Below are 60,948 nucleotides of genomic sequence, written 5' to 3' on the forward strand. Positions count from 1 at the left end.
ACTCACCTTAGTTGATGACTTTTCAAGGTTCACTTGGGTCTACTTTCTGCATAACAAGAATGAAGTGTTGGACAAGTTTCTAGACTTCAAGGCTCATGTAGAATGGAAATCCAAAAAGGCCATCAAAGTACTCCGAATGGAAAATGGAAACATGGATGTGAACAAAAGACTTAGGGACTTTTGCATACATGAGGGAATTGATCTTTAGACTCCTTCAACATTCGGTTCGCATAAGACAGATGTTGCAGCTTTGAGGATTCGTACTCTTAAGTCTATGGCAAGTTGCATGATTCATGCCAAGTCTCTAGATCCATCATTAGAAGTCGAAGCAATCTCAAGTGCCACTCACATTCTTAATTGTTCTCCTCATCCATCCTTAGATGGAAAAACTCCTTTTGAGGTATGGTGCGACAGAAAACCTATTGTGACACACTTCAGAGTCTTCAGTTGTCCTGCATGGGCAAACAGATCTTCCAGGGGATGCAAGGCACAATCACCTCGACCTTGTACTTTCATTGGTTATGAAGATAGTGTGAAGGCATACAGACTTCTAGATCTTGAGACTCATCAATTTTTTGTGGAGAAGGATGTACTTTTTGAGGAAAGTTCACCCAGCTTGTCCTCTACTCCTCTTCACAGATCATACAGTGTAGAAACTGATAGTGATTCCAGCGATAGTGCTTCAACAAATTCAGACACGTGGGGTTCTATCGATAGATACAGTGAGAGGTCACTTTATCAGTTTAGTCCACATGCATACATAGCCATAGTGATAGGTCCAAAACAACAGGGTACATCTAGTCTTCCAGATACAGGTTCAGTGACAGATTTGGGGGACATTATTGATGATCTGCCTCTTCTTCTTGATGCAAAATTACCTTCTTCAGTTGTCATGAGAGCTCCATCAGACTCTCTTGTTCATTCTCTACTTGATCGATCCTCACAGGTTGAAGTGATTATGGATACTTATGATCAGTAGTTGCAGCAAGGTTCTTCATTAGTTGTAGAGACAGACAATTCTTTGGGATAGGTTCTTCAGCCAATTGAGCAGGTTTCACAGACATCACTTATCCATGGGATTCTTTCCACACACAGTGGATGCATCTCATTTGTACCTTTGGCAATGTTTCTTCCTAAGGGGAGGAACACAATTCTGCAGTCTTGGATTAGCTTCTTCATTGGAGCATTCACTGTTTGGCATTCTTCTTTGTGGGGGGAGCCCATCCTATCTCTTTTCCTCCTGTCATCATTCTCTTATGTATATACTAGATGTATGCCATAATTGGGGGGTCTTGATTACTCCATCCATCTATGCATCCTTATTTATCTCTCTTTTTGGGGGAAGGTTTTTCCCATGAGGTTTTCCCTCTTTCCCCGCTTTATGGGAGATTGCATATCATTATGTACATGGGTACCTAACATGGCCTAGTAGCCAGGACCCATACTATATTTCATCCTAGATTTCGTAAGCTTAAGGGCATTCCCCTAAGTTGCACTTAAGGGGGGGTGTTGGTGTAAATAAGTATTTACTTATTACACTTACTTAAGTTTTACTTAGGTTAATGCATTATTTAATTATGTTGCTTTATTTTATTATTATTTTAGGTGAGACACTTAGGAGTTTTTGAACTCTCATTGAGTTATGCAACTCTAATTATGCACATGGTGTCTACAACACAGGAGTATGCATCATTCACTGAGTTGCCATGATGACAACATAGTTATCCACACTCCTCATTTAGCACATTTTGTAGACTACTCCACTGATTTGCATGCTACACCATTGTAGGCTTATCCTCACATCATCGCACTTAATCCCATGCTTAATGGAGGATAATCCATATCTAGTCGACATGTGCCTGGTTGTATGACATATCATGATGCTAACTTCTATGCATTCTAGAAGCTCTCCTAAGGTCTTTATATTCAGGCACTCCTAGTGTACTCTTGCATCCAATTATTGAATGAATATCATCATTCTAATCATACTCTATCTATTTTGGTCTACTATGTACTTGTGTTGAGTTCTTTATTTCTTGGGTGAATTCTAGCCTAAGCCAAATTCTTACACTGTTCTTAGACAAGATCCCAAAATAGGGCACCTAACCATGGAGATAGCAAAACCCACCAAAGAGGGAAGAATTGAGGATATGTGTACTAATGATTTTACCCTACATTTAGTGGATCTCGAGGAAGCCAGACATGATACCAAATTTGGCTTATGGAAGTCAACAAATGAAGTGATTGGAGGATAGCTGGAGAGCCTTAAGTTGTCAAAAGTCTAGATGAAAGCAGAAATACAAGAAATGAATGGCTTCATCAAGCAATTGGTCACCCCATTTGAAAACATCTCTGAAATGCCTATTACTAAAGATCCCACTATTGCAGATGTTCAAGCACTCATTTCTCAACTCTAAGAAGACAAACATTTTGGGTAGATCGATAGAGAGTGGAGCAAGAAACTCAAGTTGGAGGGACTCTCCATTATAGAGAAAATTGGCAATGCTATATTAAGGCTGGAAATAGAGAAGGGTAATATTTCATCAAATAGAGCCACTTTGGTTGTGGAGAGAACAAAGAGTAAATATTGTGTCCCTCTGTTGAAGATGATCATTCATATGAAGACTAAGGAGGCTGTAGAAGCAAAGATCCTACCTAAAGGAGATAAACCTTTATTTGAATGGCTTCAGAGCATGCAGTTCAAGTCTAAAATGATCTTAGTAGCAGAAGAAGGGCTTAAGTAAACTAAGGCTAAAGTGAAAAAGGATCAAGATAGAGATTACAAACTCCTAAGAGGTTTACATACAGATTCATAAACTAGTGGACAAGGAAAGGGAATAATTGGAGTAGCTGTCATGTAATCAAACTTATCCAATTACATAGATAGTCTAACAAAAATATCTTCTGGCCACCAAAATAGAATTTTTGAAATCCAAAAACTTGGTGGCTAAGTACACGTGGCCATGGAGGAAATAAAAGATCATTTGAATGATGTCAAGGATTTGGCCAAAGCGCATTCTAAATGGCTCTTGAGATATACTAATGTACATGTTCATAGGCATGAAGAATTAATTCCAATCATTGTGGCCGCTAAGGCCTATAGGACAAAAGCAAAAAAGGGAAAGAAGGCAAAGTGATTCATATTCCACCTTTTTCCATATTTTGATGTAATCATTGTAATCAAAAAACTAGCTCCTTGTCATTTGTTATTTTTGAGAAGATGAACTGATTAAACTTCTTTTGTAACGGTCATCTTGGAATCCTATATGTATTAGAATGAAAGATTAATAAAAGGTTGGCAAATTTTGGTGTGAAATACTTGATGTTTAGATTACAGTAAAAATAGGTTTTGAAGGGGCCCTAAAACCCTAATACATCAACAAAAAGGATAGAGCGATAAAGTCCACCAGGTTTTACAATGACCTAAAACCTACAAAAGAAACAGTTATCAAAATTAGGTTTTACAGGGACCTGAAACCACTAAATAAGTCCAAATACCCAAGTTTTACAAGGATGCGGAACCTAGTAAAAATAAAAACTAGAAAATAGTACCAAAAACAAAAACCAGTTTCCACAACCAGAAATTGAGACCTAAACCGAGACAAAACTAGAAAATAGAACCTGTTAAAGACTACTATAGTAGTTCTTTAATCATTTTGGTGACCTCCTTTCCAATCTCTACAATGTCCTGTATGGAATCAGCAGCTGAAGCAACAACAGTCTCTAGAGCCCTCTTCCTTGTACTCTACTTGGTCCTCTTGCTTGGTCCTCTCGGAGATATAATTTCCTAATTTGCCCACTTGCCAAGACTAGCAGCCGCTGCACAAATACTTGAAGTCACTTGTTCCATTTTAGTCCCACTTTCCTTATTGAGCATCCATAAGTTTTGTTCATACTCTTTCAGTTTTTTTGGGATATCACCCACTTGCACCTCCATTTGGCTAATAGTGACACGATCAACTTCCTGGTTATGTTGCATAATATCCATTTTCTTTTTAAGATCCATAATTTCATTGTATATCTATGAATCAACCTGAAGCATGGAATCAAATTTGAGCTTGGTAGAATGCAAAAAGGATAGCTTAGTTTCTCTCTGCAATGAATCACTAATATCCTGTTCTGCAACCTCACGAGGAGGTGAAACCACCCTGTCTATCTAATCATCAACCCAAGTGGTGGTCGGGTCCTCATTCTTGTCTTGTTACCCAATCTATTTGGCTGGTGAAGGGGTCTTTATAATCTATTCCTCCGCAATGGAGTCTTCAATAGCCTTTTCCATCTCTTCTTTACCAACACTAGATTCAATCTTATTACCCTCATCACCAATTTTTCCCTGATCAGAATTATCTTCACTATTTTCTTTCAAGTCCTCTATCCCACTTGTTTCTTTACTTTCTGGATAACCATCTAAATTGGAACTAAAATCCCCAACATCTATACCTTCCTCTTCCTCAAGGGTTTCATTCTCTTTACTATCAGTATTTACAGACTCAGAGTCCTCTTCCACCATTTGTTTTTAATGCAAAGTATTGTGTTATCCTCCTCTGTTTGTCTTTAAACTTCTCATCCTTTTTGCTTTTTTTGGAATGGAAACCAGAGATAGAACCCGTCTGTTTGTCCAAAGAAGGAGTAGAAATAATGGACTTGTTTTTACAATAACCCTCAATGAGGAGAATCAATCCTTCATGCAATATAGGACGAGACTCCTTTTTTCTATGGGCATGCAAACTTTGAAGCAAAGAGAAGCGCAAATAGAAGGGAAAAGAAAGTTTATCCTTATGCCTAAAATGATTCAGGAAGACAAAATGAAACTTATGAACTCTTTTATTTCTACCATCAAGGATGAAATACTCACGGGTACAGGAGAGCACATCCCGCCAAATTTCCTTTATCTGGTCCAAGTCATAGAAGTCTCCATTCTTTTCTAGATTTGTCTCCTCAACCTCCATCTTTGGAAATTTTTTGAATGTCACATTTGAGATGCTTGTCTGCTTAGTGAATTTGATACCTTCCATGGGTAAACTCATGATTTCAGCTATGAAATCCTCCATTAATTTCACAGTGACACCATGTAAGGATACCATGTCATCAATCCAATTTTTGAAAAGGGCCATGGTGACATGCAGTTTAAACCCATGTAGTCATTCTAAGTAGTAGGAAACCTTTCCTTTTTGTAAGATCTTCCATACATCTTTCCAAGCCTTCCATACATCACATTTATTGGGTTCTTGTTTCCTCAGTTCACCTCCCATTTGTAGAGTATTACTGAGAGACCCAAAAACTAGAGGAAGCCAAAAGCAAAGAGCAACCAAGTAAAGCTGAAACCAAATTTTCACATCAAATAAAACCCTCTTTAGAAATGATACATTTAAAGCCCACATTGTAATCATATAAGTGTACTTCCTCAAGGAAGGAACACTGACAGTCGTATCCCCACTATCAAAAATCATTAAATTTCTAATCTTGGCATATCTTTCCCACCTTCGAATGAATGGCATCATAATTAATAAGTGCTTTTAGATCAATGTGCTTATTAAGTTCACCAACCCACATCATCTTATATCCCATTTGGATTGAATGGTTAGCCACCCAATCAAAAACCCCATTGGCCTCTCGATACGTATGGGAAATAATAACTTTTTCAAATTTATTAATAAGAGATTTAATCTCCATGACCATTTCCTCAATCGACCATGTAATTGAATTTTTGTTATTAAGAGTATTTATAATATTCAATGAGTCACCTTCCAACCATAGCATTGGGTACCCCATATCAGCTGCTAACTTCATGGTATATAGAGTAGCAATAACTTCCACAATATGGCTATTTGACTAACCTATAGGAATATAAATGGTGTCTATTATATTTCTTGCATGATTTCTCAAAACTCCTCCACATCTAGCTCTTCCAAGATTGCCCTTAGCAACCCCATCAAAGTTTCCTTTTATCCATCCATTAGGAGGCGTATTCCATCTTATGGTCAATCTTGGGTTATCAAAATTCAAAATAGGACCTTTTGATCGCAATGGATTATCAATTTGAAAAGTTTGATCAGTTTTCCTCTGAGATTTAAAGTTCTCTTTGATTGCTCTAACAATATTTTATCCCAGCACCCATCCTGGAAAATCCTTATTTCTAAAGATTCTATTATTTCTTTCTTTCCAGATACCCCACCAGAGATGAGGAAGAGTTATTTTCGAAAGAAATTGAACCTCAGGATCCTTAGAAGGACATTGCCAACTTTTGAAACAAAGTTCAATATTATTTTGATGAACCCAAGTCATACTCTAGTAATTTAGAATCTCATTCCAAACTTGATGACTATAAGAGCAATTCAAGAATAAGTGGTCTCTATCTTCAAATCCATTTTTGCATAAGGTGCATCTATTAACCACATTAATTCCTCTTTTTTGCAGATTGTCCTAGGTCAAGATTTTGTTTTGGAGCATAATCCAATAGAAGATGTTTATTTTTGGTATAAGGCCCTTAATCCAAGCTTGGGACCAAAAGGGTTGATTGCCCTTCTCCCTTGAAACAAAGAGAGTAGAAACTTTAAATTGGCCACTTGGATTAGCATTCTCTATCCTCTTATCCTCATAAGTGGGATAAAGAGAGAAGGCGTTCAAACTCAACTATATGTTATTGAATCCTTGATCAATATTTGTCAATTTCACCCAAGAATTATTCTACCAATACTGATAGACAAAAGTGCCATATCGTTGCTTACATATCTCAACTTGATCATTATCTAGAAAATCAAGAATCAGGGGGTGATCTAATAATCAAATGTCTTCCCAAAATATCACCTTTTTCCCATTTCCAATTTTCTAGGAACATCCTTTTCCAAGAGTATTCTTTGTCCCTTGAACAGCTCCCCATATTACAGAAGGATAAAGAACATTAGGAGAGGAAAGGAAATCAGCCAAAGAATTCACATTGAAGAGGTACTTATGTTTCCAAATAATACTCCATTCTTTGTCATCATGATAAGTTCTCCAACCTTGTTTGGCCAAAAGGGCTTTATTCATACTTCTTATTTTCCTAATTCTCAATCCACCTTCACTAATAGGTTTACAAACTTGGTCCCAAGCAATTAAGGACATTCTATTTTTTTCCTCAGTACCAGATCACAAAAAATTCCTTTGGATTTTTTCAATAGAATCAACAAATTTCATAGGAATTCTAAAGAGGCTTAAAGCATAAGTAGGTATGCTTTGAAGACAAGCTTTGAGAAGAGTTAACTTACCTGCTTCGCTTAAGAGATTACCTTTCCAACCTGCCAACTTTTTATGGAATTTATTAATGAGATCTTCCCAAAAGGAATCAAGGATCTTCAAGCCTAGAGGTAGACCCAAGTAAGTGGAAGGGAAAGATCCAATAGAACACCCAAGGATATTAGCAATTTTATTTTGTCTTGGAATGCAGGTATTGATAAAAAAAAAACTGCACTTTTATTCCAATTAACCAATTGACCCAAGGCGAAAGAATAAAGATCAATAGCTTGCTTCAGATTCCTGGCTTCCCTGACTTCATATTTACCCATAAAAATGGTGTCATCAAAAAACTGACCATGAGAACATATGAGAGGATGGGAAGAAGGTTGCAAACCTTTAATAATGCCTTTATGAACCAAGTCCCCTATGTATCTCCCTAGACAGTTAGCCATAATAACAAAAAGGATTAGGGATAAAGGGTCTCCTTGTCTCAGACCTCGGGAAGGATTAAAAAAATGAGAAGAACAACCATTGACCAGAACAACTATAGAGGAGGTAGAAATCAACTGAAAGATAACTCCAACAACCTTATGGTCAAAACCAAAAGCATAAATAATCTTAGAAAGGAAAGACCAATCAAATCTATCATAAGCCTTAGCTATGTCCACTTTCATAATGAACCCCTAATTATTAGAATAGGATAAGGAATGAATATTCTCATGGGCTGAGATAACAAAGTTAAGAATTTGTCTACATGAAATGAAGCCATTTTGTTGATCAACAATAATTGAAGGAACCACCAAAAGTAATCTCGAAGTAAGGACTTTGGAAATAATCTTATAAAATGAATTACATAAGCTGATCGGTCTAAACTGATCAAGAGAGTCAGGTCCAATTTTTTTTGGAATCAAACAAAGGAAAGTAGAATTAATTTCCTTTAGCATTTGTTTAGCTCCATAAAATTCCTTAATAGCATCACAAACATCTTTTCCGATATGTTTCCAAAATATTTGAAAGAAAAACATAGGAAAACCATTTGGACCAGGTGCTTTATCTCCTCTAAGGGAACAAACAGCTTTGAAAAAATCTTCATCCTTAGGAATAGAGCTTAACATTTTATTCTGTTCCCTCGAAACCAGAGGAGGGATCACTCTAAGAAAATTAGCCTGATTGTCTAGATTAATATTGGGATCAGTAGTCATTAAGGAAGAGAAAAAAGTAACCATTTCTTCCATTATGTCATTTTCCTCATAAATCTTTAGGTCTCCCTTTTTAAGGTTTGAAATGTGGGTTTTGGCTCTATGTTTAAGAGTTGAGAGGTGAAAAAAATTAGTATTTTTGTCTCCTTCACTTAACCAAACCAATCTTGACCTTTGTCTCCAGTAAATTTCTTCTTTGGTAATGATGCCATGATATTGGGCCAACCTTTCATTTTCTTCCATAATGAGATCAGGAGTGTATCCTTCCTTCTGAATTTTATCCTAAGTTTTTTGGATATCCTCTTTGATAGCAGATTTGTTCTCAATAATATTACCAAAGCAATTTTTGTTCCAAATTTTAACTTCTTTTTTAACATTTTTGAGCTTAGAAGCTACTCTAAAGAGAGCAATACCTTCAATATCTATACTCCACCATTTAGCCATTTTTCTTTCAAACTGTGGATACTGTATCCACATCTTTTCAAATCTAAAAGGAAAATTCTTCTTTAAGTTTATCATTGTAGCAGTAAAGATGAGAGGAAAATGATCTGAACCTATTTTTTGGTTGGCTTCAAGCTTACATATAAAATATTTAGTCCAGTTAGGGGAAATAAGAGCACGGTCTAGTCTAGCCTAAATACATTCATTACCAACTCTCTTGTTACTCTAAGTAAATTGGATGCCATGGAGATCCATATCCAATAAACCCTCCTTATTTATAAACTCCATAAGATCTAATCTCCCTTCCAGAAGAGTCACATTTCCACCTTTTTTTTCATGATTATAGAGAAGAACATTAAAATCCCCCATAATGATCCATCAACCAGAATAGTCCTTCCTTTTTATATTGGGGATAGACTCCTAGACTTTTTTCTAAGGTTCTTATTGTTGGGGGCATATATATTAACAATAAACCAACCCTCCTTAAGATCATTGCTAGTAAATTTTGAAACCATTAAATATTTACTAGCAATTAGAATTGTACCAGAGTAACAGTTCTTCTTCCATAGCATTAAAGTTCCTCCTGAAGCACCTTTTGAACTACTAGCATTTATTGAATAATTTTTAAAGGCTTTAATCTGCTCAGCTTTCTCTTTGTCCATTTTTGTTTCTTGCAACAAAAGAAAATCAAGCTTTTAATCTCTAACAAAATTCCTAACCAAATCAAGTTTACGAATACTGTTCAAGCCCTTAATATTCCAAGATATAATTTTCATTACTACCTATTTTTAGGGGTGAAATCTAGAATAGTTTTTTGTCTTCCATCAGCAATATTCTGCAAACTCTCTAATTCTCTAGTTTTCCTAGAGGACCTTCTCCTAGGTTTATCTAGGGAACCAACATCTGGTTTTACCTTCTTCTTTTTATCCACTCTTCTTCTATATTTTTCCAAGGTAGGAACATGTGGTTTCACCTTGACCTGTTGATCTATTTTGCTACTTCTAGTCTCTACCCCCTTTGAAGTTGTATTGCACTTTTTTTTGGCCTTTTTCCTTTAATTTGGTTTATACTTAAAGTCTTCTCCATCCTCCTTTAGAACTTCCATGTTCTGAAGATCATTCCTAAAAGGAATAGAATCATCTAGAGATCCCAAAGAATTAATTCCTGGATCTCCCTAGACTGAGTATTATGCGAATCTATCTCCTCTAAATGGGCCCCAGATTCAGCAAGGATTTCCCTTTCCTCCAGCATGTTCTTCTCATCTAGATCTCCCCATCTATCTTCCATTTTTTGATAAATAACAATTTGCTTTGTTAAATCTGCCAATTCATCTATACAATTTTCAGTCATCACAGATTCACACTTAGATTCATTATCTTCTTTTTCAATATTCTCAGAAACAAGCAGAGGTTTATTCCCTTCCTCATGAGTATTCACAAACTCATTATCCACCTCTACATGTTGAGCTTTAGAATCCATGATTTCCATCTACCCTTTGAGATTAGAAACTTTAGGTTTCCACACTTTTTTCTACTGAATTTTGGCCTTCTTCCCCTCCTTTTCCAAGTTTGGATGATTTTTACTTTTATTGGGACAAATTTTAACCAAATGACCCAGTTTCTTACATGCATAGCAGGAATTAGGAAGATTTTAAAAAATAATCAAGCTTAGAGATTAATTCCACCTTTTCTGGAAGCCAATTCAGGTCTGCCACCTTAAAATAAAGTCTAGCACTATGAAATTTGGTTTTTGCAACCGTAGCATTATCCAGGGCCACTAGTTCACCAAATGAACTAGCAATACCTTTAAAAATATCCTCATGCCAAAACTCCAAAGGAGGCTAGGGAGTCTAGCCCAAATTGGGGTGGTTAAGAAAAAAAAGTCTAATAAATCCATATTTGGCTCCCATTTTTTAATAGTGAGAGAACTTTTTCCAAAAGACCATGGTCCTCCACAAAGAACCAAATCCATGTCTTCCTTTTAGTTGAAAATAAACAAGAAAAAACCATTCGACATGGGGGCAATATCTACATCTCCACGAATAACCCATTTTTGTTTGACCATTTTCCTTAGAGATTCTAAATCTAGTCTAGCCCCCAAAAATTTGCCCACTAGAGTAAAATCCATGGAAGACACAAAGAAATCAACTAAAGGATTTGGGATAAAGATAAGAAACTCACCTTTCTCCCAATAGGACTTTGCAGTCACCAGCGAAAAAGAAGATTTACCATTAGGTTTCTTGCCAAAGAGGGAAGACGATGCCCTTTGCTCTGAAAACCCACCCTTAGTCCCTTTAGAGGGCTTATCCTTATTGGTCTCAACATCAACCAAAGGGTTTTTCTCCTTCTCAAAAGCTTGCCCCGATGCGTGAGATGCAGAAGAGGAATCCAAAGGAGGATCACGGACCCCACATCTTGTGTCTGATTCACACCTAGACTTTCCATTATCCACATCGACACTACTTTTTGTCCCATCATACTTCAGAAGATTCTTCTTGAATCCCTCTATAGTCCCTCCATGATCAGTACCACCTATCAAGTTCTCCCCAATCAGTTTCTCGCCTTCCTGTGAACCAACTAATTGAAAAATAGTGAGAGCGCCCATTATTCTTCTACTGTCCCCCAATTGATAATCGTGAAATAATTGATGTTGCAGAGTCAATTGAATGGTATTTTGTGTCAATTATTTTTTGTTCCATTCTGTTAGTTGTTAATTATTTCTTTTCTCTTTTATTTGAATTAAAACAAGGAACAAACAGAGCTTCATTCCCCTCTTTTGAGGCAATGAACTGAATATGATAAGTATTGTCATCATAGGTCCAAGAGAGATCCTTTAGATGTTTCCTTCTAGTTAATCTTTCTTTCTCTAGATTTAGTTTCTCATTGAATTAGTTAGCATTAGCAAGTATGCATTATTGAATATTTAAGTCTTATGAGATCATAAACTTAATTTATCTTCTAAAATCTTTTCTTGCCTGAGTTAGATCCTGTATAGGTTTGGCTAAGTTTACCTCTCTTATTCTTGAGTTAAGGACATACCCCTTTTTAGATTTAGGAACAAACATAATTCATTGCAAATCTACAATAGGGAGTTGTATCTAATAATTTAGAGGAAAGTTAGTCTTTTTAGAAGCAACTTTCCAACTGTTGTGACCAAATATTGTTCGTAAAATTTGGGCACCCAAGAGTTAAATAAAAAAGAACAATATGTTTACCAACAAGCCAGTCATAGATTACCATGAGATCGTTGACTTTTAGGGACTAGAAAAGGAGTATTTGTCTAGAAAGGATCAAATCAGACAAGGTGCATTAAGAGGACACTTGGCCACAATTGGCAATTTGACCTTTTTCATAGCACCAACTAAAGAGCCTTTTAAGAAGCAGATTTTCAATACTAGGGCCATTAATATTTACATGACTTTATGTAGGGTTTTTGGCAAAGATGAACAAGATTTTATGCCAATAAAGTTCATGTATATGATGACACAGATCTCTTATTTTGGTGTGGATTTCATCTTTGATTTTGCATCTTTTTTAGAATAAGAAATCCACATAGGTCTAATTAGAATTGAGAAAATATTTGGCCATTATTCATTGTTGGTGCTTATGTTCTTGTTTAAAGGGGTTACTTACTTTGAAAAAGAAATGGAATTAAACAAAGAATGTGAGGGAGAAGCTCTGCCAGTCTAGTTATGGAGTGCAAATATGACCTGGGATGCAAAAGAGGCTAGCTTTGTGAGATTTGAAAAATACTTCACATCCAGGTTGAGAAACCTCATATTAAGGGACGATCCTAGAATTCCTAAGGTACTGCTAGATTTTATCAGGCCTATGGACAACCCTATTGGTTTGAAGGTGTCTCACAATTAGACAGACATCATACCCTACCCTGTATCTATAGTTTTTAGAGTGTTTGAATCCCAAGGGAATTCCCATGTACTTCCCTACAAGGTGCCTCTAAAGGTGGGAATAGTTGAAATACTATGGCAGATATGTGGGTTAGAGGAAGCACAATTGACTGGTCAATCTAGAGGCTCAATTTTCCCATCTTACACAATTGCTCACTAGTTCATAAGCACCAAGGGTGGTTGGTTTTTTTTTTATAAATTTTTATATCAATATAAAATTGCTATTTCTCATGCTCATTTCAATGATTGTAAGGATTTATTTGATATATTCAGATAGAGGGCCAAAACTGGTGCCAAGAAGCATCAACCCTACTTCCCTGAGGACATAATCAGAAATGAATTTTCTCTTCAAGAATAAGAGATTAAGAATGAAAAGTGGAGAGTTTACTCTAAGGATTTGGAATTTATTAATTATTTTGATATGGATTATAAGCCTCTAGAAGATGCAAAGATAGAGGTAGATAAAATAAATAAATTGATGATCACTTTTCTAGAGATCATGGAGACAATGAATGAAAAGAAATTATTCTTTATTAATTCTTATCCTAATAAGGCCTAAGAGGTCATAAGAAGGTTATCTTTTACCCCTATAGTAGGATCAGGGAAGTTGTTTATTCAAAGGAGACCTGGCTACAATATTATTCAAAATAAAAGGCCTGTAGTTGAGAAGGGAAAAAAAATAATTGGGTCAACCACTATTGTTTTGGAGGAGAGACCTGATGAGCCCATGCCCAAGAGGCAAAAGATAGAAGAGAAATAGGTGCCCCACATAGTAGAGTACTCACCCACTTAGTCCCCACTACATATAGGAGATGAACATCTCACTAAGGAGCAAATGGAGCAATTGGGATCCCAAGGGGGGAGTATTTATTACTGCTATAGAATTAGAAGAGGGGAATCCTCAAGAACCTCCCATGCCAAGCCTTGAGTTAACTATTGTTAACTATAGATGAAGGGAGTTGGACCCTGTGGTAGAACAAGTTAGTACTGAGTTTCTTTATGAAGATAGTGTTGTTAAATCGAGAGCCTTCTAGTAGTTTACATGGAGGACAAATATTAGATTATTTGAAGAGAGATGTAATAAGATGGAAACAAAGCATCTTGAGATGGAAGAGGCTTCCATACAAGATCAACTCAAGGATAAGATGGTGCAAGAATTTAAAAAACATGACCCCTGGAGAGTGAAGGAAAATGATAAAATTATTTGGGGTCTTGCTTCTGCCAAATTGGGATATTTCTAATGCAATGGTTTTTAATTTTATTACCAATAGATCAAATGCAGATGAAAAGGTGAAAAAAGAGCTAAAAGGTTCCAAGTTTAGCAAAGATCGTGTTGCATTAGTGATCTGATCAATTAGGAAAGCATCCAAAGCTAGTTTCTCTCAGCCTGATGATACTAATTTGATAGGTAATTTGATTGTAAAAAGGGTGGAGGATACTCCAAGTGAAGAATCCAGAGAGATAGGTGTTGGAACAACCAACCTCACCCTAGCCACAACCTTGAGGGATTAAAGGGAAAGATTAGAACTAAAAGAAAAATATGAAAAACTTATGGCTGCTTATAACAAAGAAGTCCAGAAGAGAATAGAACTAGAAAATAAATTGATGGGGCACCAAGGACAATCCAATAGGCCCAGAATCACTTATCCTTGTCCAACAGTGGAGCCTTTTAAATCCACTCCTCTAATTGAAATTCTAGACATGCCATAGAGACCTCAGTATTATACTGTAGAGAAATTCGAAGAAGAAAAGAGCAAACTGTGGGCATTGCATGTGGAACTGGATATTCAGTACGAGGATATATTGAGGAAAGAAATATTGTATTTAGTAGATAAAATTGGTTGGCCAACATTTTATGAGAAAGTAGCAAAGGTAATAAATATATGGAATAAGCTGAAAGAAAATGATGATGTTCTAAAGCCAAGTGTCGATAAATGGAATAAGAGGGAAAAAGATGTTACTCGTCTGTGTTTTTCAGTTATCACTCTATCTTGTGAGCATATAGAAAAGACTTATGACTTGACTAATTATCTCTCTGAGTTTGATGATAAAAGAACTGCATTACAAAGAATAATTATTAATCATCTTGCAAAATATAAGAGTAAAAAATTTGGACTCTTCCCCCATGCCCTAGATAAAAAGGATAAATTAAAAAATAAAGAAGAGTGCGCCCAGGAATTGGATGACCTATTATGTCTTAGGATGAATAGAGTCATAAATGAGAAGGGAAATGCATGGTGGGCAACTACAACTAAAGAAGATGTAAAAGTGCAATTATTTTATGATTCTTTAAGGGAATATTTTATTGAGATAGATAAATTGGGAGATTATGTTCTGAAGAAATAGCATGATGTTTTGAGTTTTAATTGGCTAGATGACACACTTTTGACAAGTGGATGGTAGATTTTGTACATGCAAAGCAATTGGAACAAGGTGAAACCGATGATGATGAAATGGAATAGAATAATTTGCAAATAATTGATACATCAGTAAAATTAGAAGAGGACAAAGGTAAGTAACCAATTGCAGTTAAAAGCACAGAGACCCAAACATGTGACTTGGCAATAGGACAATCAAATGTAACTATCAACTTGTTAGTACATGATGATGTGGATGGAGAACCTCGAGTTAAATTAAGTCTGCAAACATTAGAACTAGGTCCACCACAAGCAAGTTCATTGGTTACACCCCCAAAGGAACAACAATAACATTAAAGCCAATCATGAAACTCCTTAGCAACAAAAAGGTGTAGCAAAAGTGGTTCCACAAGAGAATATTCATGATAAAAAACATTTTGTTGCACCAATTTTTGTCTTTTATGATAGTAACCTTGTAAATATCTTTTTGTCTTAAGGACAGTTGTTAGTACTCTCTAAGCCTGAAGCTTGTTGCATCTCACATCATATAAGTAAGATTTTAAGGCTAGAGAGGGGGTCTGAACTATGATTGTAAATTTTAGTTTTCTTGCTAATTTTGCATTTGGTCCATTTTTCTTGATGTCAACTATGTGGTGTATTTTCTCTGCAATTCTAAGAATACATTAATTTTCTAGGATCATGGTGTCTTGTCTTGAGTTTTTTTGAGTTCTATTCCAATGTTATATAATTTTCAAAGAGAATTAATATTAAGATGAATTTTCCCCATATCTTTTTCTCTGAATCTTGTCTCCATTGTTATTTATTTATTACTTTGAGATTACATGAGCAAAGCTTGTTCAATTTAATGCAACTAGGATAGGCTATATGTCAATTCACTATTACTTTTGATTCAATGAATTAAGTAAATGCCTCAGATAAATGATAGGATCTCTAGGCAATAATAAGGATATGCTTAAGAATGATTTGTAGAGAAAATTATTGATGATATTGATTGTAATGTAATCAATTAGGTCAAAATAGTTGTATAGACTTTGAATCCCAATGGATGAGGCACAGATCAATCATTTTAGTTAGCATATGAAGATATCATGGATAAACATCAAGCCAAATATTAAAATCAAAATCAATTTACTTTAAATGCATGAAGAATATCATAGTTGGTTAGTACTTGTTTGCATTTAATCTCTGAGTTATAGTTAGTTGTTCTAGAATTACGTGTGAATCTGAGAAGAATTATGACCAATTTTCTGTAGGGGATGAATATTGTAATAGAATGGCATTGAATGAGTAAAGTGTGAAGATAGTATCAAGCTTTAAATATTTTTGTCCCTCAGGTGCACTCGCCTTGGTTTTATAGAGCCAAAAGAGTAGAAAATCTTTATGATTTTGTTGAAGTTAGGTCTAGATTTGAAGACCATCTAGTTGATCATTGGAAGTAGCTAATCCTTAGGTTATATTTATCTTCACCATCTTGGTATCAGGTATCTTATTACTTAGTAGTGTAAAAAAAAAACACCAACACATATAACAAGCAATTAGAATGAAAAACTAACTAAATCCAAAAATGCAATAAGCATTCTCAAGGGATGGGTTCACAAATTCACATTACCTTGACGAATTTGGATGGGTAGTCAATCAGATACTTTTCCACTATTTCAAGATAGATGACATCTTAGGTTGGGATTGTAACTTGAACATTGTCTCTCCTTTCTTACCATTTGAGATATTGTGATAGGGCATGCTCATCCTAATAGTTCAAGAAGTCAATATCTTGGACATACAATCCTATATAGAAGATAAGCACATGTATGTATATATATATATATATATATATATATATATATATATATATATGAAACATATAATGGTGCAGATTGATATATCATGTAGATCTCACAATTAGGTGACTATGACTCCATCTCTCAACCACATTAGGCATGTCAAATATAAAATTAAAATATACATGCTAATACACATGAAATTATGGGATGAGTAAAACTATAACACTATGGTAACATCATCATATACAAACAATCAACATGAAAGTAACCATAATCACCAAGTGAAAGAACACAACATCTCAAAACTAACCAATGGATCATGATATATAAATAAAAATGTAATGTAATTCCATACATTAATATCCTTAATTGTCACTAGAATAACTTGCTCACACATGGAGCCTAAAAGAGTTTAGCAATCTAAACTAAAAAGAAAACTATGGATGGGGACTACATTCTAGATCATCTTCGAAGAATTTTGATTTATATAAGAAAAAAAATCCAACATATATGTACTCCAAGAAAATTATCCATGATGATCATCATTGACATACTAATAAAATTGATGAGTTTAAAAATATCATTGATAAAAGCAATATCAATTTCTTATCCATCTACAAGAAGGATACAACACCTTCCTACTCTTTGTAGATGAAGAAAGCAAAATGAAATGCATTTTCTACAATAGTAGGTTCATCAAAGTGGTGGATAGTTGGTTAAAGTGTCTCTCATCATATAGATTCTACAAGGGAATAATTTTCCTCATTAGATCCTTGAATAGTAACTAATATTCTCATGGGCGATGATACACAAGTGTAGGTTGAAATTAAAGGATCAATAGAATTAATGATAGAAAATTTGAGAAATTACTTTATGTTCCTAAATTGTGTGCTAATATTATTTTATTCTACCAAATTACTCATCTTGGATATGGAAAGTAAGTTGAGTTTTCACCCTGTACAATTGTTATCAAAGAACTTCATGGTGTTCCCTTAGAAGCATTGGGACAAGCTAATCATGATACTCAAATTTATTTATTTGTTCACTTTGTGCCTACATCTCCTACTACAATACTTCTCACTCATTTAAATTTAGAGAGTAATCTTTTTCATAAGTGGTTTGGACATCTCAACTACCACTATCTTTAGTAACTTATCTCGAAATAAATAATCATCTCTCCCTAAAATTGGCTTTTGAAAAGGTATGTGTCCAAGTTTTTCCATGGGTAAGGATCTTGAAGAGAATTTTGACAAAGGGAAGTCTTGGAGAGCTTTAGAAGTTATTCAGTTGGTTCATAGTGATGTTTTGGACCCTTTTCCAACATTTTCCTTTAACAATGCTTTCCCTTAATCTTATCAAACTTCCACAATCTATTTGAAATGTTATTTCTTGTTTCTGGATTTGATTGTGTACACTTTTTTAGCATCAATATTTTGGATCGCACTCTATGATCCATCATCAAGATGAGAGAATGCAAGAATCTCAAGATGAGACAATCTTAATGATGGATCATGGAGTGTGATATGCAAACACTCATCTGCATAGATCTAACTATAATGATGAATCATAGAGTGTGATCAGAAATATTGATGCTAAAATAATATACACACTCAAATCCAAAAACAAAAATTTACAATGCTTTCTATGTTGTAACCTTAATTGATGACTAGTCTTGCATCACTTGGGTTTGTTTTCTTCATCGTAAGAACAAATTCATGTACAAGTTTCAAATCTTCAAGGTTGTAAAAGAGAAGTAAGAAAAAAAAATTAAAGATCTCTAAATAGACAATGGTAAAGAGAATTTGAATAATCACCTTGTGAACTTTGTACTCTTGAGGGGATTGGTCTTCAACATTCAATCACATACACACCACAACATAATAGTGTTGCAAAAAGGAAGAGTAAGTCCCTTACAAAAATGACTAGCCATGTAATATTTCTCTTTCTCTTTCTCTTTGTCCTAAATTTTGGGACAATGTCATTAATCGTGATGTGTACATCAAGAATTAGGTTCCCATATGGAATTGAAGAGTGTGACTCATTCTGAGACTTAGTGTAGTAAAAATATGATTAATGCATACTGCAAATTTTTTGATTGTCCATCTTTGGGACACATTCCTTCAAAGAAGTAGAAGGATATGGAACCTTAAGTAGGTCATACATATTTGTGGAAATTATTATGGCATCAAATTTTATCAACTTTTGGATTTAGAGACACACAAGCTATTCATTGTGAAAAGTGTTCTTTTTGAAGAAAACTCTCATAGATTAACCTCTAATATTCCTTTTACTTCCTTTATGGTGGATATTGATGAAATTGACTCAAAGGATTTTACTTCATCTCCTACTCATAGGTTAACACCTTCAAAAAGTTCTTATATTGAGATTGAGGTTATTTATCCTTCATTTTTGTCTTCTACTACATGGCCTTTCTACTTCATGGCCTTGCTAGGCATGAGAAAATCTTCATTCAACAAATTCTTAATAAACTCTCTTGTTATAGTTGCATCTTATTATTTGGTTGTATATCAAATAGGTGTGGATATTACAATCATTAACATGTGTTTTCATTAGAATATTTAAATAGAGTAGTTGTAGGGATTCATCCAAGATTCTTATTTGTTTTGACGATTAAGGAAAGTTTATATATGTCCCCAAGTAGGCCCTTTTAGCTTGGTATTCCATGACGGACTACTTTATTCTCTCAATAGATTTCATTAGGTTTATTTAAACCCAAATCTCTAAATTATGTGATTGTTTGAATCTCTTTTACTCATTGCTCTATGTTGATGAGTTGACTATCATAGGGAGTGCATTATCCACCATTGGTTGTTCCAAAATTTCTATGCATGATAAACTTTCTATGATTTACTTGAGTCATTTGTCTTACTTTCTTGGGATTACAGTCACTCATTCTTCTTCTAAGATCACTCTTGCTTAGCCTTAGTGTGAGCTTGACCTTATAGCTTAGTTTTGTATGGATAATTGTAAGCCTACCTCAACTCTATTTATTTTAGGTTTCAAGCTTGAGGCTAAATGTTTCACTCCAATTTTTTATGATATCTTGCACTGTCAACTTGTTAGAAACCTCATCTACTTGAGTCACTAGAGCCCTAACATTTTCTTTCCATTAGCTTTGTTCCATGATTTATGCAGGAACCAAATGAGCTTAATTGGAAAATTACTAAGCATATCTTAAATTACATCTAAGGTAGACATCCCTATGGAATTCATTATGCAATAGGTATAGGACTTGATTTGGCTAGTTATATGGTTTCATATTGGTTTGGCAACCTTGACAATCATTAGTGAACTTGTGGATATAGCTTCATCTTGGTTTCAACCCTATTTGTTGGAAAACTAAGAAGACACGTGTCATTTTTCTTTATTTGACTAACATTAGTGTGATTTACTGATCATGCAATGATTCTTAACAATCTTAACACCAGTATAAGATTCTAGAGAATAGCACAGTACAATTGGAATTTGGAGTACAAACGCCAAATTGGAATGGAGCAGACGAGATGGGGGTCATGTGGTGTCTTAGTGGTAGTATGAAATGATGGTTGGAGATGTGCTGTACACTAGGGAAGTGAAGGTCGTACGACATAGAGAAGCCAGTACGGTGGACTTTATGGTCTATATGGTGGATAGCCATACATGCAAGGTAGTGCAAAGACCGTACAGATGTGTGCATATGCCATACGTTGGGCTAAATGATGTGTGCAAGCCAGCCATACATTGGGCTAAATGATGTGTGCAAGTAAGCCATACAGTGATGAAAACCAGGTCGTACAGTGATGACAATAAGGTCATACATTGATGCAACCAAGGTTGTACGGAGATTTCCAAGAGGGGCAACACAAGACCATACGGTATAGGATATGAGCATCACAGAAAATGACATGAGGCCAAATAGATAGGTATCGAAGACCAAAATGGAATACAACTTCTTTCATACACAAACACAATAGATCTTGATGAAAAAACCACACAATGCAAATAATAATTGCCAAAAGATGGTGCTCGAATTTGTCAGATCTGAGCGAAGAATTACATACAACAATGGAATAGGGTGAGGGATGAATCCCACCAAAACTACAAGGCCAAATAGGGAAGAACCTTCACTTCCAAAATAGTGAACAATCTAGAACTCCAACAGGAATTCGTAGTACATAAAAAAAATCCAAAAGCATGACTAAAGACTACCTACAAGTTGTGCTTAAATACCTTTCGGGAAACTTTCTAAGGGTGTACAAAGATAGCTGACAATGACACAAACTACAGAAATAAAAATAAAAATAGGTCTGAGATACATTAAATCAATCAGCCTGTTACAAAAGTTTGATAAATGATTTATTTTATAATGAGAACATTACAATTGGGTATTGAGGGGTTGTTAATTTTGTGACTAAGGCTATTTAGATTATTTATCTTTACCATTCCACAATCCATGAATCTTCATTATGACAATCTTACTACCATTCAAATCCTAAATAACTTGATTCATCATTAGTAGACCATACATATTGAGATTGATATTCACTGCATCAAGGAGGCAATTCAATATTAGGTCATTAAGTTAAGATATTAGCCTACAAAAGAGTAGGTTGTATATATCTTAACCAAACCCTTCACTAAGAGCAGAGTATCATTAGTTGCAAGATCTCTTGAAGTACAAAATGTTTCTTCAAGGGGTCACTTGATTTTTGTATTTTTTCTTATGAGGGGGACATTTATCTAACATGAGGTTTTTTCCTTCCCATTATTCTTTGAGAGTTATTTTGTATTTCTATGTCTCTTTTGGGAGGATTTTTTTTGTTGCTAGATATTCTCCTTTTTGCCACTTGTGAGAAATTGTATTTGTACAAGGGTGCCTAATATGACCTAATATCTAGGTCCCATATTACATTGTGACAAAGTGTTAAGATTAACCACGGACAAAAATAAAAATTACATGCAAATATAACAAATATCATAAAATAATAGATTGCACAAAAGAGAACACAAGATACCAAGATTTAACATGGTTCACCCAATCCCTAGGCTATGTCTACCAATAGCAAGTCCAATATTATTATTATCCAATGATTACAATCTACAATCCCTTAGAGCTCAATATCATTGCAAGAATCTAGAATATCACCATACATTATGAAATCCCTAACCCTAAGCCTTCTTATAAAAGCTTTTTACAACTTACAATAGGGCTAGAATAAGTCATCCAATAGAACAATAGTAGTCGATGCCTTTTACAATATAAGGTCATTTTTGGCTTCAAGGGCATTGTCCCTAAAAACCCCCATAGGGGTGTTGGCCCTTGACCCCACCATGTACTACAATAGGGAGTGCACCTAGGACGATGCCCCAGGACCCTGCAGGGGCGTTGCCCCTTGATCCCATCTTGGGGGCATTGGCGCCAAACCCCATAGAAATAAACTAAGGGGGAAATCATACCAAATAAACCTCTAAGTCTAATTAGGCTCCGCACCACAACAATATCCCACTTGGAGACTTATTAGACTCCACAATAATATCCTCCCACTTGGAGACTAATCATAGCACTGCTAAACCTGTAGGTCCCACTAGAATATCAAACCATCCTGGACTTTGTTGCTCTTGTATTTTGTTCAGTCTAGAAGACCAACCAAAGTTGAAGAGGATTTCAACTTCTCCCTTGTTACTACCTTGGTAAACGTATCTGTTGGATTGTCATTTGTATGTATCTTCTCTAGCTTTAACTATCCATCATCCAAAACTGACCAAATGAAATGGCACTACAACTATATGTGTTTTGTGTTTGAATGTAGAGCAGAATTCTTCACAAGATGAATGGCACTTTGGTTATATTTAAACAAATAATTATCCCTCTCTAGGTGTCCCAATTCTTCCATGGAGAACTAAAGCCATGTCATCTCCTTGGCTGCCTTTGTAGCAGCAACATACTCTGCCTCTATAGTGGATAAAGTATTAACCTTATGTAACCAAGAAACCTAGCTCACTATTACCCCACCAATAGTAAATACATAGCTTGTAGTACTCCACCTGGTATCAATATACCCTACCAAATCTAAGTCAACATAACCCTATAAACCAGTAGTAGAGCCCTCAAAATGTAAACACTTACTGGATGTTCCTCTCAAATATCTAAAAATCCATTTAACTACATTCTAGTGCTCAATTCCTGGATGACTCATATACTTGCTAATGACTCCCACTGCATGTGCAACATTTGGCCTTGTACATATGATACCATACATCAAGCTTCCTATAGCTAAAGTACAAGGTACATTGGACATCTTAGCCTCCTCTTCTTGTGTCTTTGGACACATCTCCTTAATCAATTTCAAATGACCAGGTAAAGGTGTCCTAACATCTTTAACATTATCCATAGAGAAATGTTGCAACACCTTCTCAATATAATCAGCATAAGATAATGTCATTTTTTTATTTTTCCCATCTATCCAAATTTTCATACCAAGGATTTTCTTTGATGCCCCCAAATCCTTCATAGAAAATGAATGTGTTAACTATTTTTTTAACCCCTTAATGTGATCCATGTTAGACCCAGCGACAAGCATATCATCAACATATAAACATAAAATAATGTAGTTGTCATCATATAACCTCTTAAAGTATGCACAATGATCTAAATGACACCTATTGTATCCATGCTCATGCATAAAACTATTAAATTTTAGATACCATTACCGAGGTGCTTGCTTCAAGCCATATAAAATTTTCTTCAATCTACACACTATATTCTCCTTACCTTGGACCTCAAATCCCTATGGTTGTGCCATATATATCTCTTCATCCAAATCACCATGAAGAAAGGTTGTTTTAACATCAAGCTACTCCAAATAAAAATCTCTAGTAGCCACAATACTTAAAACAGTGTGAATAGAAGTCATTTTAACAAATAAGAGAGAATATCTCATCAAAATCAATGTCCTTTTTCTATGCAAATCATTTTACAACTAATCTAGGTTTAAATCTTTCCTTACCTCCATCCTCTTCTTTCAACCTATAAATCCATTTATTATGTGAAGACCTTTTACCTGTAGGAGACTTACATGAATCCCATGTCTAATTTTTTAGAAAAGAGTTCATTTCTTCTTTCATTATAAAATCCCACTAAATCTTTGTATTCAGTGACACAGCTTCATCATAACATTCAAGTTCACTAGCATCAGTAAGTAAAATAGAATACAAAGAAAAAGAAAATATTTCTGGAGGTCTACTTAGCCTTGTTGATCATCTAACATTCACTGGGGTGTGTGGTATTTTTTGTTGTGGTTGTTGCAGATCATGAGGAACTACTGGAACATCATCTTTTGGAGTATCATCTAACACTACATAGTCATTTTCTTTCTTCTCATGGTGCTGCAACAAATCTTTGTACAACACTTTCTCATTGAATATGACATCCCTACTTCTTATAATTATATGATTTTAAAAATCTCAAATATTATAACCAAATTCATCAATGCCATATCTAACAAATACACATTTCTTTGACTTAGCTTCCATCTTGGTTCTATTTTCAGAATCTATATGTGCAAATGCTTCACAACTAAAGGTTTTGAGAAAAGAATTACTAACTTTCTTACCAATCCATGTTTCTTCTAGAATACCACATCCCAAAGGAGTAGAGGGGCCTCTATTAATCAAATATACAATAGTATTGATAGCCTCCACCCACATTTTTAAGGGCAGCCTAGCATGCAACTTCATGCTCCTTGCACATTCCATTATTGTCATGTTCATGCATTCAGCCACTCCATTTTTCAGTGGAGTCCTTAGAACACTTTTCTGTCTATGAATACCATTAGTGGAGCAATAATCTTCAAATTCATGACTGCAATATTCACCACCATTATCAGATTTGAGACATTTTAATTTTTTTACCAGTCTCATTCTTAACCAAATATTTCCATTTCTTAAAAGTTTCAAATACATTAGACTAAGGAAATAAAGTCATATTTTTCTAGTTGCATCATCAATAAATGTAACATAATAATGAAAGCCACCAAGGGAACATACCTGAGCTTGTCCCCATATATTTGTATGCACAAGCTCTAATTTCTCATTTTTCTTGTTCCTTCTCACTCTTCACAAAACTCACTCTCTTTTTTTTCATACACACAACTTTCACATAAATTCAAATTAACACATTTCAGACCTAGTAAGACTTTCTTTGAATGAAGTAATTTTGTACCTTTTTCACTCATGTGCCCAAGTCTATGGTGCCATAATGTTGTATCAGAATCTATAAAATTTGTTTGTTCTCCCTACTCAACTGCAACAACTATTCCTAAACACTTAGTTTTTTTTGAAACAATCAAAGTAGAAGGAACAATATGACCTATACAAAAATATAAGGTGCCTACTTTCACACCTTTTGGTACTACAAGGGAACCTTTTGAAACTATCCAATTTCTATCATTTAAAGTAACTACACAACCCTCATTACCGAGTTGCCTTGCTGAAATTAAATTCCTACTCAGCCTTGGAACATGTCTTACCTCATGTAGTAGCCAATGATTCTCATTCTACAACTTAATCTTAACTTTTCCCTTTCCAACAATCTGACATGGTTCATTATCCCCAAAATAAATATGCCCAAAATCCCCTTGGACATAATCAATAAAATAACCTCTATGAGGTGTAGCATGCAATGGATCCCCGAAATCTAAAACCCATGAATCGTCAACACTTTCTAAAGAAAGAAGCAAAGCATCCTGTTTGATTTTGATACTTACTAATTTTCCTCCTTGTTCCCTTCTAGTTTATCTCCTTCATTATTCTTTCAAGTGCAATAATATTTCTTCTTATGCCCTAGTTTCTCATAGTACCAGTAATCTCTTGGTCCTCTGGATTGAGACCTCTTCCCCTTTGACTTTCCTCTTGATTTCCCATGATATCCAAAATTACTTCGTCTCTCAATTGTTTTGCCTCTTCTTTGTGCATTCAAAGCACTTCTTGATGTAGATCAACCTGATGTTTTCCTATGAGTTTTCTCACTTAGAATAACACCAATACATCATCAAATTTTAGGGTATTAGATCAAGAAACAGAATTACTCACAGCCATTACCAAGCCATTCCAACTTTCAGGCAAAGAACATAAAATCAAGAGAGCCCTAATTTCTTCATCAAAATTGACATTCACAGAAGATAACTTACTAGTAACAGTATTAAACTTGTTTAAATGATCTACATGCTTCATGAGAAATATCTTATTTGAAGCGGAGGGTCTTTCATACAATTTCACTAGGGTTTGCATCAACTCTTCCATCGTCTTTGCTTTTGTAATGCCAAATGTCACCAATTGTGTCAGGCATAATCAAATGCTTTCAAGTGCCTTTCTACCTAAAATTTCCCATTCCTTGTCTGTCATAGTTCCTTGTTTCTCTATTTTTCCTTCCAATGGCTTCCATAAATCCTTCTAGTAAAGATAGTCCTCCATTTTCATTTTCCATAACTGAAAGTTATGCCCATTAAAGTTCTCAACCTTCAGCTTACCCTCATCTTCCATTGCTCCCACTTAACTGTGAGACTCCTAGTCAACTATGAGACCCTCCTATAGAGGATCGCTAAAAAAAATGATGACGATCTGGCCAAAAAAATTACGGTAGTCTAGGCTAAAAAAAAAGATGATTGTCTAGCTATACCACTTGTTAGGATTAACCATGGACATAAACAGCAGTTACATACAAATACAACCAATATCAAAAAAAATAGATCGCACAAAAGAAAACACAAGACACCAAGATTTAATGTGGTTCACCCAATCCCTAAGCTACCTCCACCAGCAATAAGTCCAATATTATTACTATCTAATGATTACAATCTGTAATCCCTTACAGCTCAATACGACTGCAAGAAGCTACAATATCACCATACATTATGAAATCCCTAATCTTAAGCCTTTTTATACAAGCTTTTTACCACTTATAAAATTAGGGCTAGAATAAGTCATCCAATAGAAAAATAGTATCTGACGCCTTTTATATTATAAGATCATTTGTGGCTTCAGGGGTGTTGGCCCTCGATCCCACCCTATACTGGAACAAGGAGTGCACCTGGGGTGCTACCCCCAAACCCCTGTAGAAATAATCTAGGGGAAACCACGCAGAATAAACTTATGAGTCTGATTAGGCTCCACATCACAACACAAAGGCCTCGAGAGTGCCAAAAATGTGACATCTTAAGCTTCCATATGCAATAGTTGCATAGAGTGAGAGATTCAATCCTAGGGTCCAACATGATTTACAAGAAAACACAAAGGACTAATATGCAAGAAACGTCCCCTAGAACGTTATAAACTTGATTTTACAATTCCCAACCACCAAATTTTCCATGAGAAACAACAAAATAACTTGTAACAATAGGCTAGTGAAATTGGCATAAAATGGAAAAAAATTCAAAAATAATTACCTTAACCAAAGTGTTGTTCATCCAAGTAACTTTTCGAATGTCATCTCGTTTGTTGAAAATAGACTTTTTTGGCAAAATTAATGCAATTTTTTTAAAATGCTCTATTTTAGGTGCTTTTGAAAACCATAATAGCTATTGGTGTTCATTACAACCACAGAAGGCAAGTAAGCAAAAAATATTTAGGCCCTTACAATAAGTCCCCATGCAACTTCTTAGCTTATTTGCCTAACAACCACTGGTCAAAATTTTAAGGAGCGATTTGTAGAGTTGGTGACCCCATGAATATTTAACTTTGATGGTTATTGTATTGAATTGTACTTTGGAATAAAATTAGTAGTGTTTTTTTCACAAAAAAGTTTGAGGAAAAAGAAACCAATCAAAAGATGAGGGAAAGAAATCTGTGGAGTCACCTCACATTTTTTTAATAAGTAATTGTTGCTTATTTCCAGTCCCCCCAATTTTTTCAATAGAAATTGGACTTAAGCAAATGCATGGGGACATGGAGTTAGCACCAAGAGCCAAGTGAATATTCACTACAAGAATACAAAACCCTAACATACATGGTTAGCCAATAATATCATGTGAGCCTATACTCACAATTTAACTAGTGTTGTCAGTGTATTTAAACTTCAAAAGTTTTGTTTCACTTTACAATGTGGGACTAAAGAAGTTTGAAGAATGACTTGTGCTCCACACAGAACCCTATTAATTTAACACGCTCACCAAGCTTCACTCAAGCACAAACCTAAATTGAGAGAGATAAATATTTGGAGAAAAAATAAAATAAAATAAAGTCTATACCAAAGTAAATAGAATTGAGTGGTGACATGAAGATTGTTTGTGTAGGTGCCTTGACAACAATGAGCCAAAGTCGCTTTAAAATAATTTACTATATAAATAATTTCCTCAAAAAAATAAGAAATTTGATCCTCTCAAGGGAAATTACCTCCCAAAAATCCAATCCAAATGATAAAACAACCTATAGAAGACAACTCTCTTATTAAAGGAACAATGTGGACCTCCAAAATGCTCCAATATGTGAGGAAACCATCAAAAAGAACTATCTAAAAAAATATAGATGCTAATGTAGAAAATAATACAAATTTCCAATTACGAAAATTGTGAGCAAAAATGCCTTCAAGATAAAATGGTTTTCAGTAAATGACAATGGCAAAACAATTCTCTCGTTGGAAGACAATGGATCTCAAACTTTGTGAAGACTCAGTGAACAAGGAGGTACTATAGTCATAGTAGCTTGTTGGTAAACAGAATGGCCCAACGGAGTGCATGTGGCAAACTATTCACAACAATTGGATAGGCCCTTGGTATGTGGCCTTCCTCTGCGTCTAGAGGAGCAGCTCCCTCGTATGATGTAATTTTGAAGATTTTCAAATAAAAGTGAAATTAAACTTTAAAATATCAATAGAAAGCCTTTGATGACAAATGCATCAGACGAATTCAAAGCTTTCCTGGACTAGCTTAAACTGCTAATTATAACAATCAAGATCTATGCTTGAGAATTATCGCTAGCACAATATTGATCCAAAGATTGATAAACATCTGCACAATACCATGAAAATGCTCACTGCAAAGACAACCAATATTTCTAACAATTTAGATTCGAAAGAAGAGAACTCAAATTGCACATTCCTTTATTTTATTGCACCAAGAACCTGAGAGGAATTTTTTTTTATTACAAAGAGAAAATTCGTACACACTTTCCAAATATTATCTTCTAATCAATATTTTAGCATAGTGTTCCATTTTTCTAAAGTCCAAAAAGTCCCTTTACAAAGCCAATATGATTTCTTTTATAGGCATCAAGGTTAAGAACTACTCCTCTTTGGTTAATAACTACTTCCAAAATACATGATTTTGGAGAGGTTAATTAACCCCTATAAAATTAACCAAGTATAATCTAAAACTTAGACCTCACGTATTTCGAGAGGAAGATTAAATAATCAATTTTTATCAATCTCCTTTTGCAAATACCTTAATCAGGTTCTTGTCCACAATAAGCTTGTTAAGTGTTAATGTTCCAGTTTTATCATTACAAAGTGCATCCATCCCGGCCATTTCCTCAATAGCAGTCATCCTTTTTGTAATAGCACCCTACTGAGAAAGAACAGTGGGCATTGCAATTGGAATCCCACCAATTAGAAGCACTAGTAGATTATCAATTCCAGGTCTATATGGCCAATGTTGAATTAGTCCTTGAACTATAATTTCAATTATCATGCCCATAGTAGCTATAAGCATAGCTTCAATTTTGCCTTGCTTGCAAATTGATCCAGAGTAAACCTTGTTGCTAGGATTCTTAGTTACGGGCAATGATTCTCTAGTTAGTGCATACTGGTCAATATTCAAAGGGTCTCCTTCAAGCAATCGAGCATCTGCAGGAACAATATCTCCAAGTTTAATACTAATTATGTCATCAGGAACCAGACAGGCGGCATCTTCTTCACTCTAATAACCATCTCTTAAAACCTTTGCTTTTGGAGCCAATCAGGCCATTAGTGATGTAGCTACATTGCCAGCATTATTCTCTTCAATAAAACTTATAGTGAAGTTGATGATGAGCAATGTTATGATACCAAAAAAATCTTGCCAATCAAGAGGCTTCCCTCCTCCATTTGCCAAGGCAATGGCCATAATTATTGCAACTTCCATAACCCATGATAAGGGATTCCACATAAAGCCAAGAAACTTTAGAAACTTACTTTCCTTTTTTTTTCTTTGAGCTTTTTGTATCCAAATATCTTCAATCGCTCATCCACTTTGTTGGAGGTCAAACCTACCGTGGTACATCTAAGATTTTTGAACACCTCCTCAATGGGTATGTTTTCCAAATCAATAGTGTCTTTGTTGATCATTTCAAGGCTGCCATCTGTGTGTGATAATTATATAAAGAAAATATAGTGTCAAGTCATTCTTGTGGGTATTAGCTTCGAAACAACCTTTCCTCATGTGAAACATCTCGGTTATTGTAGATTTATGTGTTGCAGGCTGAGATGATGTGTATGGGAATCCTTGTCGTAGATGATATAGCTAGTCCTTATTGTAGATATCTAACCATTTGATGAATTCAAATCTTAACTCCTAGGATTCTTAGTGGTATTGCGCAATTTCCTCTCACTTAATCAAGACCACAAGAGTGCATATTGCAATGTTCTGCATCATATGGCTTCTCTATAATGACCCTAAGCTTGTCAAGCATTTTGTCAAATAGTTTACATCCTATGTTCGTGCTCACTGCCTCTCTATCGAGGCATTACATCAAATGACCTGGGACTATAGTTGTAAAGTTCCACCATCCACATACACATCTTCTTTGTGTCTTTCTTACCAATGGAAATAATCTGAGGGTTGGCTTTTACACATTCAACCATCATGGAAGCTGATATATTGCAATAGAAATTTGGTATGTGAAACAAGGATAAAGTACACTTCGAATAAAGTTTGTCAACACAAACTTCAGTAGTTATTGTGGTCTTCTACACTGGATGAACATCATGACTCAACTTCTATGTGCATTTATGTGATCTCCACGGTGTTTGAACCATCTCATGATCCAAATGATGTCTAAAGTGGGCCAAACATTCTATCAAGCAGTTATCACCTCTTCTTCTTCATATATGATCAAGGTGCCACAAACTCCAAACTCTCTTCACATAGTGAATTCAATTCATTTGAAAGCGATCTAATAACACCATCCAATGTGCCGCGGGCTGGACTGAGGAAATGATAGAGGTTGATTTGTCAAGAAAGTCACATGCTTAGGTTGTCGGTTGTAACTTCTATATGCCTTTCAACTCTTGGAAATTTGAACATGGCCCATTGCTCACTGCGTATATTCTCTTCAATATATGAGTAAGCGGTGTTTGAGCTTTTCAAACTCAAATGCTTTTTCTTTGACTCTGCATAATCCTCATTGTCTCTACCTTTCATTTTCTTTACTTTTATCAATTGAAAGGTTAATAACCATCTCAAAAATACGTGTTTTGAACCTCTAACCTTAACCTTTTTGGATGAGAGGTTAAGGTTAATTGTTCGGAATATGTGTTTTGGAAATTTATCTTAACCTCTTTTTTGATGGAGAGGTTAAGATTTCAAAGTGAAACACGTGTTTTGACCCCGAACCTTGACCTTTTTAAAGGTTAATGGTTCGGAATACATGTTTTGACCCCCGAACCTTAACCTTTTAGAAGGTTAATGGTTAATGATTTGGTTGAAAATACGTATTCCAGTGTCTTTCATTAACCATTGATAATTTGAGACTCGAGAAATAGAATTTAAAAATTCGAAGTGCGAGGCAGAGCTGGTGATTAGCCAAAGGATTTGAAATCATGAGACTACCAAGAACTGGATAAGTCTTCAAACAGTTTAAAGATTGAATTTTTATGTCCTCTTGCACATTTTGATTGAATTTTTTTTTTAAATTTGGGTATGATAAATACTAGGGCAACATAGCTCTGATTGCATGTTGATGCATCGAGAAGGCTATGGTGTATGGTGTAAGCCAAAACAACCCTCACCAAACAATGAGAAGTAACAAAAAGAGAAGTTATTTACTCAATAATGATTAGTTCTTTAATGTTAATGATATATTACGCAATGTACAAACTCCAAATATATAAATAGTGTGATGAGGTGTCCCAACAACAACCCCCAACTACTTCAAGAATAAAAATGCACCTAACACTATTAAATAATATACCAACATGTATAACTAAATTACATTTCTTAAATAAAATAAACTTGAAATTTTGTATAGACCAACAATATATAAGACATACAAAATAAAAAAAATTTTAATCATGAAACAAAAATTACGATTTCCTATTTTTTTTGCATTTTAAAAGCTGAACTAATCCATTCTTATATTTATTTATTAAAATGAATAGATGAATAGGAACAAGAAACCCTAAATCTGACCTTCCGAGGAAATCCCAATGAATAAACATAAACAAACAAACATTAAAAAATTAAAAATAATTCCAGAAAAAAACAAAAACAAAAAAACTCAATATATTAACCTTAACGGACAAAAGTATAAATCAAAAAATCACATTCTAATTTCACAGAAAATATTTCATGAGTGGCATAAATGTTTATAAAATCACGGAGGAGGGATGTCCGCCATTTTGACCTGCGCAAGCACAGCATGGATTTTCTCCAATCACAATGGTTTCGTTAATATTTTCCTGCCTATTTAGGCGTAGCTATTTTTATGATCCAGTTCTAAGAGCTTATTTCCACTATCTGTCACATAGCTGTATGCTTCTCTTGCACTTATATTAACAGCAATGAAGCTTCTAGATCGTCATACGGTCTCTGCCGTTAATATGGAGAATTGGATTATGTTGATTTTGAGTCCGGCCAAATTCTACAGCTAATTAGTTACATATGACTCCCCTAGTCAAACAGTGCAGGCTTTTTGTACATTGCAATATTAGCTATTAGGTTATTGAGTTGAACAATTCAATAAATTCGAGGGTTTGTCTTTGATCTTGTTAGCGTGAACATTGATTAAGGTTGGTTAGAGGAATACAGTGCAATGTGATAGTTCAATGAGGTTTTTGGGGTTTTCCTTTGTTTATTGATCTCTACAGGAACAAAGGGTGGTGACAAGAACAGGAAAAGGAACAACAAATGGTGACAAGGAAAGGAAGTTAGGAGTTGAAAGGAAGTTGGTCAGAGCAATGCGCTTCAATGTATATGAGTTGGTGAGGCTTGTTATCCAATAGCTTATAAGGATGTGTTTCATGAATTACGGAGCAAATTAGGAGTTGAATGAGGTGGTACAATCCAGTATTGAGGGATTATACGAGGGTTTTTTAACTTCTGAAATAGGGAAATAGAATGGAATATAAGAGTCAACTCTCTTGTGGATTCTACGGTGTAAGGTGCTGCTATGAGGAGAAATCTTAAGCCATACCTTAACTTGTTTAGGCTCTGAGGTGACTATTTGTTTAACCTAAGAGATTCTGATAAAAGATCTGTTAGAAGACATGCACTGTGATATAGGAGTTAACTGAGTTTCTTCTTTGTTTGGGGACCCAATTATAGCGAAGATTTGGCAAGAGAAAGTAGTGAGTTACACAAGGTCGTGGCCCAATACAAGCTATTCTGTTCAGAAGACATGCACTTTGATATAGGAGTTAACTGAGCTTCTTTGTTTTGAGACCCAGTTTTAGCAAAGATTTGGTAAGAGAAAGTAGTGATTAAACAAGTTTGTGGTCCAATAGAAGCTATTCTGTTCAGAATTCATATTGGAGGAAAAAATGAAGATGTGCGATGATGGATCGACATGGACTTTGGAGGACAACAAGCTGTTTGAGAATGCATTGTGTGTCGTTGAGGATGAAACCCATGAGAGATGGGAGAAGGTGGCAGCCATGGTACCTGGTAAGAGTGTAGATGAGGTGAGAAAGCATTATGAATATCTTGTGGAGGATATTCAGTGCATTGATGCAGGTTATGTAGAGGTTCCTTGTTACAAGGACAAGCTTGGTGATCAATTGCGTTCTTCAAAGCACCATGGCAAAGTTGGTGGTGATCTCCAGACAGGGGAAGAGAGAGGACTGGTTATCAAGTCCTTTTCTGAGCAGGAGAGGAAGAAGGGTGTTCCCTGGACTGAAGAAGAGCACAGGTATAGTAGCTTTTTAAAGATGGAACTAGAAAACTGTAATTAAAATTCGTCAATTTTGTGGATTCTTGTAGTTTTTTTAGGACCTCAATTTGCTAGAGAAAAGATGATTTAGGGATAGAATCAGTTACTGTACCCACGTTTCTAGGCGACTATAGTTAAATGTAATATGGATGTACCCTTTTTGGTGTGAATTTTGTGCCGGTTTCAATAATAAGTTTTAGCATCCCATATTCCTGAACTTCGTATTAGCATTATTTCTTCTGTTTAAAATTTGACAACGACCTCTGCCTGCATGTTATCTTTGTGTATTTCCGGTTACTGAGTGCAGACTCCGGAGGCACATGTATAGATCCAGTGGAAGGAATTCCCATTAAAGCGACTTTCATTGGCAAGTATTATAGAGTCGAGATTAATAATGCATCCATAGCCTGTGTTTAGTGGGAAGACTGTCCCATAGGCTATGTTTAGCCTAATGGATGTTAAAAAATCATCTTTCTATCCAGTCAGATAGTGTGATTCCCAAAGTAACCACATCGAATGAAGTTAAAAATAAACTTAGGGATTCAAGACAAGGTCAAGGGTGTTTATTTAAGGCACCTGGCCAACAAGTTAGATCGTATCAGCATTGCAAACCTATGGTTGTATGTGATGCATTTTACTGGCTTAACATCTACACCATACTGGCCTATGCTGTTTCGGAAGAGTTACTTATGCTGTTTCAGAATGGTTACTTAAGTTACCAAAGGGATCTTATGCTCTCAGCATGCTCTCTCATCTTCAATAGCTGCCCACTACTGATTTTAGCTATAGATGTTTTCGCCTCTCCATTAAAGAGAGCTTAGATGAAAGATAAATTGCTTTCTTATTACGTAATTACCTTCTCCTTTTCTTTGTGACGTACCTTTCATCTCTTATCAGTAGTTCACTTTTAAGTAGGATTTATTTTGATGTTCGAAGTATATTCAAAATTACCAAATGTGGCATTTTGAGGGTCTATTTGAGATCTGTCTTAGTGGTTTGCCCTCTGCTCTATCTAATTATCCTTGGTTCGTCTACAAGCCTTCTTGCTCACTATCCACCCAACCGAGAAAACAACACAGGAAAGAGAGAAGAAATTATATCAATGCTCAAGGCAATTAAAACTCCCTTAATTGGGGCTGTATAACACATTATGTTACGTTACACTATAACGCATAATTGAACTCTAGCAGTACAGAGAATTAAGTATAAACATATGTCAGAAGCGGATCGATGCATTAGTTCTCAAAAGATAGTATCACATGCTATGAAGTAAGGCAGAGTATTTTACTACATGATTTTGATTTATTTGAACCTTTTGTCTTCACTAAATTTGAGGTTTATGAAATAATGTATCCAGTCTAAATTGAGATCTCCATTTGCTCAAACTATTTAATTTTTCATAAGGTAGGAAGAATTATCCATAACCTAGATCTTGAGTGCTTAATGTAGCTTCCTGAAAGCAAGCGCCTCTGTCACCTTGAGTTTTTGCGGTTAATAGAAAACCAGAAAAAAAATTAGTTATTCAGGAATATTGCAAACATGAAAATTACTAAAAGTATACTCTTTCCAATGAAATCTAGACAGCAATTCCAACAAGTCCTTACAGTTCTCTAGAAGCTAATATAGTCAGATATGTTGCTAATGCTTGTTTACTGAGCCACTTTGAATAGCCACCATACCAAAAGACTGCTGTTTGGATTTCAAATAATTGCACAGTGTTCAAGTCAAATTTATATAAACCGCAACCAAGCAATAAATCTAATCTTGCCTTTTTATACATAATGCAGGCTGTTTCTGATGGGGCTAAACAAGTATGGGAAAGGTGATTGGAGGAGCATTTCAAGAAACTTCGTTGTCTCAAGGACTCCAACTCAAGTTGCTAGCCATGCACAGAAATATTTCATCCGGCGAACTTCAGGGCACAAAGATAAGAGAAGGTCTAGCATACATGATATTACCAGTGTCAATAGTACAGAAATGAGTATGTCTCTAGTTCTACAACCTTCAGCTATGCCCGTAAAAAACAATACCTCCTCAATCACCAAATCAATAAATCAATCTTCCTTTCTTAATTCTCCTCCAATGGCACGAGTGCCATTGATAAACTCAATTGGATTCTCGACAGGCAGTAACACTTTGGTACTACCTTCCTATGGATTAGACCCATACAATCTTGGAGAGCTTCAAACCCACTCATCTATTCCTCTCATGTCTGGATCTTCTCTGAATCTTTCACATCTAAGCTACCCTATGTAGTATGTATCCCATTTTGGGAAGGATTGTCAAGCACCATGTAGATCTACGGCTGGTTTGCTTCTATTGAAGCTTTGAATTTTTGAGAGGATTGTCATAGTTCCATCTACCCTTTTCGTTAGATTTAGATATTATAAAGTATAATCCGTATGTTGTATACTGGTCCACACACTGTAAAGATCATTTGAGCAGGATAGGGATATGATTTAAAGATTGTAGGAAGGCCCAAATCAGAATATAGTAGTATAAGATGCTTCTGTCAATTAAAGGGAATGTTAATATTGAAAAGTGGAAACTATATGTGGGCTTGTAAAACGTCAATAATGATAACTCAAGGTGATGATTATGGCATTGTATGTAATGCCTATAATACCATTAATCTAAAAATTTATTTCTGCTATACAGGCTGTTGATTGGATTTTTATTTATTTCTTTCATGAATATGTATGAAAAGGAAGAGATCTAATCTATCCATGCCACCTAGACAAAACAGTAGAAATGAGAGAGATAAAATAAATAAAAAATGCTTCTGTCAGTGAGCACTATAATGCTGTAAATTTCTTAGAAAAATATGATGAATTATCAAACACGTCACTTTTTAACAATTTATGAAATTATGGTCGGTGCTTCTAGGTAATGAGGGCATCTAAGTCATCTAAGACTCTGGCTAAGATAATGAGGCTAAGAGGTCTATGGTACACCATTGTTCTGTGGAGAGCTGAATTCGTTTCTAAGTGTTTTATGAGGGTCATCAAAATTGTGGATCAAATTATTAGATTTGCTTAAAGATTTTTTCAATGCATGGTAATAATTTAGAATTTTTTTTCTTCTATAAGTATTTTTCATTAATCTTTTAAATCATATTTCATGATTCATTATTCTAATGAAGAAAATAGGTAGCATAAAAAAATTTAAAAAAAGATATCAATATTTTGAATTATATTTCACAATTCATCATTAAAATAAAAAATAAATACATACAATTATAAAAATATTTCATACTAATAAATTTCTATGTATATTTTTATATAAAAATATGATATCATTCATCTAATATCCTGTAAAATACCATTATTATTAATCATACTTTACCCTCTTATAAAGACAAACTAATGAATATGAATACTTTCAAAAGATTGATACGTCTATACAAAAATAGAACTCATAGACCTATATTTCATGAGTGTGGTTCACAAAACTCATCTCTCATGTGAATAAATGGAACACTCAACACGCATTGGATTTAGGTGATGCTCACAGAGGTGAAGCAACTCTAATTTGACTGCGCTATTTCATGAGTGTGGTTCAGAAAACCCATCTCTCATGAAAATGAATGGAACACTCAACACGCATTAGATTTAGGTGATGCTAACAGAGGTGAAGCAACTCTAATTTGAGTGTGCTTCGGAGTTTCCTCCATGGTTAAATCCATTAAACCCACTCTACTTGCAACCCCATTTGCAAAACATTCACCGACTCTTGTGCCTTATTAACCATTCATTAGAAAGCCCCTTAATTCATCAATTGATAAGTGTTTATTTCTTGTTTATTCAATCTTTCAATTACTTAAAAATTAATCATCAAATGATAACTAAAAGTCCATTAAAAAATGTCACAATATAAATAGTCACACACTTCAACTTTTCTTAGTTAAAATTTATACAATAGTGAAACTTTTGTTCATAAGTATTAATAAAAACAATTACTAAAGAAAAATATATTAGATCTTAGAAAATAATGTATATGATTGATTGTACATATTTTAGTAATTCTATTTCACACTAATTGCAATGAATTCCTACACTTTTCATCACTACCTAAAAGTTAAAACAAAGTTGCATACAAAACTAACAACAATAAAAATCTAATACAACATTTAGAATCTATAAATGTATGAAATATCCCTTGCAACTAATTATTATAAAATGAAAACACTAAGAGGGAGGAGAGGGAGGTAAAGCATTCTACTATCAGCTTTCAAAAATTCTTTGCTATGTGATTGGAAACTTTGAAAGCTTGTACTATGTGATCGGAAACTTTGAAAACTTGTAATAAGGCAAGAGCTATAAAGTTTATTTTCTTAAAAAATGATGTCAGCATCCGCAAGATACACTTCATGCTGAAAATGAAAAAAGGTACTTTATGAAGTGTTTTTAATGTACCAAACAAGCAATCATGGAAGCCGACTAGGAACCCATCTCGAGTAAAGTTAGTCCACTTTGTCACTTATTTTGAACTCCATTGACAAGATGTTTTATGATCTATAACTTATGTGTTATAAGTAAGTTAAGATTTTAAGTTACTTTGTTTATCAATGTTTTTATATGTATATTAAAATATTTTAAGCATTTTATAATGTTGGAAATATTTGTTTAAATAGATGTTTTCAATATTTTTATGGATAGGTAAAAGTTAGACATGTTTTTTATATAAACATGATAAAATAAAAGAATATTAAAAATAAGATTTATATATTTAATTTCAATATAAATAATTTTGATTTTTTAAAAACTAATTTTAAATTTAAGTCAATTAATTAAGTTTTTTTTTTCTACAATTTGTATTAATCTAACACACTTTGTGAAACATCATCAAAATAAGATAGATAAATAAAAGGAAAAAACGAAGGATTGTAGACCAAGACTCGGTTTTAAAGAGATGGATGGTAGTAAGGAACCACATAGTCTCCAAAAAGAAATTCAAAGTAAAAATAAAAAATAACATCAATAGAAATTAGGGAAAGATACCGATAAATTAGATGAAAAATGAGTGTTTGTATACACACGCATGGACACACACACACAAATGCATACACGTGCATATATATATATATATATATATATATATATATATATATATATATATATATATATATAGGCATACATATCTATGTATGAAAGAGTAAGAATGGATAAGTTCAATTAGTAAAAGAAAATACACACACAAATGATAGAGACAACAAATTAACAATCAAACATAAAAGAGAAATAAAGGAAAAATAAAAATGGAGAGATTAATGAAATAAGATATCATAATAGGATATTATTAACGATATCATGTCTAATTAGTAAGGCTAAAAAACATGAGATGATAAAATAAGGAGGACAGATGAAATTAGAAGGGAAATAATTAATAATTCAAACTTAAGAAGTTAACCAATGAAAAAAGATAAACTAAAAACAAAGAGAATAATAGCAATTATTTAGAAAAGAGTATGGGTAGGGGGTATGTAATTTAACAAGAAAGAAAGGCGGCAAGGGAAAAGAAAGGGTAACCTAAGACAAAAATGAGAGAAGACGGGAGAAAATGGAAGGGAAAGGAAATCATTATCTTCATGATTCTTCCCACCACTATCCCTTCCAAAAATATAGCATCAAGCAAAACTCTAACCTTGAGATCTTTTCATAATCATGACAAAGAAAACCTACCCCCAAGAGTTACCCTATCTTTGTAATGTTTTCCTTTTGAACAAGTATAGCAATAAAATTATCTTTATTTAGCCTTCAAGCGAACCAAGTTCAATCTCATATCTGAACCTGATTGTGCTTAACCCTTGAGTTTTCCCATTGTTTCCCTCCCTTACATCAAAGGCATCTCCTACAAGATTTCAAAAATCCTCCATAAGAAAGGCTTTCCTTATGCTTTCAAGTCTTTCTCAACTTTAACAAACCTCATTCCTCCTCTCAAATACTCTAGGGACATCTATCTTGAGTTTAGCATGTACAAGGTTGTTAGTTCCTATGGCATCCCTATTTAGTTGAAACAAATTGCTCTTTAAAAATAGAATGAAAAAGCATATTGTTGATATTATACATGAATTTGTCCTCAAATTAGCCCTTATTGTTCAGTCATCTTCTTCCGAGCATCATATTTTCTTAGAAGACACAAATCCTATGTAAAGAAGATAACCTCTTTAAGAAGAAGCTCAAGGAAACCATTGAAATTCATAAACTTCCTTCTAATCTTAATAGGGATGAAGGATGGAGCCAGATGGTGGTTTTTGCATCATATTTGATTGGGTGACACAAATCTTGTGTAAAGAAGATAACATCTTTAATAGGAAGCTCAAGGAATTCATTGAAATGCATAGTCATCCCTCCAATCTTATTACAAATGAATGATGGAGCCTTAACTTCTCACGTCTTCCACTTCCCCTAGCCTTTTGTATACTCTATGTTGATTGTCTCCTCCTTTCTATCAAACCCTTTCTCTACACTCTTTGTGTTTCCTTTTCCTTCCTATTTATCTTTTTCTTCTCTCATTTTTGTCTTAGGTTCCCCTCTCTCTTCCCCAAACCCCACCTTTGTTTGTCCTTCTCCCTAATAAGTATTGTTGTTTGATTTTAGTTTATCTTTATCATTGGTTGACTTCTTTAAGCTTGTCTTGTTAATTATTTTCCTTATATCATTTAATATGTCATTATTTATCTTTGTTATGTTTTTTTCAGCCTTATCAATTAGTCATGATATCATTAATAATATGCTATAAATTATATATTTTCAAATTAATAATCCTTTTAGTTCCTTTCATTTCTCTTTTTATTTTTATTGACTTTTTATTTATTTATTTTTCTCTATCTTATATATGTATATATATTCTTTGTTGCTCATCTATTCATATGTATGCATATATGTATTTATTTACCTGTATATGCATATAAACTTTCTATATTTTATTTATTTTTTTGTGTTGTATATAAATTACTTTTCCATATTATACTAAAAAAATGAGTTTAATTACACACACGTACTCAATTTTTTAGTTTAGCATTTAGCGTCCATAACCCTTAACTAACAATTATTATTTTTTAATTATTTTTAGGTTGTAATTAGTAGTTTTTTTGTATGTGTGTGTATAGATAGAGATAGAAAGGAATTTTCTTTTAATTATTTTATTTAGTTTCTTTTATTATTTATTTTCTTCTATTCTCCATGAATTAAGTTTGATAGAAATATTTAATTTTATTCAATAGATTGTCTAATTTATTAGTATCTTTCCTAGTTGTTTATTAATGTTTCTATGCACTTATTTTCCTAGATCTTTAAGATGTGATGTAAGAGCATCCTAAAGAAGTTAGCAATCTTGTATATAGGGGCTTCATGCTCGAGTTTATGGAGTTATGATTTGCACAATTGGGTATCTGTTTGAGGCATATTGGGGAACCTTTCCCTAAGTGTGTGTGATGTTTGGATTCATTGTCTTCGAGTTAGAGCCATTTTAGTGCTTGTTGGTAGTGTGTTCCTATATTCTAGTAGAGCTTTGGAGATTGTATTTGTGAGATTCAAACTGAGGGAGTTGGTGTGTGCACTCTTGGATTTGGATAGTTGGTTGGCATGTGGACCTATGTCTAAGTGTGTGTATTCTTATGTGGTCTTATGAGTTAACTATGCATTGTAAACTTGGGGCTTGTCCTAAGTATTTAATTTATGTCATGTGTTTAATGTTTATTGCCAAGCCAACTTGTGGCTTGAAGGGTGTATTTAATTAATATAATTTGACTAGGCCGACCTATGGCTTGGTTTAGTATAAGTAGAGGGTCTTGTGGAGTCTAGAGTTGTGGTCATTCATCATGGAGAAGATGAGCAGTTGAGATAGTGAAGTTTATGAGCAGAGCTAGTAGCTAAGTGTGGCTTGGGAAACAATAAGGTTGTTTGTTCACTTGTGAGCATGAGTTTAGATTCTTGTTGGAGTTATTTACCATGTTGTGGATCTGGGCTAGCTACTGGTTTGGATCTTGCAAGATCTTACTGAATTTTTATTTTAATTGTTCATGTATTTGGTCGTAACCTAGAAGGCTTATAGCTGGGCATGTTGGATGAAAATCTTACTATGAGAATTGGCATTATGTGGATCTAAATCTCTATGTTATTGTTTATATTTTGATGTGTGGTTGTTTTCTAGGGGCTAGGACATCTCCTTTGGGGATTCTCCTACCTTACATTTTATCAGGTGGTTTCAAAATAGGGTTGATCTTGTGGCAAAGGTTGGATCTAGTTGATTTGCTGTAGAGGGTTTGCGAAGATCTTGGAATATGCCTCTGAGATAACTGGACCCTAGGACAATTGAAGATCTATGTGATGCTTTGGAAGTGAGGATCTTAGAGAATATTAGAACAAAATTCAAATCTGAGATGGCAATGATGAAGAATGATATGATTGTTGAGATCATAAGTGCTATAGGTGGTATACCTCAGCATATGGGTATTGGAGATGGTTATGAGGAATTTATTGAAGACTTTGAGGTTGTCGGATCAAATGGTGAAGGTAGAACTGATCGAGTTGAGAGATCTATGGGAAATAGGGTTGGTTAGTTTGATAGATCTGGATCTCAGTTAAAGCTAAAGCATAAGATGGAGGTTTCTAATTCTTGAGGTACTCTGAATCTTGAAGACCTGATTGATTGGATTGGTGAATTGGAAGAATACTTTAAGTTAGAGGATATTGAAGATTTGCTTAGAGTATGGTTAGCAAAAACTAAGTTGAAAGGACATGTTGCTTTATAGTTGAAGGAATTACAGTGAGATGGAGAAGAGGAAGGTGAAATGAAGATCACTCGTTGGAGATTGATGGTGACTAAACTAAAGGCTAAGCTCATTCATGTTGATTATGAACTTGAGTTGTTTAAGAAGTTGTAGAATCTGAAGTAGATAGATATGAATGTGAAAGATTATACAAAGGAGTTTTGCAAGTTGACTATTCGATCTAGACATAGAGAGCTACCTAAGGAGAAGGTGGCTGGATATATTAATGGTTTGAGATTCAATATCCAAGATGAGATTGGTATGTTGAATATTGCTTTGGTTGAGGATGCTTATCTGTATGCTTTGAGGGAAGAAGAGAAGATGCAGAGGATGTTAGAGAAAAAGGTTAATTTCATTTCATTTATTAAATTACATTTTCTCCCTTCTTAAGATTTCACTTTATGCATCTTGCATTTCTATTTAATAATTAATTAGCAATTATTAAATGTCATTTACCTCTTAGGGCTTCCATTTTAGGGTTGTGATCTCCTTCATAACGATTGATTAGTTTTAATTTCTTTTCATTTTGTTTTCACACAAGAAAATACAATTTTCTTATTTGTTGACAAAACTCCTCTCTCTCTCTCTCTCTCTCTCTCTCTCTCTCTCTCTCTCTCTCTCTCTCTCTCTCTCTCTTCTTTCTTCCTTGCAACAAGTTTTTTGCATGTGGGATATCTAGGGTCTATGGATTTGTTCATCATCAAATCCTACATGGTATCGGAGCCTTGCCTACAACTGCATGTTCTTGTTCTAAGAAAAAGAAGAATGAGGGTTTGACAGAATAGATCTGGCATTTTTAAGGTATTTTTTGTGAAAACAAGGTGGTCTCTAATTTTTGAAGCACTTTGAGGCCAAACAGACCTCATGGTTGGATTCAAAAGGAGTAAAAACCCCCATTTTCATATAAAGTTTGTCAATTTTGGACAACATTGACCTGGGAGGAAAAAAATATTTTACATAATAAGGTTGTAAGGCCTTTGCACACAATCTGAAGCATGAAAAATTTAATAAAATCACAAAAAAAAAAAAAAAAATGGGCCGCTGTAGTTTGCACGGTCACCAAATCCTAGTGATTTTGGTAACCACTAGCGGTCTCCCTGATCGTTGTGGCTCCCATTCACCAGCAACAGCTTTGCCCGCCCACCACTCTATCTCCGCCACCAGCGGCTCCTCTAGTGCACCACCTGACCATTGATTGTTTTTTAAATAATAATTTTTATTGCTATTCCAGGGCAGTTGTATTTTTTTTGCAATATCTTGAGCATACGAGGGTCTTTTTTCGATCCAAAACAAGCACCAAAAAGCTAGTTCAAAGATGAAGATGATGGAGGTTTTTTTAAATTTATTTCCAATTTGGTACCTTTTTTACGCATTATAATATAATATACATCATTATAATTAAAACTAAAATACTTCCTTATTACATAAATTAGCCTAAGATAATTAGTTGAATTAGTATCATAAGATTAATTTTTCCTAGGATAATGTGGAAGCATTAATGTTGAAATTAATGCTAAATTGAATTTTGAGTTTAAATTAATTGAATGTGATATTTACTCAATACTTAATAGTGGAAAAATGGTGTGCTAAATATTAGGAACTAACTCACTAGTATTTTACAATTTTAGTCTTGATTCAAATAAAAGATATATATAACTATACAAACTAATTACTCTTCACTCTAGCTCATCTCCATGAGTGTGGATTTGATGTCTATATATATGAACCTAAATTTTCATGTGTGAGCTTGAACCAAAATGGATGACCTTATGCCTTCCTTCGTGTTGTGAGAATATGCAGTGTATACAAGCACATTAAGGGGATCTATTATATTGTGAGGGTCATCCTATCCTTGATAAAATCTCTATTAGATAGATTTATTAGTGAGAAAATGTTTTTTCACCATATGTGATATAGAATTAAAATTGTGTTTTATATTTGGTGAATCAAAGTATCCATGCATCACATGGGTTAAACATTTTTAGGGCCTGTATGGATATTGTGTAACATTGAGATAAAGATTGCACAATGCAAAATAATTAATATTAAAAAAACAAAGAACCAAAAAGTAAATGGTAAAACTAACCATAAAATCAAACACGTGAGTAGTTATTAAGGTTGGTTATCATAAAAAAGGAAAAAATAAGCGCAGGAAAGAAGTTTTGTATGTCACCCCAGCATAAAACCTAGCCATCAATTTTGGAGCTCTAATGTATTTTCAAAAAGGGGTATCATGATCTTTGTGTGTTCTCAAGAGGGAGATCAGTTGGTTTTTATGGGGTTGTGGGTGCATATTGGAGCTTTAAGTTGCCTTTGTGGGTCTTTTTTTATATATTTTCATGTGTGCTCTTCCTTTTTTTTTCCTACATCTGGGATGTGTTTGTGGGGTGCATTTATTTTTTCTATAAGATTTTCCCACATGTATGGGTTTCATACACCTATTATTGTGGAATTTGTGGGATTTTGGGAGTTGGGAGTCGAGATTTTTCTATGTAGTGTCCTTAGGGATTTATGTTTTTCTAAAGGAAAACCAGAGTATATCTATGAACCAAGAGATCTCTAATGATATGTGCATAGTAGAATCATCTTCTTTTTTTCATGTAAGAAACATGATAGACTTCAGAAATATTTAAACTAGGGAAGGGATTTCATCTTTGAAAGGGGATCTTTGAATCAAGAAGGTGAATGATTGTTTGGGGAGGTGTCAAGAACACCTTGTTTTGGTTACTCAACTTGAACTTGTCTTGTATGATATTTTATATTGGAGAAATCATGCCTTCAAATGTAGATTTATGGGTCTCCAATTATTTTTATCCATTATGGAATCTTGAGCTCATCGAGATAAGAATTCAAAAGGAAATATGGAAATATTATTAGCAACCAATAATATTTTATGGTGATTTTATCTTACATGATGGATAGCAATAGGTTTTTTTACTTATTTCTTTAATCAAGTGGAGTTCATTATCAAACAATTGCATGTAAGCTTCAACTCTACTAAGGAGATCCCCTTAAGAGTGCTTGTTTGGGTCTCAGCTAGAGTTTTGAAGAGATAACATTCTTCACTCAACCTTCTTGCTTCTTAGAAAATGTATGGATTTCTAGATATTCAAGCTTAGGATTGTGATGTAATTTCTTATGCATGAATTTTTGTTAAATTTTATATAACTAGTTAATAGATTCTATAAATAAAAAATTGGGATCATCTTCTTGGATTCAACAACTAGATCTGAGACTTTGTCATTTAAATGCACAAACCAAATCATGAATATGGTCATTTATAGTGAAAATTCCCCAATAATAAATCATCCCCTTTGACACCCTCTTGCCCTCCTCACTCCTCCCCCAGGGAGGATAAGGGGAAGGCCATGTTGTTTGAAGAATATGTTGATAAGGAGGGGTGTATTTTGGTAAAGCCTTGAAATAAGAGTAGAGGATAGAAGATGTTAGAGTAATAAGATTTTGTCTTAATAATTAAATCAAAATGATTTAGTTACTAAGAAAATATCTTATTACTCTGACCCCCCTTAAGATAAACTTAGGGAGTAGGTAAAAACCTAAAAACTATCACTACAACATTTGGGGTTAAATTGTGATGGCAATTTGCAACGATGGTCTAATTTGTGGTGGTTTTCATATTTTTTATTTGCAATTTTTTCTGACACCATCACAATACCGATGTGAGCGTCATAATTGTGATGCTAGGGTAATTATTATTTTTTAAAAAATATGACATAAAGCATTCCCCCTTTTTTTTTATGGAGAGTTGTGCACAAAAGGTGGAGAGCTTTGAACATCATTGTGCCCTTATTCTTGGTACATTTCAGTCTTGTGATATATCTCTGCATGTCATTATCATGCCCTTGCTCTACAATTTGGTTTTCATGCCCTTGTAATATTTGTGTTGCATTGTCATGCCCTTGCTCTATGATTTTGGTGTTGTGCACTTGCTTTGTGATTTTGTTGCCATGTCATGCCCTTGCTCTATGATTCGTTGTCATCTTGTGCCCTTGCTCTACAATTTCATTACCATGCCCTAGCTCTATGATTTTCTTCAAGAGTATGTCAATGTTTGTTTCTTTTCCTACTAAACAAGTATCTCTTTATATCTCCCTCTGAATATGTATATTTTGAAAAAAAAAAAAAGGTGCTTATTACATCTTAGCTACAGAACAGAAAAATTGATCCAATTGCATACATATTCTAGAATCTAAATATTAAAAAAATAAAACTCACTCAACCCATGCTAAGTGACTAACCTCAAGATCCTCCACAAAAATAATGTAGACTAGGAAAAATGGGCAGAGTTCACAAGAAATTTTACAAAAACATATCATAGCAGATATTTTTAGAAAGAAACAAGCCATAATCAATAAAATGGGTCTAGTTGTTGATTAGTTGGGTTTATATATACATATATTTAATTGGGTTATGGCTTCTACAAGGGAATGAACCTCGTGATTATGCATATGTGCTTGGTGGATTTCGTTCCTATGATATATCTCTGCATTTTTTTTTCGTGCCCTTACTCTACGATTTGGTTGTTGTGCTTTTGTCATCTCTGTGTTTCATTGTTGTTCCCTTGCTCTGCCATTTTGGTGTTGTGCCCTTGCTCTACGATTTTATTGCCATGGCATGCCCTTGCTCTGTAATTTTGTTGCCGTGTTGTGTCCTTGCTCTATGATTTCGTTGTCATGCCCTAGCTCTAAGATTTTCTTCAAGGGTATGTAAATGTTGGTTTCTTTTCCTTCTAAATAGGTATCTCTTTATATCTCCTTCTAAACATGTATATTTAGAGATATTTTTTAAGGTGCTTATTACATCTTAGCTACACAATAGAAAAATTGATCCAGTTGTATACATATTCTAGAATCCAAATAATAATAAAATAAAACTCACTCAACCCATGCTCAGTGACTTACCTCAAGATCCTCCATAAAACTATTGCAGACTAGGAAAAATGGGCAGAGTTTGCAAGAAATTTGACAAAAACATATCATAGCAGATATTTTAGAAAGAAACTAGCCATAACCAATTAAATGGATCTAGTTGTTGATTAGTTGGGTTGATTACAAATTCCTGTAGAACTATCATTAGATTAGGTACAATAAAATGAATAATCAGGTGTTCCCAGCTAGCAGGATCAAATACAGTTTTCCAAGGTGATAAAATTACATATGCATGGAATTGAAGAATAACTTCAGTGAAGAGTTGAGTGTGAGGATTTGAAGAAGCAAGTTTTGCTTCTGTTTAAATGTCATAATCACGAGGCTCATTCCCTTTTAGAAGCCTTTGCCACAATGACATTACCTCTAAACCATGCAAAGGATGTTGAAGTGGTTCCCAACCTTGAAACACTCTCATAAGCATTTGCTACTTGGGATTATTGCAAGGAAACCGTGCAAATACTTGAAAAACTCTTATACTCATTTGGTATTTGGACTGTAAATTCTCAAAGACACTTGCAAGTGATTCCAATGTTATAGTACCTATTGCAACACTTTCCTAGATTCTATCCAATGGCTCCCATTATATCCTCTATGTTGTCTAGTTGTTGGTTTTATCGTGCGGTCTCTTTCTAAAGCCGCTCCTTCTCATTCTCTTTCTAAAGTTGCTCCTTCTCATTCTCTTTCTAAAGTCACTCCTTCTCTCTCATGCCTTAAATATTGATTATCAAAATTTTGAATGTCTACCTCTACCTTATCTAAAAATCAACTTCATAGTGTGTTGTAACTCTGGCATAGGTGTTTGATCATGGATAGCTTTCATTTCAACATTCAAGTTTTCAAGATTGGTCAACACCCTCACTTGTGGACCTCTCATGTCAAGCACTTTTTGTACTATTTCAACACCATGTTCTTGCTTCTGAGCTAGAAATTCTTCAAATGCATTTTCTTGTAAAACATTAATTTTGTTGAACAATTGTAAACTCTTAGTAAGTGCATTATTGTTTTCATGTATGTATGTATATATGCATGTATTTATATATGTATATATATGTATGCATGTATATATGTGTGTGTGTGTGTGTGTGTGTACAGAGAGATCTTGTGGATTGTGAACTATGGATTATAAACAAAAAAGAAAAGAAAAAATGATATTACTCATTCTCCATTTGTTTTGATTGATTGTGGAGAGCTGCACACGGAAGAGGATAGAAAGCTCTGAATGAGGGTGGAGAGCTCTGAAGGTTGGTGGAGACCAGTGGATATCTAAGATTTGGTTGTTGTTCCCTTGTGATCTCTATGCCCTTGATCTACAATTTTCTTCAAGGGGAGAAGAGGTACCTATGTAAATTTCCTTTTCTTTTCCTTGTAAACATGTATCTCTTGTTCATATATAATAGCTTTGGTCAGATTCAAGGATAACTGATTATGATGATTGTATACATATGTGCATGTATGTATGTAAATAAGTTCATTATGTGAACTTCTTTATGTGCATACATACATACTTGCATAGTACTTGTGCTAAATTAAATTAATCATTCATGTCTTGAAATCACACAAGAAATTATCCTCGCATTCAATTGAATTTATTCATACCAAATTAAGTTTGCATAAATATGTACTTACAAATTATATTATCTCTTGGTGATTGAGTAAAGATCTTGTGCATAATATCATCCAAGTAATGATCGAATGCATTCACATTAAGTCATAATAGGATTGAGAAGATGATCCATTTACGTTACTTTATACTTGTTTTATTGAACATTTTGTTTAACATAATCAGTGATACTAGAATTATACAACTATAGCTAGTACTCTTGTTTATTTTATTTTATCATATACTTTTAAGACTATTATTTTTCTTAAAATTAGAATGTATATTTGTTATCACTAAAACACAAATATAGATCTCTAATAGTTATCTTTTTTAATTTCAAGATCTTCATATTTAACGTGAAGAGTTTCCACTGTTGGACAGTGGAATAGCCACAATGTGGAGCCACATAGCTCATGGATTTTTCCACCAAATTATATTTTTATCCTTCAAAAATATTATGGGTGAGTGTTCTTCTGATTTTTCATATATTTAATGATTTGTCACTTATCGTTTAAGGTAATTTTCTATTATGAGATAGAGACATCTATCATAAGGATGGACATGCCAATTTTGATCATCCCAATTTCAAAGATGATTCCCTTATCAAATTAATGAGCCTACTTGCAATTGACACCCTGATTTTCTACAACTTGCCCGGTCATCCATTAACACAACCATCTTCCTCCTACCCCATCATAGCATGCAACCCTTGTTTGAGATTTATATCTTAGTCCCACCATTTCAGAAGACCACGTCCAGTAATTTGTATCTAGCAAATTGACGATATAGAAATTCAATATGGGGGAGGATATATTGGCATCACAAATGAATCATCCCATATCCATAAACAATATCTAATCTTATGTAAGTCTCTCTCCTCTAAAGACCCAATACATGGAGTCATTATCATCATGAGTAGACTCACTCTCCTCAGACGAATTCAATCGAATCTATTCATACCAAACTAAGTATGTAGAAATCTACACTTACAAATTATATTATCTCTTCGTGATTGAGTAAAGATCAAATACAATTTTTCAAGGTGATAAAATTGCATATGCAAATGTATGTATGTATGTGTGTATATATGTGTGTATGTATGTATGTGTATATGTGTATATGTATGTATGTGTGTATGTATGTATGTATGAATGTATGTATGTATGTATCTCTACATCTCGTTGTTGTTCCCTTGTGATCTCTGTATATGTATGTTTGTATGTATGTATATACATATATACATGTGTGTGTGTGTGTAAATAGAGAGATTTTTGTATATATACATACATAGATACATAGACACACATATGTGTATGTATGTATATATACACATACATATATGTAACGAGAAGCTTCACTAATCACCTGTTGGGGGGAATATAAAGAGATACATGTTTAGAAGGAAAAGAAAAGAACATTTACATAGGTATCTCTTCTCCCCTTGAAGAAAATTGTAGAGCAAGCACTACTACATTTGGGCCCAAAAACCACAAATTACACCACCATTGCAAATTATTGTCACTATTTGACTGTGAATGTTGTAGTGTTGCAAAGGGTATAAAGATCACAAGGGCACGACATGGCAACAAAATCATAGAGCAAGGGCACGAAAATCACAAGGGCATGACAACGAAATGTAGAGATCACAAGAGCATGATAATGAAATCCTAGATCTCCACTAATCTCCACCAAGGACACAATAATGAAATGCAGAGATCATAAGGGCACGATAATGAAATGCAGCGATCACAAGGGCATGGAAATGAAATCTCCACCAACGTTCATAGCTCTCCACCTTTGTTTAAAGCTCTCCACCCTCTTTCGCACACAACTCTCCAAAGTTTTAAAAAAAATGGGGAATGATTTATGTCGTGTTTTTTTTTTTTTTTTAAATCTAAAATCAACTTCACATTATGTTGTAACTCTACCACAAGTACTTGATCCTCAATAGCCTTAATTTTAGTATTTCAGCATTCAAGTTTTCAATTTTTCTCTTCATTATATAGTCCTTTCCACCCTAGAAATCACTTTGTTACTTCATTAAAATCAGGACTTAATCAAAGCCAATGATAAAACAAAGCCCATATTCCAAAATCTAAATAATAAAACAATAAAACTCACTCAACTCATTCTAAGTGACTTAGCTCAAGATCCTGCACAAAGAAAATGCAAGCCAAGAAAAATGGGCAAGAAATTTTAGAAAAACATATCATAGCAGATATTTTTAGAAAGAAACAAGCCATTGTGTGCTAAAATGTTGACACACTTCTATGAGTCAGTATATCCAAGATTGCTCAAGAATGAGATCTCAAATGGTGACTCATAGCTCTCTATTCATGGAGTGCAAAGGTTTGTAATGGAGGCCCTCAATTTGACCTAGTTTGTGCCCATGCAAGTACACCATAAAATGAGAGATTCAAAGATCAAAATATGCATGCAAATGAATATCCAAGCTAATCTAAATGATATCAATGCAAAGCAATGCAAGAAAGAAAATCTAATCTATGAAAGGAAATAACAATGCAAAATTAATATATGAAAGAAAATATGACTCTAAGCTAATATGAAAATGCAAGGATGAAGCATGATGATGGAAGCCATGGATGCATGAGAGTAGAAGACAAGAAGAGAGAAGTTAATGAACCTCCAATGTCCAATCCCTAAAGCTCAAAACTCCTTCTCCAAAATTGCTCTCCAAACCTACAATATAACAATACTATAGTAACTAAGATCTCTCCAAATGAAGAGAGGGCTCCTTATAAAAGAAACTGTGGAGGTGGGAGGCTTCTCACAAGAGCAATGTGGGATAAATCCCTAAAATGACAAATAAGAGGAAAAAGCTCACCATTTAGAGATGTGTGCAAGAAAAAAAGAACCTTTATTTGATTTATTTTCTTTTTTCATCAAAAAGAGAACTTTAATTGGGGTTTTATTTATTTAATTAAAAGGGAGATTTTAATTAAACAAGATAAAACTATTTAATTAAAAGAGAGATTTTCTTTTAATTAAATAAGATTGTTTTATTTATTTAAAAGGATGTTTCCTTTTAATTAAATAAGATAAGATTATTTAATAAAAAGAAATATTTTAATTAAATAAGATAAAACTATTTTATTAAAAGAGAGATTTTCTTTTAATTAAATAAGATAAGATTATTTAATAAAAAGAAATTTTTTAATTAAATAAGATAAAACTATTTTATTAAAAGAGATATTTTCTTTTTAATTAGATAAGATTATTTTATTTATTTAAAAGGATTTTTTTTAATTAAATAAGATTATTTTATTTATTTAAAACGAAGTTCTCTTTTAATTAAATAAGATTATTGATGAAATGATCAAACCTTAAAAAATATTGAAATAATTAAATTAATTGCAATTTGATCAACGAACATGATTTGAATTGATTCAATAAAATATTGTGATGCATTGATTCAGGAAATTTGATAAATTGAAGAATTGGGGCCCATAGTCTAGGCGACCATTTTAGGGTCCATATAGCCATAACCTAGTTAAATTGGTCTAGTTGTTGATTAGCTAGGTTGTTTAAATTCTTGAAGAACTGTCATCACATTTGGTACAATAAAATGAACAATCAGTTGTTCCCAGCTAGCAGGATTGTATACAATTTTCCAAGGTGATAAAATTGCATATGTAGATGTATGTATGTATGTGTGTGTGTAAGTATGTATGTATGTGTATATATATGTATGCATGTATATGTATGTATGTATGTATGTATATAGAGAGAGATCTTGTGGATTGTGGAGATCAATGGAGATCTAGGATTTCGTTGTCATGCCCTTGTGATCACTGCATTTCATTATCATGCCCTTGTGATCTCTGCATCTCGTTGTCGTGCCCTTGTGATCTCTATATATGTATGTATGTATATACATATATATACATATGTATATGTGTATATGTATGTATGTATGTATATAATTAGAGAAACCTTGGCACTACAGAAAAATAATAAAACTCACTCAACAGGTAGCATGGCCACGAGTATTGTCACAAGCTTTTAATCATAACTATATAAGGAGTGAGTTAGGACATATATAGTTTAACCTTACATTAATTGTAAACTACAACACAAAGGTTGCACTAAGGTATTACAACATTGTAATTATAGAAAATCGCCTGATTCACCTAAGTGGGTGTATAATGGTGAAGATTTGTATTAGGTAAGTAAATCTCACCATTAGTTATAGGAATACAACTACATCAAAACAATTGGAAACCAGAACTACATATTTTTTAGAGTGAGTAGTTCAAGGGTCTTGATCCTGTGGATATGGGTATGTGGGCAGCCTAATAGGTGGAGTATGCCTCCAGTGTTCAGATGCCTTGGACATAGTTAGGTAGTACTTAACTATTTTAAGACATTATATGTTAACTCACGAGGCTTATATTTTAAGACATTATATGTACCTAGTGTACCTAGCTTTTGAAAATAGAAGGCTAAACTCTATGTTTTAGCATTAATTTGACTGGTCTATTTAGACCCATTGATTATTGTCACAAGCTTTTAACATAACTATATAAGGAGTGAGTTAGGACATATATTTGTTAGCCTTACATTAGCTGTAAACTACAACACAAAGGTTGCACCAGGGTATTATAGTATTGTAATTATAGAAAATTTCCTGATTCACCCAAGTGGGTATATGATGGTGAAGAGTTGTATTAGGTGAGTAAATCTCACCAATGGTTATAGGAATACAACTACAAAAAAACAATTATAAACCAAAACTACATATTTGTTAGAGTGAGTAGTTCAAGGGTCTTGATCCCATAGATACGGGTATGTAGGCATCCTGGTAGGCAGAGTATGCCTCTAGTGTGCAAATGCCTTGGACATAGTTAGGTTGTATGTATGTATGTATGGATGGATGTATGGATGTAACTATTCTCTACGTAATAGTACCATCCACATGAGAAGGGGGGGGGAGGGTAGTGCAGTTGAGCTTGCATCTTCTGCAATACTTCATTTCCATTATTTGTACTATTTGAATCAAAGGTATATAAATTTATCACTTGTAACTATAATTTTCAAATAGTACAAACCACAATAGTTTCTTATAATTCTATGATTCTCTTTGTAAGCTTATAAAATTGAAGTTTAGAAATTAATTTCTTTTATGTACATCTTTTTCAAGTTTGATATTTCTCTTTTTCCTAACTCACAGTCCAAGAATAATTTTTCAAAGCACATACTGATCAATTGGAGATTGAGCCAAAAAATTGTAAGAATGATTGTGCCAAAGGAGCTAAAAAACATAATTGGTGCACGATAATCATCTTTTTATTCTCTTTTTGGCACAATTGTTCTTACATTTTATGATTTTTGGTGAGAACAAAATTCCAAACTAATCAGGTAGGTGATCCAAAATTAAATTATAATTGGTCAAGGCATGTTTAAATACCTTATTTCATATGTTATTAAATGTTATGTGTTTATGTGCTACTATTAATGAATGTTAACGAATGAACTAATGTTAGATGTTAGCTTTGAACATTATGAGATTATTTTATGGATGCTCACAGTTGTTTTTACTTCATGTGATAATGAATGAATGTATATTTTATTAATGAATGAATGTGAGATCCATCTCTTCTTAGGTACTCTTTCTAGGCTGTTGTACCAATTCTTAAGCCCAAAATAGATCAATCATGATTTGAAATGCAAACTTGGGTGCTTAACTTAATGAATGAGCACACCAAGCAAAAGACCTTGTGTGATGAAGGATTATATGATTTTCTACATATTTCACCACATAGCAATGCATCGCAGGTTCATATACATTCTTAAGTAGGCATTTGTGAGCACCAGATGTGTGAAGGCTCCATGAAAAAACATTTAGAAGCAAAAAGGTCATGATGAACATTTTGATGACATGTTTGCCAAGAGGATGCACAAGTTCCTCAAGTGACTTAGTATTATTAGATTTTTCATGTTTTCCAACACTACTGCTCTTCCTCCATATCTTGCACAAATAAAAAATGTTGCCTCCAACATTGCAACCATGTGATAAATGGGAATAGCACATGCCCGAGCCATAACCTAGCTAAATTGGTCTAGTTGTTGATTAGTTGGACTGATTACAAATTCATCTAGAACTATCATTAGATTAGGTACAATAAAATTAACAATCAATTGTTCCCAGCTAGCAGGATCTTGAGTTAAGTTTGCCCATTACTCTACATTATTTTTGTGTAGGATCTTGAGCTAATTCACTTAGCATGGGTTGAGTGAGTTTTATTGTTTTATTATTTGGATTCTGAAATATCTATGCAACTAGATCAATTTTTCTATTGTGTAGCTAAGATGTAATAAGCACCTTAAAAAAGATCTCTTTTTTATACATACGTACATATATACATGTATATGTATGTATGTATATATGCATGCATGTATGTTTGTATGTATATGTGTGTATGTATATGTATGTATATATGCATGCATGCATGCATGTATGTATGTATGTATCATGTGGAGATCTCAAATTTTGTTGCCGTGCCCTTGTGATCACTGCATTTCCTTGTTGTGCCCTTGTGATCTTTGCATCTCATTGTCGTGCCCTTCTGATCTTCATTTTTTTGTACCTAATATGATGGTAGTTTTATAGGATTTTTTTGTCGTGTCCTTGTGATCTATGCATCCCAAGTATCTATCGATGTTGTTAATTTGGGCATCACTATATGATCCAGAATATTATGAAGTATTGAAGACGATAGTAACTTCTCCCATGTCTCTAGAAAATGTAGCATAGATTCACAGTTCCTTGGCTCTTAGGAATTTGTAGCAGCTATTCTCACTGCTGGAAGAATAGCTTTAGTGAAGAGTTGAGTGTAAGGAGTTGAAGAAGCAAGTTTTGCTTCTGTGTAAATGCCATAATCACGAGGCTCATTCCCTTGCAAAATTCATAACCTAGAATTAAATATGCATATATATCAACCCAACTAATAAGCAACTAGACCCATTTAACTAGGTTATGGCTTGTTTCTTTCTAAAAATATTTGCTATGATATGTTTTTGTAAAATTCCTTGCAAACTCTGCCCATTTTTCCTGTTCTACATTATTTTTGTGGAGGATCTTGAGGTAAGTCTCTTAGCACCTTAAAAAAGATCTCCCTGTATATATATACATGCATGTATGTATGTATGTATGTATGTATGTATGTATGTATGTATCCATGTATGCATGTATATATGTATGTATGTATGTGCCCTTGTGATTGATGCATTCACTAGTACATTATAGGTCAAATTTTGACCTCAAATTTTCAAGTAGAGAGTTGTTCAATACCTTCTTTTTTGGGTTTTTATGCCCGAGTTGGTCAAAATTTTGACCAACTCAGGTTCATAATAAAAAAAAAGAAAATCACGATTCATTATTTCTTATTTCACGACATCTGTTTTTGGTAGTGCTATGTGTGCACACAGGAGGTATTTGATGGCTATTTGATTTTCTTGGGAGCTATTTCATGGAAATTTGATTTGTTTGTTGCCCACACCAAGCCCCAACTTGAGATTTGGTGAAAAGGTGTTTATTGTTATTTTGTCATGCATCACGAGAGCTATTGGAGGTGAAGTTTTGAAGGGATATTATACTGAACAATAGGCCCAGCTGAGGAGTTCTTCCAGTTGACATTTATAGAAGCAATTGTGTGTTTGTTTCAGCAACTAACCTGGAAGCATTGGTCCAGGTGCTTCCTCTTTTCTAATCTTCAGTGTGTGAAGCTCAAGTTTAGGCTGCGACACTTGCCATTAGGATTTCAAAGGAAGAAACAATCTTTTTGTCCAATGTCTTTGACTGTTTCACAAACAATGTACCAACTTGTCTTATTATTATGCTTGGTATCAGAGTAGCAAACCAAACTGGAAGCATTCCAGTCATCAACTTTGTTTCCTCCACTTCAGTCACCATTGAGACCTCTGCAGAAGCATATGCATTAGTTATAATTATTGCCTTGTCCTGAAATCTGTGAAAAAAAATATATTTTCAAATAAGGAATCCAAGGTAATGAGTGCTTTGTTTACATTAATGTTTTAGATTGATTTTAAAAACACATTTCAAACTTTGACTTGTTCAAATCATTCATTTGATAGGTGGATCGTACTTTTAAAAAGCTAATTAATTTAAACACAAACAACCTAAATCTAGATGAGTCAGAGATTAGAGTGTAGTGTTTAAGCATCAGACCAATATTTTCAATGCTCACACTTCAAATATCATTTTAGAATGTATTGTTTAAGCCTAACCCAATCTCCAATTACATTCTAGTCAAAGCTTATAATGCAATACTAAGCCCAATGCAATGTTTCCAATTAGATTCTGATCATTTTTGTAAAAAAAACAATATATAACATTACAAGACTATGAAAATAAGTTTGGTTAGCGTTGGTGTCTTCAGTTGAATTAAATAGAACTACATTCTAAGCGTTTGTCCTTTGAAGTCAGTATAATTTAGTAATGAACTACCCAAAACTTAAAATGTGTTTCGTAAGATTGATCTAGTTTTTTCAATCACATCATTCTGGAGTGTTTTGTTTAAGCCTAACCCAATGTCTCCAATTGTCTTATAATCAGAACATGATATAGTATGTTGATTCTAAACATACTCTAATCACCAACATAAACACAAGAAAAAACATGTAATAGTACACAAACCATGCATAATATTATAATAGTACACTATAAATAATTTGTATTTATAGACTCTTCAAACTTGCCTCAAAGAAGAAGTATGAGAAATAGGAAATCTGCCTTTAGCAACATTTTCCTTGGAGTCAACCTCATAAAGCTTAGAAGGATCTTAAGGAGCTTTAACTTTCTAGTTCCTAGTCACTCTTCTAAACACTCCAGCAATTATCTTCAAAGGGCTTTAAAAGAGGAAGCATAGATCACAATGAATTTAGATGTAGGGTATCAATTGAATCTGGAAATACCTAACTACCTTCATCTCCCAAGCTAATTCTCCATCTTTCAATAGATATATTGTGTCTATGGGTGTTGAGATGATCCATCTCCTAAAAGAAAATCATGCACATTAAAAGAAAAGCATGCACCATTTTATGGCTTTCAATCCAACTACAATGCAACTACATTTAGGCTTCTTCTAATTTCTCTACATTTCGTCAAATTACTATCTGGAAAAATCATCACACCTACTCATTTTTCTTAAAGTTCTCACTTTGAATTTGAAGGGATCATGCAAAAGATTTATGTAGTTCAGAGTCTTCACATTCAACAAAATTTTATTCTTAGTGGATTCATTTAAAATCATTCAATTTCATGAGCACATAAAAAATCTATTAACATTTATAGAAGATTTTAATGCTATTCTATTTTGCACACATGCCTAATGAAATATTTGTGAAGATAACAAGTAAAAATATTTGATTTTTAGCGGGTTCATTTGAAATCATTCAATTTCATGAGCACATAAAAAATCTATTAACATTTATAGAAAAGTTGCAAGAAAAGTTGCATGACAACTTTTTGACAATTTTTGCAACTTTTCAATATTTCCAAATAAATGACTTCAAATGCCTACCAAAACTTGATAAATCATGCAAGAACTCTAAAAAACATAAAATTGAAGATTTTTGGTCAACTCATATCATTGACCAATGTTGACTGGCATACAACTTGTCCATAGGCTTTATTACCACATGCAAGAAATTTGCCTAAAATGTATTCTAGGATGCTTGAGATTGACTTATTGTCATGTGTCAACTTGGGGCCTTATTAATCACCTAATCTATCCAAAATTTGATGTTTGACCATCTTGTTTAGGACCTTGCACCCCTGCCCCACTGCCTCACTTTGGCTTTTTGTACATTGAACATATAAGAATTCCAATTTTTTGGAAGATTTAACAATTTTAAGTTTATTGGAACCTTGTCCAACTCTTCTACTTCTCCATCTTGCATTTCTACAAATTCTTTCTTTTTGTTTCTATGATTGGATTTTGGGAGGTGATACTTGTAATGAAATATTTGGCTTCTTATAACTTTTGTCCTTGCTTCCTTGCCAATTTCTTTAACAATAAATCTTTAACCATAAATAATGAAATTTTATGTAAGCGGACAATTTTTCATTAATTATAATATGGGTGAATTTGAGCGAGGTCATCAAATTTTTCTTTCAAAACCATATGTGTAGATATAAACAAAAAGTACAACATGTCCAATATTTTTGTAAATATACATATTAATTAGACTAGATTTTTCTTTCAAAACCATATATGCAGATATACACATTAATTACACCAAATTTTTTATTTCAAAACTATATGTGCAAATATAAACATTAAGTACAACATGTCCAATAATTTTGCAGATATATTTTCCTATGAAGAAAATCCACACCTAGCAATATGAACCCAGAACCAAATAATGAGAAAATTGCTAGATTCTGGTCTCAATTTTGAAGAAATGTTGATAAATGTAATTGTCCTTGAAAAAAGTGTAAGGGCTTAAAGAATCAAAGAATTTTAATCACAATAGCCCAAAGTCATTGTAGGAAACATGGTCATGTTGAAGGGGGCCACAATTTTCGTCGATTGGTGAATGTGGATTTTCTAACAAGATGAACATGGAGGTGTGAATATCCAAGTTGAGGATAACACTCTCATGGAAGAAGATGATAATGTGCCAGAGGACATGATTGAAGAAGATGGTATTGTTACAGTTGATGAAGATGCTCACAATGATGGTACTAGCACATTTGATAATGATGATGAAGATGGTATTCATATACCTATACTTGAGAAGGCACAGAAGGCCCTATACCAAGGCTCCCAAACAACTCTTCTCTCTATGATAGTGTTTTTGGTGAACGTGAAGGTTAGTAATGGTTTATCTAATGTAGCAATGTCACATATGCTAAGGTATGTCATTTTTGTCACCTTCAAAGTTAGCATACCATTACTATTTATTATATTAACAATTCATATTTGTTGTTGTAGGTTGATAGGTGAATTTTTATTACCACCATCAAACATTTTACCTTGCTTGTACCGAGAATTATCTACCATTATGAATCAAATTAGAATTAAATATCAGACAATACATGAATGTCTCAATGATCACATTCTATATCATAAACAACATGAGTTTGCAAAAGAATGCCCTAATTGTCATATTAGTAGATATCAATCATATCAAATAACAAAAAAGGTGTCTCACAAGGTTCTTTGATACATTTCCATTATTCCACATCTTGAATGATTATTCAAGTACACTAGCTTGGCACAATTTATGTATTACCATGTATGCAATAGAAGTCAAGATGACATTATGTGAATGACTATAGATGGTTATGCATTTAAAGAGATAGAAAATATATGGCCACCCTTTAAAGAAGAACCTTGTAATCTCAATCTTTCACTGGCAGCAGATGGTATTTACTCAATGTGGCCTATTTTTGTTATTAACAATAACATTCTTCCTTGGATGTCCATAAAGAGGGAGCACATAATGTTGTCAATGATTGTACCAGGTATTTTTTCATCTAATAGTTATCTAAATTAATTTATAAGGAGTGCATAAAAATGGCCATAATAATTATGTAATGTTT

At 33.9% G+C, this 60,948-nt stretch overlaps 1 protein-coding gene across 1 annotated transcript; it reads left to right on the plus strand.

The window, feature by feature from the left end:
- The first annotated feature begins 32,445 nt into the window (after window positions 1-32,445).
- Window positions 32,446-36,689, plus strand: LOC149541729 (transcription factor SRM1-like). The gene is made up of 2 exons (XM_089796852.1): window positions 32,446-34,015; window positions 35,824-36,689. The coding sequence occupies exons 1-2, from the start codon at window positions 33,648-33,650 to the stop codon at window positions 36,290-36,292; spliced, it is 837 nt and encodes a 278-aa protein (XP_089652978.1). The 5' UTR covers window positions 32,446-33,647; the 3' UTR covers window positions 36,293-36,689.
- Window positions 36,690-60,948: the final 24,259 nt, after the last annotated feature.

Source organism: Cupressus sempervirens, chromosome 8, assembly GCF_028749045.1.
Source record: "Cupressus sempervirens isolate cs-2001-9-10 chromosome 8, ASM2874904v1, whole genome shotgun sequence".
NCBI classification, from domain to species: Eukaryota; Viridiplantae; Streptophyta; class Pinopsida; order Cupressales; family Cupressaceae; genus Cupressus; species Cupressus sempervirens.

Bases quoted from the DNA above. Each gene is read 5' to 3' on its own strand.
- LOC149541729 (XM_089796852.1), top strand. From the start codon at position 33,648: ATGAAGATGTGCGATGATGGATCGACATGGACTTTGGAGGACAACAAG. The intron at 34,016-35,823 runs GTATAGTAGCTT...TACATAATGCAG, and splicing joins TGGACTGAAGAAGAGCACAG to GCTGTTTCTGATGGGGCTAA.